Below are 72089 nucleotides of genomic sequence, written 5' to 3'. Positions count from 1 at the left end.
ATTTATACTAGCACATACATGCACTTGTTTGATTTTCTTTTGTGTTTTTCCCTTCTTTTTTTTATTATTAACATCTCGGTATATATTTTTTAAAATATAGAAGTTTCGTAATACTATCACTATATTAACTCTATTTATTTTAAATGGAGAAAAGAAATTGGTAGGAAAGTTAATTACTTTCACATTGTTTGAGAAGAAAAATGGAAAAGAAGCATTGCTAGACAAAAAAAAGTCTTCAATAACAATTTTATGTGCAAATCATCGTTGTATATCGCTTATAACAAGGATTTTGATTATCAATTATAGTTATAAATGTTATATACAACGACTATTTTTTAAAAAAAAATTAAGAAAATAAAAATTAAGGTATTAATTAGACGATGGTTTTAGTTAAAATTATGGTCGAATGTGTCATGTGATAATGGTGGTGGGTGTAATTGTTGTTGTATTCTATATTTTTTTTTTAAATGTTCATTTGTTTCGTGATATTTATATCAATTTAACAACTTGTGTATATAAAAAAAAATGTTAAACAAGTAGTTAAAATTAACAATATCATATGGAAAACATAAATCATCAATATATAAATCAAAGAAAAAATAATATAATGAATGAAATGAAGTACATAAAAAAATTGTAAATAAGTATTGCAAATGTGAAGAATTTTAAAACATAAAAGGTACAAGTTTAAAGAAAATTTAAAAACAAACTTAAGAAACTATTCTAATATCTTTTGGTCTAATATGTTGTAGAAATTGATAAGATAAGTTACCCGTGTTGATTTAATATAGCCAATAACACATGGATGTTCACTTCTCTTCTACCTGGGGTTAAAACAATTTGTTGTAAGTGGGTGTTTAAAAATAAATATAATGTTAATGGATCGTTTCAAAGGTATAAAGCCAAACTTATAGTCAAAAGATTTCATTAGAAGGATTTGATTACTTTAAAAAATTTATTCTAATAATTAAACCCACCATTATTTGTATCATTCTTACTATTGCTTTGGCTTATCAATGGCCTATTAATCAGATTGACATCAAGAATGCTTTCTTGTTTGGGAATCTCAATGAAATCATTTACATGTTACAACCTCTAAGATTTAATGGGGACGATCATGCTTTTGTTTTTCAACCCCATAAAGATATATACAAACTCAAACAAACTCCCAAATCATGGTTTCAAAAGCTAAGTTCCACTCTTATATCCTTTAGTTTTTCCTCTACTAGAAGTGATTGTTCTTTATTTGTAAAATTTGATACTTCTATTGTATTATTCATTATAATTTATGTTGATGATATAATTATCACTTGTAACTTTTCTCATGTTTTTTTTTTATCGGCAATAAAAAATAAATAAATAAGAACCACTTCAGGGGTGGTTCAACCCTTATACACGGTACCCAACTACCGATTCCTGCCTAAAGCCTCTCAAACTAACAAAAACTTACCTTGCCCAAGTTATATCTAACACACTTACGTAATTAACCTCATGCACAACAAAGGTTCTAGACACCAATCGGAAAAGGAAAACGAGGCTGATCTGAAATTTAAAGAGACCCAAGACCAAACCCTTACTTGCACCAAAGAAAATACTTCGCACGCATCTGCCACTCCTCTTTTGAAAATTAAGCTATTCCTGTGATTCCATATTTCGCTAACCACCCCGACCCAGATTGTGTTCCAAACACTATTAACCGTCTCTGAAGCAGGGCACATCCTAAAATGGTCAAAGTTATTCTTCGGCTCAAAGTGTGACACGACTAGAACCCCAAGCCATCTATAGCATAGACTCCAAACTTGCCGGGCAAAGTTGTAGTCGAAGAACAAATGTCAGCAAGTTTCTTCCTCCTTCCCGCACAAACTACACATCGAACTATCCACCAATACCCCTCTTCTACTCAAATTTACCTTAGTAGCAAGCTTGTTTTTCATCAACCTCCAAGCTAAAAGCATTGCAGAGGGCACAGTCTTGCACCTCCACAACTTACAATAAATTGGCGAAAAGTTCACCTCCAAATCCTTCCTGACAAGATTGTAGGCAGAATTGATTGAAAAAGTATGAAAACTCCCCTCCTTCCAAATCCAACTATCCACCTCTCCCGAGGCTACCCCCGAGCCTTAAGCAAAAGCTGACTTAACTGATCCACCAACGACTTCTCCCACTCAAAAAACGGTCTTCTCCAAGCAAGCTGCCAAACCCAAACACCGTTCAACCAAAAACCAAGCTCCGCCAGCTTTGCGTCTTTGGTAGAACTAGTAGAGAACAACCTTGGAAAGGCATTCTTCAAGGACTCACCGTTCAGCCAACTGTCCTTCCAGAAATAAATATCCTTCCCGTCGCCAACTTTCCACTTGAAACCATCTTCAAAATTTCTCCCCCACCCCTCCGAAGACCACACCTCTTTCAAATCTTTCCACCAGAGGGAGCACCTCCTACCTTTTCCTTCCTCTCCCAAACTTCTCCACCCTTCATATTTAGAAAAAAGAATCTCTTTCCAGAGGCTGCCCTCCACCGATCCCAGCCTCCAAATCCACTTCCCCAATAAAGCTAGGTTGAACAACTTTAAATCTATGATCTCAAGCCCTCCATATTCGCGAGGCTTACAGACCATTCTCCAGGAAGCCCACGCAATCTTCCTTCCTTCTACACCTCATCCCCATAGAAAATTTCTTTGTATCCTAATCAGCTTTTTAGCCACCCCCGAAGGCAGTTTGAATAAAGACATAAAGAAAAGCGAAATAGAAGAGAGCACGGACTTGATCAAACATATCTTCCCAGCCATCGTCAAACATCTTCCCTTCCACCTGCTTAATCTAGCCTGAACTTTCTCAATCACCCCATTCCAAAAGTTCCCTCGCTTATGACACCCACCTACTGGCATACCCAAGTAAATAAAAGGAGCAACCATCGTTTCGCAGTTCATAATAGCTGCGAACTGCTGAAGCACCACCTGGTCCAACCCCATCCCGCCAATCCTACTCTTCACAAAATTAACCCTTAACCCGGAAGCAAGCTCAAAACATTGCAGAATCGCCTTAATGTTAAACACACTTTTGGTATTAGCTTCGCAGAGGAACAAAGTATCGTTTGCATATTGTAACATATTTACCTTTACTTTATTTTTTCCAACCTCCAAATTGTCAATCAACTTCTTTTCTTCTGCTACCCTTGCCACCCCAACTAGCCCTTCTGCCACGATGAGGAAGAGAAAAGGAGCAAGTGGGTCACCCTGACGGAGACCCTTTCTAGGAAAGAACTCCCTGGTTGGACTCCCATTAACAAGGACTGAAACCGAAGCCGACTCTAAACAACCCTTTATCCACTGAATCCAACGTTCACAGAATCCCAACCTCTTAAACATATAAAAAATGAAATCCCAATTCACCGAGTCGTAAGCCTTCTCATAATCAACTTTGAAGAACACGCAACTCTTCCTCTTTCTCTTGTACTCTTCCAGAACCTCATTCGCAACAAGCACACTGTCCAATAAACCTCTTCCTTCTAGAAAAGCCGACTGTCTAACATCTATTACTTTTCCGATCACCTTTTTCAAACGCAAGGAGAACGCTTTAGAGATGATCTTGTACAAGCAACCTACTAATGAAATAGGTCTAAATTCCCCTAGCTGTTGAGGATTTTATACTTTTGGTATCAAACAAAGAAACGACGCATTCGAACCTCTCGGCCATTTGCCAGTATCTGCGAAATCCTTAACAGCCGCCACCACATCCCTCTCAAGGATGTCCCAACAAGATTTTATAAACCCAAAGTTAAAACCATCAGGACCGGGGCTCTTTGAACTATCACATCCCCAAATCGCGGCTCTCACCTCTTCTTCCGAAAATTCACCAATTAGCATCTCGTTGTCGGATTCTGATAAGGAATTAAATTCCACCTTATCCAGTCTGACCTGACAAGCATCATTCCTAGCAAACCTCTCTTCAAAAAACTCACAAACCTTATTCTTTACCTCCTCCTTATTGTCACACCAAGTGTTATTGACAAAAAGCCCATGCAACTGATTTCTTGCCCTCCTCCATTTTACCGAAGAATAGAAGAACTTTGTATTGAGGTCCCCCTGCTTAATCCAGCTCTGTCTTGCTTTTTGAAATAAAATCGCCTCTTGTTTAGACTTATACACTGAAAGCTTAGCAAAGAGGGATGTTCTCTCTTCCCTTTCTGACTCGTCTAGCCCGTCTTCTTCATCTCGAAGGTCTAATTCGTCTAACCTCAGTTGTAATTCCTTGCTAGCCTGATTCACATCACCGAAGACTTCCTTGTTCCATACCTTTAAGTTTGCTTTTAACTTTTTTAGCTTTTCTTTAAACACAAAAATTCATCTTCCCTCCACCTTGTAAGAACTCCAACTCGACCTCACAAACTCTTTAAACCTGCTATCTTTTTGCCACACGTCCAAACACCTAAAAGGTTTTGGTCCCCAATCCACTTAAACTTCCTTCAAAATAATTTCACAATGATCCGAGACAGCCCTACTTAGAACAAATTGTTGGTTGTTAGGCCAGAAGTCCAACCATTCCTTAGACACTAACACCCTGTCTATTCTGCTTTTAACCAAACCATTGGGTTTGTACCATGTAAACTTCCTGCCCACCAAAGGAATATCTAGCAATTGTGATCCTTCAATGAAATCATTGAACCCCTTTATTTCTCTAGAGTAGTCAGAAATCGAAATCTCACTCTTCCTTTCCTCCTTCCTTCTAATGGAATTAAAATCCCCAATAACACACCAAGCCTTTGAGAGTTGACCCTGTCTAAAACCACCTACCACGTTCCACATCTCTTTCTTTTCCCTTAAAGAGCCAGAACAGTAGATATTCACAATAGTTACATGTGCTCCATTGCCTCTCTTCCAAAACCCCTCTAACACAGTATAATTTCTCCCATTTACAAAACTGGATAAATGAAACGACTTATTACTCCACATCGTAAGCACTCTCCCTGCACTATTTATAGCTTTGTTTTCCACCCATTCTACTTCGTTGGTTCCCCAAAGTAGACACACCTTCTTCCTACTAAAATCCGAACACTTTGTCTCATGTAAACACACCATATCCACCTGTTCTCTGCTGATCAAATCCCTTACATACTTCCTTTTTACGACACCTCCTACCCCTCTGATATTCAGACTAACTATCTTCATTGATAACCTTTCTCCTTTCCTTCCACATCTTTCTTGTGGTTACACCTCCCTGATTAGACAACGAACAAATACTATTTAAAACCATATCTTCTTGACCTGGGAACGAAAACCCAGGTTCTTTCCCTACTCCCCAAACACTGGAAGCCACATTCTTATCGGACCTCACCCAGAAAATTCTATTACAGTTCTCAATTGCACTGTCCGAAGTGAATAAAGATTTTGACTCCCCTTGTGTCAAGGACGACCTCCCGCTCACCCTCATAGGTGGCTCCACCATCCTCTGAACTTTCTCCGCTTCTTCTAACTTGTTACCTTTTGAAGACCCACTAACCGCCGATCCAGAGATTAATGTACCTGAGATCGGATGCTCTAACGCTCCCACTTCCTCCATCCTAACTCCAGCCTGTTCCGCTTCTTCCAATAACGGTCCAGACCTAAAAGAGTCTTCTACCCAACTCATACAACCCACATGATCCAATGTAAATTCATCTACAAAAGCCTCGTAAATCTCATCACTCTAGTGGCAAAATGTCGCTGCCTTCCCATCTACCTCTTTAATTACCACCTGTTGTGCACCTTGTACCTCGTTAACTACCCCGCCAACTACTTTCCCACTCACTTCTATTCTTTCCGTGCATCCAATAAGTGGATAACCATCCATTATCCCTTTAGAATAAGAAGTGGGCCCACGGCCTGCATGTTCCCCAACAATATCCCCCTCCACGTGCACACCAACCCTTTCTTTAAACCTTCCATTTAATTCAATCTCTTCGCTCCTAACCCCACGTTCTTCAATGCCAACATTCACTGCTTCGATACTCTTCCCTTCCCTTTCACTTGCCTTATTGGGAATAAATAGTTCATCATTAAAAGTTGTTTTCACATTCTCCACCTTTGAAAATCCTAAGGAACCGTTCACATTCACTGCATCGTTTAATAGTTCTTGAGAATTGGTCCCGTCCATACCGAGGGGAATTCATTCCACCCTACCCTGGACCAACTCCTCGTTCTCCACTCTTCCTTCTCCAGCGACGCCCGCTCTTCCTCCACCAGCGACGCCTACCCTTCCACTTCCGGCCACCGAGAGCTCCGAATCCACTGAGTCACAAATGCTTGCTCCTAAGCTACCTTCCTCTGAACTTGCTTCAGTATCTACTTCTGAACCCCCTCCATCCCACTTGCCAAACAGATTTTTGAAAGCTAAGTCCGGGATGTACCCCTCTTCTTCAAAAGACACCTTAAACAAAACTCCATTGATACGAAAATCCTTCACCCTCCTGACTACACTAATAACCGGGATTTTAACCCGAAAACGCACAAACTCCAGAGTTTCTCTCTTCTCTGTTGCTTCGTCGATCTCCACCACCTCCCCCACTGCAGCCCCAACTCTGGTAAAACACTGATTGCACCACAACTGAAGAGGGACGCCTCTGCAACGTATCCAAACTAGTCTTTCTTTCACTGCGAAAGAATCATCCCAAGGAATGATCGACACGAACACTTCGTCGAACCAGGCTTTATTAGCGACGATAATCTTACTCAACCCTTCTCCTTCATCGCATGAGAGCAAAACATACCTTTCCCCAAGGTACCTTAGTCTAACTCGGTTGAATCCTCCCATGATAAAGCTCTCCTTAATCGATTGCATGCAAGGAGCCTCCTTAAGACAACCAACATAACTCCCTTCTAGCCAGGAAAACTGCTCGGAATCCACTGTAAGCTGGATAACTTCGTCTCCCTGTGAACCACCAGCGTTCCCACCAGTCCCGCTCTAGGCTACTACACCCGAAACCACTTGAGCAAACGAGAGTTGCTCCGTCTGCTCCCCCTTCGGGTTCCAGATTCCCCTTGGCCGCGTCGCGCTCTTCTTAGAATTCCAATCGAACTTAAGACCCTCGTTTCTCTGTGTCCTTGGAACCTCCTTCCTCTGATACTTTGGAAGGTTCACCTGCAGCTTCCAAGTACCAATCCAAATTGCATCCAACTCTCTTTCCAGAGAGATAACGTCGTTCACTCCCTGAAACCTTACAAATCCCAACTTACGATTCCTTGCGTTGAGCTTTCTTGAGACGAAAACATCCAAGAATCTTCCCCACCTTTGAAAAACCCTCCAAAGATCTCTCTCCCGAAAAATGTTCGGGAAAGTTAGTGAAGAAAAAAGAAGTGTCTGCCATCCTTACTTCTGTAAACAGAACCTTGTGTGGATACAAATCACTGTATCATTCCCACAAACGTAGAGAAGAACATAGGGTTCTTCCTCATAACCTCTTCTACTCTCAGTGGCTTGCTGTGAACCTCAATACCACTGCATGTGCTTGTGAGAATCAATGCATGGATTCAATGCAAACACTTCCACGCCAATAGTTTCGCCAATGAGTGCAAGACTGCAAGATTCCAAGGCAATTTCTTCTTCTAACTTTTCTCATGTTACTCAACAACTTATTCATTCCCTTCGTAAACACTTTGGTTTAAAATATCTTGGCAAACAACACTACTTTCTAGGCATCAAAGTCTCATGGACAACTAATGGTCATCTTCATCTCTCTCAAACGATGTATATAATTGATCTCCTACACAAAGCAAATATCCATACTGTCAAACCTCAACTTACACCAATGGTTTTGTCTGTACCGCTTACGCATGATGGTTCTACCATCATTGAAGATCAAGCTCTCTATCACTCATTTGTAGGTTCTCACCAATATCTTCTCATCACACGACCAAACAGGTTGTAAATTATTATACTTTGGAAGTTTATGACAATTAAAGGATGCACATGACTGGAACATATTATAAGCAAAAGATTAAGCTAATCTAAGATAATTTAACTGATTAAAGTGAAGCAAAACTCAATAAGATTGAAAAGCACACACAGAAACAACAAGAACCTAAGAAAAAAATTTGGATGGTTTAAGAAAAATAATGGAGTTTGAACTGAACAAAAGTGAAAAATCAACAAAACAATCGATGGAATTACTTCAAAACATGTAAAAGAATATGTAAACAACACGAAAATGGAGAGGAAAATTTGTTTCCAGTGATGTACTTAGCTGGAACAACAAGAACCGTGCTCTGATCACTTGATGGAGACTTGCTTAGCCTTCATGCATTCTGTAGAGTTTGGATGAAGAATGGAGAATGATTTGCAACAAAAGAAATTTTGAAGAGATGCAATGGAGGATTGGCATATGGATCCTTGATTGGAAGGTGAGCAATGAGAGGTTAGGCCAACTCCTACTCGGTGCCTAAGTAGCATTCTCTTGTAAGAGTTATCCTAGAAAAGAGACTCAAAGAGTAGATGATTTTAAAATTTGACAAAAAATCATTACATAATATTCAAGTCTGCATTGTCCAAGAAAATTAACCCAATTTATAACCTAGGAGACTTGCATGAGAAGTCTCTCAAACCTTAACCTTAACCCTAACTTGTGGAGCAAGCTTCTTAAAGAAGTAGCTTGCAACTCAAGCTTCAAGGCAAGCACAAACTTAGCATCCAAGCTAGGTCATTTACCCTGTTGTGATGCTAACCTTCTCTCTTAGGGTTATATAACTTACCCTAAGCTATTCATGGCCAAAATACAAGGCCAAGATAATATTTTACTTTACTTAGTCCAAAATAACTGGCCCAAAAATTATCCTACACTATTTTGTACAAATATTTACAAGACTTTGAAGAAAGAAGATTGGAGATTAGATGTTTTCCTCAATAATGTTTCATCTTCTCTGATCTTCTGAACTTGTGATGTGGTGGCTTGGATGAACCTTCATCATGACTAGTATCTAAAGTAGACATAATCATACCACTAAGAGTAGTCGACCATGAGTTGTTATAGTTTTCATCCATAACATTCATGGTAGAAAATAAAAAGTTATTGGAATGAATGCGAAAAATTCACCTCCCATACCATTTCAAGAAAAAAAGAAATAAAATAATTCATTGAATCAATATGTGTATATTTACATAAAAGAGAATACTATGTATATTAGTAAGCATACTAACAAGCTTAATTGAAAAAGGAAAATAACTAATTATATTTTATTCTAATAAAATATAAACTTTCTAAAAGTAAAACAATTTAATTTACCGAAGGTCGAACATCCTTGAACTCAATAGTAATATGTTCAAACATTAACATAAACAACAATCATAATTTAGTCAAATTATGATTCAAAATTGAGAACATAATTAAAAACAATCACCAAATGCATAAGAATATTTAAAAAAAGTTAAAAGTAAGAGATAAACCAATTTGAATTGTCAAGCGATTGTCTATGGTGGTAGGAGGTGGTGATAGCAACAGTGAGCATAGAAGATGCAAAGAAAAACAACATTGGAACAATAACAACACAAAGAGAAAATGAGAAAAGATTAAAACATACCCATTTAAATTAGGGATATGACAACAATTTACATTCCATTTCTATTGTATAGTTACTAGAATTAAAAAAATTTATTGGTCAAACAATTACAGTTTCTATGAAAATGTCATCAAATTTAATTGTGGGTTTAGTATTATTTTCATGAGACGATAGAAAATATTTTCCTTTTAAAGTGAAATAAAATGGGAAAAAATTTAATTTTATAAATTTATGAAATATTTTTTTTTTAAAAAATAATCTTATGCTAAGAAGAAATTCTATTGAAAAAATATATTTTTAGTTATTATTTACTAATTCGTGTTGTTCTTACCAAAAATAAGTTAAATCGTTCGATGTAGATGAATGAGCTGTTTAGGCAAGTTAACCTCTTCGTTGAAAGGTTGTATGATTAATAACAAGTGGTGATTCACCTGCAGAAGATTCTCCAACGCTCAAGTTAGTAAGAGCTTAAAGAGATATAATAATATTTAAGTGAGTATATAATATTGAGTATATGAGATTGAGTATATACTCCCTAAAGAATAAAGTTATCTTTGTAGGCTTTTTGACCTAGTAAAATATCCAATAAGGTGATTACCAAATATTGGGATGATTAGTCTATTATCAAATATTAGGTTATTTTTGTTGTAATAGAAATCAATTTTTAATTTGCAGATTGTTGGGCTCAACTATCTTAAAGGGTATTATATTCCTAATATTTTGATATAAGTATATTTCAGTGTACTTGTGCAATTCACGAAAAATTATGACCTAGTAAATTTTATATAAGTATATTGAATTATTTTTCTTAAAAAATAGTTATTAATATGTAAAAGAGATATTAATATTATCATTACTTTATTTTTCATAGTACAAACACTACAACATTTTTTACTTTAAGTAACACTAAAATATGTCACGAGTACAAAATTGTTTCCTAAACATAGTAAAGACTACGGTCATAAAATTTTGATACTTTAGGTCATTGTTATAAATGCGTTAATACTTTAAGCCACAATTATTTACTTGTGGCCTTTTGGGTTAAAAAAATCTAAAATAAAATATAAACAAAATTCAATTTTGTGGGAAATTTTTTTCTTCTTTCGTCTCTCGTGATTGAAAAAACACACCTTTAATTGGGTCTCCCTCTCACTTCTCAGAGTGCATTCTTACTAACTTCTCACTGCCCGTTCCCCCTCACTTCTCACCTTCTCACCACGCGTTCTCTCTCACTTCTCACTGCGAATTCTTCCTCACTTCTCACCAAGCACTCTTCCCCACTTCTCATTGAGCGTTCTTCCTCACTTCTGACCTTCTCATTGCGCGTATTTCCCCACTTCTCACCTGGATTGGACGTTCTCAAAGTTGTTAATCAGGTTCTATCCTCACTGAACAACATTGGAAATTCTCTCTCAATTCAGGTACACTGTATCTCGCTTGCTCTTTGGGTTTTGATTTTTGTTTTGGTTTGGTTTGATTGAAAAAAAAAATTGGTTAGGTTGGTTTGAATTTTGTTTGGTTTCATTAGTTTCATTTAATCTTTCACATTTGTTGAGTTTAATTTGGGAACGGAGTTTTCCTTTCATAGACTGTATTTTGGGGACAAAGGTTTTCTTTCGTGAATTGTAATTTGGGGACAAAGTTATTTCAGAGAAATTTTATACTCTTTGAGAAATATTTCACTTTGAAGCTTTCAAATTTCCTACAACCTGCTAATAATAACTTTGATCTCTTATAATGTATATCAAAACTAGTGCCTCGTAGTTCAAACTTAATATGATACATGGAAAAAATTGAACCTTTGCCACCAACATAATTTGATAGCCAAATTAATTGAATGGTGATTGGTAGGTTTGGGATTTTCTTTCTAGCATTTGGATCATAGAATGGACACTAGTTTTAAACTGACACATAATTCCTCAATTTTTTGGTTTTTTGTAAATTGTCTTTTACTAACTATATTAGCTTATAATAAAAGTTAGTTGATTGATCAATTTTTAAATAAAGTCCTTTTTATGTTTTTATGTTTCAAGCCACAATTTTTATGTTTTAAGTCACAATTCTAAATTGTTGTCTAAAGTAATATTTATTGTAGTTAAAAAAAAAAACCACTAAGTACAATTGTTCAGAATTATTGTCTTTCACATGACATATAACATAGATAAAATAATTTTGACATCAAATTTTAAATGATAATATGTATAAAGAAAAATTACATATACTTTATTTGTGATAAATGTAAAAACTGAAAAATAAAACCATAAATAATCAAATTACCTAACTTACTCATTATTAAAGTCAAATTTAAAAAAGAAAACCATAAATAAATCTATTTTATTTCTCCCTTGTTTTTTTTGTTCCTATTTGTTTTCTCTCTGTTTCACTTTAAATTTTCCCCAATTGATAAATTCTAATGTTTTATTTTTACATTTTTATGTGAAACAAAGATGCAACACATATCCCTTTAAAATGGAGAAAGCACTATATCAATAATTTGCATATATTTCATTTGGAAACTTAATGTGTACTGTCTTGTCTCAAAAGGTTGAGTGAATGGTAAAAAATAAATAAATAATATTAAATTAATTATTGTATCAAAACTCACAAAATAGGCCCAAATGTGCAGGTGTGTGTTTAATAATTATTATGTACAAAAAGAAAAGACTCAAAGAGGTTCTGAGCCCAATAAGAGAGCATTACAAATAGATGGTCAACCCAAGAGGTAAGTAGAGTGAATTTATCTGATGATTAACTGATACCAATTTTGATTTTGGCATCGGAGCACCTTGCAGGTACACACCCCCCGTGAGAGGAGACCGAGATCGAAAACCGAGAGATCCCGTTAATCTAGCCCAAAGAAGCGAGAGTCCTCAAATCATCCAAGCCCAAAATAGAAGAGTATCAAACCTAAAGTCGAAAACCCAGACCGAGATCTCGGATAAAAAAAGAAGACCGAGAAATTAATCAATCAAGAAAGAAAAAGTTTGATTATAGGCCCTTCCAAGAAAATAATACAAACATTATTTAAATATCACATGATATCTTATATCTTTTTAAGGGTTTGTAACTAAAAAAAACTTTAAGAAAGAAGCCATGACTCCAAATGATTAATGTTGCTAAATGCATTAAGACTACATGGAGGAATCAAGGGAGTAATTGTTAATGTATGTGTAAATGAGAATGAAAAATGGCAATTATACCATTATATATTTACACTACAAGAAAATTATCAAATTACAATTAATTTTAGAGACCAATATAATTAGTTATTATTAGATTAAATTAGAAACTATTTTAGATACTAAAAAAATTAGTGGCATCTAAAGTAATTTTTATTACTATTAAAAATTTATAAAGTATTTTTTAAATTGGTATCTAACCATTAGTTACCAAGGTTTTATCTACTAATATTTTAAATTCTAAATTACTTTCTAAAAGACTAATTGAGACCAATTTAGAGGCTAAAATATTAGTAGGTAAAACCTTAGTAGCTAATTTAGATACCAATCTAGAAACCATTTTATAATTTTTTATTAATAATAGAAACCATTTTAGATACTAATAATTTTCCCGTCTCTAAAATAGTATCTAATTTACTTAATATAGTGACTAATTATTTTTAGTTTCTAAATTTAGTTGTCATAAAATAGTATCAAATTAGTTAATATAGTGACTAATTCTTTTTTATTTCTAAATTTAGTTGTTATTTAATGAATTTTTTGTAGTGTAATTTTAATGGTATAATTAATAGTTTTAGCAAAAATAAATTTAAATACTTTTTATAAGATCAAGTGGTTAATATTAATTACAAATATAGATTGATATAATTAAAAATTAATATCATGTCCTTAAATATGTAACCATATAAAACATTTTTTGCAATTAAAAAAAATCTTATTATAGATTCGATTTCCAATTTTGTATATATGAAAAAACATACAAACATTTTTGGGAGATACTTCCTTCAATGGATTTTCAAGTTTTAAGTCACTAAACTTCACAGTACCCTAAAGTTTATCTAAAAAATTGTTAATATTAATTATCACACATTTTACACTTTTTCCCTCAATAATCTGTTAAATATAAACGTCAGTATATATATGCATCAAATTTATAGACTAGTTTATGTGAATTTTAATTAGTTTATATATATTTATTTGTTCAATTTATATGCAACTCATATTTTCTAATTAAGGATTGTTTCGATAAGAAGACTTCAATATATAAAAATTAGTTTATATTAAATTAAAAAATTTATATAACACTACGAAAAAATCATGAAATAGAAATCAATTTTAAAGAAAAAAAATAATTAATTGTCATAGTGACTAAATTAAAGATCATTTTGGAGACTAAAAAAAAATTGATTTCTAAATTAGTTTCTATTATTGTTAAATAGTTTCTAAATTAGTATTTAATTAGCTACCAAGGTTTTAACTACCAATTATTTAGATTCTAAATTTGATAACAAAAACCTTGGTTGCTAATTTTTTTTTATTTTTTTTTATCAACAATAAAAAATCAATAAATGGGAACCACTTCAGGGGTGGTCCAACCCTTTTACAAACACACATACAATTTAACTCCTAACTCGACACCCAAAATCGCCGGTCAAAAGACCAACCAAACCAAGCGCTAACTAGCTTTACCGAATCAGCCGTATACAGGCCAAAGGATCCAGAACCCAACAGGGATAGGAAAAATAAACTTCGCGGGACTTTGCAGCAATCCAAGACCACACCTTTACTTGTGCTGAGGCAAAAACTTCTAACACATTCGTCACTCCTCCATTAAAGACGACTGAGTTCCTATGCTTCCAAATTTCACTTACAATTCCAACCCAAATTTAAAAACTAATTAATTAGATACCAATTTAAAAACTATTTAACAATAATAGAAACTAATTTAGAAACCAAAAATATTTTTAATCTCTAAAATGATCTCTAATTTACTCACGGTAATAACTAATTACTTTTAATTTCTAAAATTAGTTTTTATTTCATGATTTTCATGTATAAATATCTTAAATTTTTTAATAAGGTCACTGTATTATTTTATTTTCTTTATTAAAACTTTTTTTTGGAGAAGTTTCACTAAACTAGACTTTTTAAAGAGATTAGTATTATCTGCATGGCTTTTTGATAAGCAAGGAAAGTACGAAGATTCACTTTTTAAAGTGCTTTTATAAAAAATCATAAAACGTAGGTTCGGTTTAGGGTTTTGTGTGCTATAGGGCATGTTTGCTTTTGTTTAACGCATCTTTGTGGCCTACAAATGAATATATTCCTTCAATTGAATATATTCCTTTTCAATGTAAACTTCAAGGTCCCAAAGCATTTTTTTTTTTAATTTTTCTAACAAATAAAAACATGGTATGCTAGAAAAAAAAACATGTGTTTATTTATGGTGTTATTTTCTTTTGAGCAATTAAGGGTGTTACTATTAAAACTTTTGTTATGTTTAAATAAACATAATTATTCCATAGAATGAGATTTTATTTTATATTCTAAAATATATATTTTGTTCTTATCGATTGACTTGTTCGTCGGTTAACTCTGATGACAAACTCTAGTTCTATCTGTCTCTTCACGAATCCGTCATATCCCTTGCATGGAACGTAGTTCCGTTGATACAGAGGGACCCTAGCTGTTGATTGCACTCCAACGATCAAGTCACTAAAGGGTTTGCTAGAATTTAAGAAGTATTCAGTTTCAGTCTTAAAAACAACGTACATTTACCTGAGGTCTCAAGCCCCTTTTATAGCTTACCTCTTATAACAATTTTCTATCACGAGAATCTAATATCAACTAAAAGCATACTCAACATACTCAACAAGAGAAATACATTCTGTTCAGGGGCGCCTTCTCTCAAGGTGCTACAACAGAAGAGAATCTTATCTCTAAGGAATGCATGAAATAATAACAGAATAACCACCAGGGCACCAACTTATGCGCCAACATCAGGGGCACTCAGACTCCTTGCGCACTAAGCACACCCCTAGGTCCACAAATATCCTTTGTTAACTGTCTTGTCTGTCTTGCCTTTACGTACAAAAAGGTTGCCTTAATTATACCAAACGGATTTACTTGTTCAACAGGAGCCCAATCTCATGACCCATTATACTGGTCCAACAGTCGAGCTGACCTGCCTGCGCAATGCACCAAGATCCGACCAGCACTGAGTCCTAAGCGCTCTAGTCCAGTACATATTTTAAATGGATAAACAATAAATTAGTTTATGAAATTAAAGAAAAACTACATAAGTTCTTATTTATTATTATTTTTAATTCTTAAATATATGCTACACTTAGGGACAGTTTGGTAGACGAAAAAATTTAGTCTCATCAGATCTGAGTTTGAGAAACGCATTTTCCATATTTTGTTTACATTCTAAAATTTAACATTATCAGAAGACAATATTTTTCAGGAATATCTTTTTATTAAGTTTCTCATGAAGAACAATGGAAATCTAACTTTCTGAATTGAAATAATTTTTTTAATAAAAATGCTAAGCTATTCTTATAAAAATATTTAGTATAACTGCTCTTTAATTTTTAGAAACGAACATATCTAAGTATTTTCAAGAATATTTTATACTAATTAAATAGAATTTAATTATACTTACCAATCATAATTTCCACATTATTGAAATCATGATTATGAAAAAAATTATCTTATACAAAATGTCTCCTTACAAATTTTAGAATAATATTATTGGTGAATTATACTTTTGTTAAGCATTAAAATAATTATTTAATTATTATTTATTCATGTTAAAGTTTATTTATTTATTTATAAGTTAAGTTATAAAGAGTATAAGCAATGAGAAAGTAAATATGAATATTGAAAAAGAAATGAGAGTTAATGTTGAAACATTGATGGAGTGTTTTGGAATATAAAGGGGACTTCAAAAGCCACTTTTATTTCTTAGCCATTGGCTCGAGAATTTCTTTTGGTATGGTAAAAAATCTTACATTACTTAGAAATTGGAGTAAAAGGTAACTTATATATACCATCCTCCCTAAATCTCTTAAAACATCCTCCCTAAATCTCTTAAAACTTTTTTAAAAGCGAAATCATGATGAAACATTAAGTTCTAAAATTGACAATATCTCATATATGATGTTTAACCCTAAAAAAATTTCGGTATACTTGGGTTTGTAACTTTATTTTACAAACTTGAAGTCAAACATTGGTGTCACATATAAAAACAAATAAAGGGTTCTAGTCACTCCTGCCCCTTAGTCCTTGACTTAGGAATTTATTCATGTATGCTTAAAAGTCTTACATTACTTAAGAATTAAGGCCAATGATAGTTTATAAAGATCATTCTTTCTTAACCCATTGCTTTGTATTTTAAGAACAAAATCGTAGGGAAAGTATTGAACTCCAAAATAAACAATATCTTAAATATACTAATTGACTCCCATGATTTTATCTTAACACACTTGAGATTGGAATATTATCCTATGACTTGATGTCAGCTTAGAATTTTCTTTAAACTTTAGAAAACTTTATTTCAAATTTCGTAAGTTTTAATTTTTCAAAAAATCGCGAGGGTTGAAGCTTCGAATTGAATTAACTTATGTTTCAAGAAATTGAATTTATCTTTTTGTTTCTTTCTCCAAACCCAAATGCTATTTTTTTTCAAATCATTAATTAATTGGTATTTTCTTAATTCATAAAGTCAATGTATCAATTTTGACTTTAAAAGAGTATGTCAGTTTAGTTTCGTCATTTTGGGACATGTAACATGACAATGAAAGGAGAATATCGCTATCAAAGAGATGTAGAAGATCTTACTATTTTCTTTTTCTTAAGGTTGCCATATTTCTTTTAATAAAAGATCAGTGGAAGATTTTTTTTAAAAATGGGAGAAGTGTGGGAGACCTCCAAATCAAAACAATGAAGCAGAGTAATGGTTTGGTTATGTTAGGTTTAAATGTGTAAGAAATGAAGGAGAAATGGAGAAACAACTTGATAATATTGTGATTGGGAACTCTAAAATGCTAGTAAATATCTCAAAACAAAATAGGGAGTATGGAAATCAAGATCAAAGGTATTTAGTTAAACAACTCCATAAGGAGAGGGACGATCAAACACATAACAAACATTTTCAACACCTATCTCACAATCTCGTTAGCTATGCCCGCACACACAATCAACATGTTGGAGGTATGTCATATGCAACAAAAAAGAGAAATCAAGTAACTTAATAGAAACATGAAACAGGATTAAGTTCTTTGGTACGTAATCAAGGAGATTTACATCCAACGAGTCACGACTCAACCCATATAAGAGACCTAAAGTCACCTCTAACATAAAACTTTAAGGTAATTAGTTTATAAGTCTTTTTCTTATATATTGCTTATCTCACTCATCTCTAATTAATGTGGGACTCTCAACTTCACACTTAAATTATGCACAAATACTAATGTGGAAGATAAGAAATATTTGTTTGAAACTTAGGTGGGAAGGACATCAAACCCATTGATGTTTGATAAAATTCACTTGGAAAGGATCAAAGGAGACATTGATAGAAATAATGGTATCTCTTTCATATTTAGGGAATGATTTGGTCTTAATCTCAGAAGGAAAACTTTTTCATGTGGTGAATTCTCCTTGCACCTATCCTTTGGGATCCATAAAAAAGATGTCATGTTCTATTTTCATTTATTTCCTTAATCCATTTGATATTTCTTTCTATTACTTGTTTTTGTTTACATATTGTATTTCTGGAGTTAAAATTATAAACTAACCATGGGAGATGCCTCCTCCATTATTTCTTGTTCTTCCTTGTAGTTTTTCTTCTCTAACACTTCTTAAGTTGATCGAGATTCTCTCATCCTTGTAAGGAATACATCAAATAGTGTCCACAACCTACTCCAGATGTGCCATGCATTGAATTCCTTATGTTTATTATATCTAAGGAGAAGAAACACTAAGGCACTATCTTCTTACTACAATATTGTTTCTTCCATCACCTTACTGCCCCAACTTGGGAACTGGTGTTTATCAGTGCTTTATATATCCTAAATAATTTCATTATCTATTAGATGTAGCCTTCAAAGCCATGAGTTGGCTACGAGGGCTTCAAAGATTGCAAGAACATATTGCAAGGAAAAATTAATTTTATCACTTCTCACTTTCACAGTGAATTAATTATTGGATGTATTTTAAAATAAAGGTCTTGATTTAAAATATTTCAAAATTGTGAGAATTAAATATTAACAATTATAACTAAAACTAAAACTGTACATAAAATATACGTACATCAAAAGCTAAAACAAAATAAGTCGGGTTTTTTGAAGTATGAGCTCGTAACAAAAAAAACTAGGAATTATATAAACCAACTACCACCAATCATAATAAATATGCACATATTGTTGAACTACTTATTATCCGAAATTAGTTGTTGAAAGACTTATTATCCAAGGTTATTTTTTCTAAGATTTTAAAATAAATTTTTGAAACTTTAGAAAACTTATTTGTAATGTAAAGTTACACTTTCAAAATTTTAGAGAATTTAGTTATAAAATATATTAAAACTATATAGTTTTTAATTATTTATTTATAAATAGATTTAGTTACATTTATTTATTAGTTTGAAAAAATATGTTGTGTTTTATTGAGGTTATACAATAAATCTTTGGAATTTAACGAAAGTTAAAAAAAACTCCATTATTTTGCTAAGAGTTTAGAATAAACCTTTAAAATTTAACAAAGGTTAAACAAACCTCCATGATTTTACTGAGATTTTAGAATAAACCTTTAGAACTTAACGAAGGTTAAAAAAAACCTCCATTATTTTGTGGAGGTTTTAAAATAAACTTTTGGAATTTAACGAAGGTTAAAAAAACCTATGATATTTTGTTGGGGTTTTAAAATAAACCTTTGAAATTTAACAAAGGTTAAAAAAACTTCATTGTGTTTTGTTGAGGTTTTAGAATAACCTTTGGAACTTAACAAAGGTTACAAAATCTCCTTTAATTAAATCAATTCCTATGATTATATTAACCTTTATTAAAATCATTTTTTTTCTTGTAGTGAGATAGGACACGTTTAAACGAGACATGCTCACTTAAATGATCTTCTTCCCTAGGAGAGAGAATTAACTCTTAGTTTACCTCATTCAAGCTACAAATCAATGCTTTACTAGTATAAAATGTTGCTTGGGGTTGATAATTATTTGGAAGAAAGACTATTGATTGAGCTTTTCCTTACTTGAGCGTCCAAACAATAATTTGAATGACTAAACTCTTGGAGGAAAGATAATTAATTTGGCTTCTTCCTCAATTGAACATCCAAATGAGCATTTGAGCACCCAAAATTTTAGAGAAGAGAAAATCAATTTAACATCTTTCTCGCTCAATCTATCACCTCAACAACAAAATGAATGATTAATAATGTTCTACCATAACATTAATGGCTACCGCTTGAATCTCATTCAAGATGTATTTTTGTTGCTTGAGTGGCATAACTTAAAATGTAAGCATAATTTATTTCCAATTGAATTTAGACAAATTTTCTTTTATTTTCCAAACATTTCTTCCCTGATATAATTCAAAATATATTTGTCTCAATTAAATTGGATTCAAATACTTAAATCATTCATTAACAACATATAAAGTTTCAATACTAACTAATCATTCTTACCAAACAATTACATCATATAAGAATTATATAACCATATTTGCTCCTCAATACAAACACATGTACAAATCAATATCCAAAAGACAATATTTTTTATACTCGAATCTCATCAATACAACTCCAACTGTTCTTGTATACGGGCTGAGACAGTAACGATAACCGGTTGAACAATTGATTATTCCTCTTCGGTCATCCTTCACTTTTTCCTTCTTTCACTCCTAAGTCTCAAGTTTTGACTCTCGGTGGTCGGGAGTGTACCTACAAAAGGTACATTGGTGTAGAAAGGCAAAACGAGTGAGACTATTTTAAATTTATAAGGGTGGTTGTATAGCCGCATTTGATCAGCACGCACTAGTAAATCGAAGAGATAAGAGTGCGGCTATATAGCCACACTTGTAAATACCATTTATAAGTGCAGTTATTTCTTATAGTCGCACTTATATATGCCAAAACATTAAAAAAAATTCAAAAAATTTAAAAAATTTAAAACATCGTCAATCTTGTGTGAAGGCAACGTTGATGAAGAGTGGCACGGGAGCGCCAACAACGGCGACAACAGCGGAAGTGTCGGCGGATAGGGAAGCAGCGATAGAGCAAACTAAAAAATCCACAAGAACCCACGAAGGCAATGAAAGAGTACTAAGCAATGCAAGAAACCAAACAATGTAAGAAAAACGAAAAAGATTTATACATGAAGAGTGGCACGGGAGCGCCAACAACGACGACGACGGATAGGGAAGCAACGACGGAGCAACGAATGCCAGCCAATGAAATAGTGTTTCAAGACCACTAATGCAAGGAAAAAAACATATATAAGAAAAACGAAAACATCTATGCATATATTTATGAAGATGAAGAGGAAGAAAGAGAGCTCAAGAAACTTACATTGGCATAAATGGAATGCAAATGCAGTAGAAGGAGATGAACTCAGAGCGCAAACGCGAATCGAAAGCAAAGACAAAAAGAAAGTATGAAATTGTGTGTGGCGCGCTTCAAAAATTTAGGGTAAAAAAGGATTTACGAATGCGGTTAAAGGTAAAACCGCATTCGTAAATCAAAACGCTTTGATTTACAAGTGCGATTATACAAATAGCCGCATTTGTAAATCAAGCGCTTTGATTTACAAGTGTGGCTATACAAATAGCCGCATTCGTAAATCAAAATAATTTCAAAAATGTCACCGCGTTTTTTACGAAAGCGGGTAGCACAAAAGCCGCACTAAATAAAGAGTACCATTTTCTTCTTTTTGCACTAGTGGTATTCTGATGCTCAAGTAAGTGTTCGATTTAGATGTGTAATGAGTACATATCCTTGCTTTGTCTAATGTGCTTATTTATATAGTTTGTTATAGATTATATTATTGATGAGTTATATTTAATGTGTAGAAACGTAAGAATAGACAACCTCAATGCATCAAGATTTCAAATTTAACTTTCTTATCAAACTCAAATATTTCAGGATATCCTTTTATTCTAACAAAACTATACATAACAATACAAGATACACCAATTCACCAAATTACCTAACCTAGAGTTTATAATTCATCTCAATTATTTATGACTTTGTTAACTTCTTATTTACACTTGCTTCTTCAAACCACTCACACTACAAACAAATATGTCATTACAAACTTAGATTAATCAATATTTCTTTTCTTTTTTTCAATAATACTACGCATACATATAAAAATCCAACCCCGTGCACAATAAGGCAAAGATCTCAAAATTTTAGGAAAAATGAAGACCGTCTCATAAAAACTTTGATTAGTTAAACAAATATTATTTTTAAATGTCTCAAATCAAATCTGAGACGATTATTTATCTAAGAATTTTATGAAAAAAAGTCAAAGAAAATAAGCTTTTGAAAGATAAAACTTTTAAATAAGTAAAAAATTTATTTTATTTTATAATATATATATTCTTAACTTTAGAATAGTAAAATATTCTTTCTTTATGTTTTAAATCCTTAAGTTTAAACTTAAAAAATATTAATATATATTTAGAGATGAAATTAATAATAAGTAAACAATCATAAAAAACTATTTTTTAAAAATTTTAAATACCCCTTTTATTCCGTTTTCATTATAAGACACATTTTAAAAGAAATATTATTTTTGACAACACATTTTATATTATTTTTATACATCTTTATTTTTTTTTTAGTTCTATAAAATATTATGAGTATTTGAGTTATGTATTAGTACACACCAAAAATGAGAATTTAAAGATGTCAAGTTTAGTTTATTTTAATACATTGATAATATTTATAAAAAAATCCTAAATTATTTTTTTTTTCATTGCTAAAAGTGTTGTTTATTTAAGGACAATAATATTTTGTTTACTTTTAGAGAGAGAATAGTAGAATTTGAAGATTTGAAATGTTGAGGAATGGAAGAAATGATATATAATAAAATATGAATTTTATTACATTGAAGTTTGCCTTCTGGAAGATTTGAAAAACCAAAATTAGAAAGAAAAAGAAGAAAAAAAAGATTGAATTAATTTTTTTTTGACACAATAGCCCATAACATGAGCAGTTGAATTGAATGGAAGAAAGCGTGTGAATTTGTTTGTTTATATGTATATTTGTATTTCTTTGACTGGTCTTTGCTCTCTCTCTCTCCTTTCTCTGTTCTTTCTTTGAAGAGAGAGAGAAGGAGAGAGAGAAAGGGTCACCGGCCACCCCCGCCAAACGTACCCTCCTCGCTTCTTCCTTCTACGATAAAAGTCAATTTTCCTCACCACCTGCCCAACCGGTAACCGGTCCCGTTCGTCCACTATGCGATTATATTGACCCCTTTTTTTTTTCTCTCTCAAATTTCAATCTTCAATTGTTGATTTCTTCATCTCTGGCCTTAATTCTCATCTGGGTATACGAGTTTTCGGAAAAGGTTTAGTTTTTTTATTGAATAGGATTTTGGCCATGTCTTCGTCCACCGCTGGAGGTGCTGGATCCAATGATTCCAATGCTGCCAGGAGACAAAGCAAGAGACCCAAGTGTAATTATTCTCTTATGGGTTGTCATTTTTTTTTTGGCTTTTTGGTTTGATTTTGGTGGGTTTTCTTGTGTTTGTCGCTTGAGTTTTTGGATTTTTTTTTTTCTATAAGGGAGGGTTGATGGTTTTGTTGAGGCTATTTTCTCAAAGGAGGATGGAGTTTTTCTCTTGAGACCCTTTTTATTAGACTTTGTTAAGCAAGCATTACCCCTTTTTTAATTTTTTTGTAAGGAAATGTTTTTGACATGGATTTTTGTTGTTGAGCTAGTTGAGGATCATTTTTTTTTTTGTAAGTTAGATGGCTTGTTTTGATTCAACAAACTATTGCGTTTGTGTTCTTTGTTGTTTCTAATTGCACAGAACTTTGGTGACTTAAGTTCTTTGAAATTCTTCAAGTTAGACAGTATGCTTTGATTTATCAACAATTGTGTGTGTTCGGTTTGTTTGTTTTAAAGAATTGCTTTTGACATTTGTTGAGCTAGTTGAAGAGTTTTATTGTTGAGCTAAATGAGGAAGTTATACATCATGTTTTGATTTATCAACAATTGTGCCTGTGTCCTTTGTTGCTTCTACTAACTTGAACATTATTTTTCCTCCCAGACTCAAAGTTTACACAACAAGAACTACCAGCGTGCAAGCCTATTCTAACACCTCGAGCAGTAGGTTTTCCTGTTTGGATATGTTGTCAGTGATTTTCTTCATGTTTTTAGAAGTCATGATTTACATGGTGTATTACTTTTCCATGCAGGTTATTTCAGCATTCTTGATTGTCACCATTGTGTTCATTCCCATCGGAGTTGCTTCGTTGATTGCTTCGCATGATGTATGCTTGAGTGCAATACTTTTTGAACTTTGCTTACCAGTTCTGTATATTATAATTTATAAGTACTGCCGAGTGCTGATTTTGATTATATGATTATATCTATCAGGTTGTTGAAATTATTGATAGGTATGACTCGCAGTGCATTCCGTCAAATGTAACAGACAAGGTGTCATACATTCAGACTCCTGGAGAAAAGCCATGCAACAGGGAGCTACATGTAAGTTTTCTTGATGCTGATTTCTCTTATTGATGTTTAACCATTATTTTTATATTAACTCTTCTCCCATAATTGATGAATTGTGGATTTCAAATTTTGATGGTTGCTTCATTTGTTTGTTTTTTAATACAATTGATCTTGTGAATAGGTGGACAAACATATGAAGTCTCCTATCTATGTGTACTACCAGCTTGACAACTTTTACCAGAATCATCGGCGGTATATACTCCCTTTTATTTCTTGTGAAGTACACAATTCTATCATCACTTTGAATTTCGTGATTACCAGCCAATGAGAATTTTATTGTTATTTAATAAGGATTCAAGTATTCAACAATGATTTATGGTTGGCTGCAAAATATCTTACACAATCCTCTCTTTCATGTGCATGTTGCTAACGAAAGTTGTTGAGTTGCACTATACTTCAGATTTGGTGTCATGCTCTCCTGTTAGTCTGCCACAATTTTACAATGAAAGTAGAGAAATAACTAGTTTGACATCTGGCATGAAATTCATTTAAAAGCTATCATGTATAATGCAAAAAATATTTTAACAAATAATAATTGTAAATCTTTGAGTTGTAAGCTATGACTCTTCTTTAACTTGAAGAAGTTTAGAGAATTACATCAGATATTAAAGTTTAAGAGGCAATGATATGAAATTATGAACTTCTTTATTTTTCATGCATTCATCTTATATTCTGAATGGTCTATCACCTCTATGTCTTCAGTGACTGGTTCCTACAATAATTCAGTTTCAAAGTTTGTTTGATTAATAGTGGAATCTAATACAGATAGTTCTTTTTTATAATTATTATAAATGTTATTTGGTAATTTAGGTATGTTAAAAGCCGAAATGATGAGCAGCTGAGGGATTCTAAAAATGAAAACTCAACAAGTGGTTGTGATCCTGAGAATCAGGCAAATGGAATGCCAATTGTACCCTGTGGTCTTATAGCTTGGAGCTTGTTCAACGATACATACAGCTTCTCACGCAACAGCGTTAATTTGACTGTGAACAAGACAGAAATCTCATGGAAAAGTGATAGGGATCACAAATTTGGAAGTGATGTTTTTCCTAAAAATTTCCAAAATGGTTCTTTAGTAGGCGGTGGTCATCTCGATGAACACACACCTGTAAGTCGTTCTTTGAACTCAAATTTTGATTGGAAAAAGCATCTATGTGTATAATTCTTGTTTTTCATAAAGCCCAAAATAGTAAATAGAGGTTGTTTGATATGTGCAGCAGTCTTTTGTAAGCCCATGTTCAAATATATATATATATATATATATATATATATATATATTTATGCTTGCAACTTTTGGTTTAATGTTGTTTTGTTGCTACTTAATTATACTTCAGGCTGTCTAATAGTAATGATTGGTACGCATAATGTGTGCACACATAGGTTTTGTATTCTTTTGATCTTTATGTTTTTCTTACTAAAGTTGTTCTCTAAACCACTTTTTGACTTTAAGAACTGAAACTACCAATATAGTTATCATGCTAAAGTTTGGAATAGAAATATCTGGTTTACTATTTGAGTTGAATGTAACTGGCTGAAACAACTCAGATAATCAAACCGAAGACAGGAAAATTAATATGTCTTCTGTAAATTCCCAAAGTGTGGAAGCATATATACAATTGAACAACCCGTCATGTTGTTATTGTGGCAAGGATTGAGCTATTGACCGATTTCTGTATTCAGAATTCCTATTGGGCATGTCATTTTCGATAGTCCAATGTCCTTGTCCAAATCTAATAAAGTTGTTGAATTTCTAATTATATATGAGAGTAGAGTCCGAGAGTGGATATGATACTGTAATTCTAGACACCTTTTGGTATGAACAAATTTTCCTATCCAAGTTTTGAGACCTTTGATGCTCCCAATTTTTATTGATTCCTGACATTGAATAGACAAATGATGATGAATCAGCTGGTGAACAAAATGGCATGTCGAGTTGTGCACTGAAATGACTATCTTCTGTATGGTAGTAAATTAGTAATGGTCCATTCTGCACCATGTCCGATTCAATCATTTGTGTTACTTGTGCTGAGGCTAATCTTGAAATAGTTCAGTCAGTCATTGTGTTTTCTCACCTTTTTATAATTTCCAATCTATTTCATTGTTCATCTTGTGATTGTCTTGCCATTCTCTATTTGCTTGCATCAATGAGAAAAGTTGCTCACTTTTTGAATGTTTATGCAACAGTTGAGTCAGCAAGAGGATCTTATTGTTTGGATGCGGACTGCAGCTTTGCCAACTTTTAGGAAGTTGTATGGAAGGATTGAGGTGGATTTGCAGAAAGGAGATGTCATACAAGTGGATTTGGAAAATAACTACAACACATACAGTTTTAATGGCAAGAAGAAGCTTGTTCTGTCTACTACTTCCTGGCTCGGTGGGAAGAATGACTTCCTTGGCATTGCTTATCTAACTGTTGGAGGATTGAGCTTCTTTCTGTCCATGGCCTTTACTGTTGTATATCTTGTCAAGCCAAGGTAATGAAATCCCCTACTGCTTTCTACGTTAGTAGTCTCTTAGGACTCTAGTCTGGACATGGCATAGCATAGTGCTCTTTCTTATTTTTATATTAAGAAGTTTAAGTTTAAATCAACCTCACAAAACCGGCTTGTCGGCTTGTAAGGTGAGGTTTGTTCTACTTATATACTGTAAATCGGCTATATTTATAGTCAATGTAGAATCTCTAACATAAAATATGTATTTGACCAGAAATGGTGTTCAATGCCCTTGATGTCAAACTTAAGTTCTCCCATACCAGGACTTTTTCATTTGCTAACTATTGATCATTACCCCATTAATCAATTTGATTAGAAGCTACATATTGTGTTTCAAGTGTATTGCAAATTAATTGTGTAGTTCATTATGAGAGAGTTTTCATCTGGCATGTAAAGATGGAACAGATGAAAAGAAAATGGCATTATTTTTTACTAGAAACTTGTATGTATAAATGGCAAAAGCCAAAATATCAGGAGTACATGATGCATGTTGTTTCCCTTCTAATATACTCAACTCTATATCCATTGAAATTGCTAAGTGGTTTCTTGTTTTGTCTGAAGTTCATATGTTTCAACAGCCATGCACATTGGTAGTTGTGAATATAATTAGCTCCTAATATGATCATTGTCTCTTTCTTTAGGCAACTTGGAGATCCCTCTTATCTGTCATGGAATAGGAACCCTGGAGGGCAATGAGCAAAGAAACAAATTGTGCATGATCTTCACAGATTTACACGCTTGTGCATTATACAAACTACAGTGGCGGTTGTAATTTTGTACATCATCAATATTCACACATGCTAATAAGAATAACCAATCAGATGTTAGGTGTTGTTATTATCCCCTACCCCACAAAAATTCTTTTATTGCCTTTCGGTTTTCTGCCTCAGAATCTGAATATCTTGTATTTTATGATGAATAGTGTTCAATATATGAGCTAGTTACTTTCATACAATTTCAGAGACATAGGAAAGTTCCTGCTAACTATACCTTTTGGCCTTTTTCTGGAGTGAAAAAACTGATTGTTTTGTTTAAACGTGTAGGACTCATTCTTCAATGATGTGATGTTAATCTGTGCTCAAAGATTGATGTTAAAATGAAAATGAATAAATAATAAACATTAAGAAACAATTAGAAGAGACAACTACTCTTTTTTGTAGAACTGAAGTTTCTTTGTTAATTTTGTTGTATCCTAACCCTTGCCATGGTATCTTTGTTTAGATGTAATATTGATTATAATGTTCATTGTATTTTCATACATCTAATAGTTATCATAATAATGGGAAAAAAATTGGTTGTAATTATTTTAACATTTTCATGTAATAATTCTCATGTTAATAATTCCAGTGATAAAGATTGGTATTGATTATTAAGATGAAACTTCAAAATTTAATTAAATATATATATATATATACTTAAAATATTGCATCTAATTTTTGTTAAAATATTATAACAACTAAGTGATATTAATGATAATTGTTAAGTTAATGTGTACAAGAAAATTGATTAACCTACAATTTTTAATTTAAAGATTTTAGGGAAATAGAAATTAAGAATCATTAAATTGTAAATGATAATAGTAATAACCTAAGAAATGCTATCAAACGTATAGACATTAAAAAAAATCACACATTCCCAACAACCCCTAATGGAGAGAATAAGGGATCTCCTCTTTCCCACCCCCACTAATGAGATCTTACCAAAACTCTTCTAATTTTGAAATTTTATATTACATATACTATTAATATTGTAGTAGGACATCATGTTGAATTTTCTCTCTAAGAGGTCCATTTATTGAAATTTACAATTATTATTTTAAATTTTTGGTATTTTGAGAATTACTATTTATGTGTGCAATACTATTGCCAACTCAAGAATTAAGAATGATAATACTAATTTTGAAGTGTTTTTTTGTTGATTTAAATTTTTTATCAAATTCAATAATTCAACCTAATCTAATTATAATTGAATCAAATTGCTGAATAACGGTGAACTCAATTTTACCATGGCTAACATTTTTGGTTTGTGAAATTTGACATGATACTACAAAGCAATCCCAATATTTTAAAATCTATTTAGACAATTTTTTCATAAAAATTTCTATAAGAGAAATTAAAAGGAATAGAATAAACTTCTTTATAAATTAAAGTTCATTTGTACACAAGTTAAAAAATATAAACTTAAAAAATTATAAGAGAAATTTATAAATTAGTTTAATTCATAAATTAATTTTAACTTGCAGAAAAAAATCATTTTATTTTTACTTACCTTTTCCTTTAAGAGTCTTGGAAAAAAGTCTTATACAAATAGAACCTTGGTCCAAAACACTTCATATTCAATCTAGACAAGATTTTATTTTTCATGAAAAATACACTCTAAAACCAACTTCACAAGTAGATTTTATCTTTTTGTTTTCGAAATTAAAAATTTAGGTAAGTTAAATCCCTGAAACTTACCAAAGATCAAAGAAAGTATGTTTCAAAACTCAACATTTTCAAATTATCCACCAACAAGATCCTCACAAAAAGCTACTCACATTTTCGTGAGATAAAGTTTAATTCTTACTAACTAGATCAACCTTTAATGGCTTCAAACATAGATATACCCTGCAATAAAAAAAAATCCTTTCAACTCAAGACTTCTCTTGCAATGAAATATTTGGAGACATCTTTGAGATAGCATCAATGTTCAGAAGGTTTCATTCTGATTTTCATCCCTTGTTCTTGTAAAACTGTGGCTAACCATTTCACATTTCATGCTTAAGGCAAAAAAAAGCAAACAAGAGGGGCTTTCAACATCAATGATAAAATTCAGTATGACAGTAACAAAGACAAACATATCACCATTTTTCTTTTTTCTTTCTACTGATGTTGAAAGCATATGTTTTCACTGATTCTGGTGTGAGGATATTTTGCAGAGTTGCATTAAAATATATAACTAAATGGAAAAAACTTTAATGAATGAAATCACTTAAATGCATTACTCATGAAACACTCAAAAGAATGTTGGTTAGGTATGCTCCTTCAGGATATGATGGATCAATAGGATGATCACATGCTGCTCCAGACTGTCTGAGAACAGTGATTCTCCTGCCTGCCATAGATGCTGCACCCTAATAAAAACAAAGAACAGTAAAAGCAACTTCAGAGTTGAGAATGCAATTGGAACTAATGGATTCTTAGAGTTTTTGTAGAATTTGTTTACAAGTATATACATCCAAGGTTGCTTAACCATTTAAAAGAAATCAAGTTAAAATGAAGGTTCTTGAATGAGTAAAGAATTAACAAGTATTCTTTAATCCTATGTGATCCCAAAGCCACAAAAATTTCTCATCAAAATAAAACCATTAATCTGTTATAATTAATTACAGTCCAAATATGTTCATGCATTACTAAAAATGATGTGAAAATTATCTATTTTGTTCAAATAGTATAATTAAATCACTTTTAGTAGATTATGAAAAGGATGCCTAGTTATTTATTTCTATTAATTATATTTGTATTTTATTTTAACATCAAAACTTGTTGAAATGTTCATTTCTTTCACATTTTACATCAATTTTTCTTTCATAAACGGATAAATAAAATTTGCACAGTTTTTTTCATGGAAATGAAAATATGTGAACAAAAATTCTTTGAGGATACTAAAAACAAATAAATAAATATTTCATTTCAATATATATAATATTTTGTATTGTTATACTTCTTTTTTCTGTACAAATTATATCAAAGCACTTGAAGCATCTTGGAAAAACTTGCACAAAAATTTGTTATTCAACAATTTTTGAAAAATAAGTGATAATTAAATAAAGGGAAATTACATTTACATGATGCTAACATATCCTATAGTTTTAAAATAGACAATTATCTCCCTTATGTTTGTTATTAAATGACACTCATACTCCCTATAAGTTTTAAAAAGACATTAACTTCCCTCATGATTTTAATAAATAACATCCACCTCTCTTATGTCTTCATAAAGTGACTCCTTATTTTATTTATAAATAAATAAATCTTGTAGTTTTTTGTTTATAAAAAATTCTTTAATTATTATATTAAAACTTCAATTTTTTAATTTTAAAACTTTAATATTTAGTTTGCATAATTTTTTTTATTTAAGTTTTGGTCTGTATGATATTTTTAAATAAAATAAGAGAAGTGAGTGTCACTTTATTAAAAGTAGAAAAAAGGTGAGTATCATTTATTCAAAACATAGTAGAGGTGAATGTCTATTTAAAAACTAGAAAGAATGTTAATGTCATTTTATTACAAACATAAGAGAGGTGAGTGTTTATTTTAAAACTAAAGAGAATTTGAATGTTGTTTAGCATAACTTCATACAAGGGAGGTGCAATTTCTTCTAAAACAAAGACTGAACATTTTCTTTTATTATTGTTGATAAAACAAGAACATAAAATTAGGATTGTTAAACTCAGAGACCTTCAAAAATCATTTGAAAAACAAAAAGTCTTGGCTGATGAACTCAGGTTTTTTAGATCTAAAGCATATTAATTTACCTGAAGGATACGTAGGAATATCCCACTTTGTGTCACAGCTCCAGAACAGGAACATGTCATCAGAAGACCACCTCTTTTTGTTAGCTGCATGGCAAGCGAATTCAAATTCCTGTACATGCCAGATGCATTATGTAGAGCCTGTAAGGTGATAGAACATTCAAAGAGAGAAAACTCAGTGAGTTGAAGAAACAATGGTCCTGCCAATTGTAAAATTCTGGAGACAACACCAGCTCAAACAAGAATTTGCAAGAACTATTGTTTTCAGTTTCAAGTAATTTAAGTAAAGCACACAGTTTCCACAAGTACATGGTTTGAGATTTAATGACTGAAAAGCAAAACCATGGCTTAATCTTATCCTTGTTTCCAATCAAATATTCAACGTGGTAAGTATTTCTATGTGCATCACATATACAAGTACGAGTTCCCTTTGTTACTGTTTCAAAATCAACAACAAATGCAAATAGGTTCAAAATTGGAACCAAATAATCATTCAAAAGATTTGTTTTTCTTTGATTAAAAATAGTTCACCAAGACCAAGAGGAACAATAAATTAGAGATGTGATGATAAGGAATTCCCCCAAACAGCAAACAATATAATAAAAAAGAGAAACGTTTGTTGTATGAAGTTACAACAACGAATTAGAATCCAAAATCTTTCTGCTCACAACAAAGCCCTTCTGACTTTCAAAAGTAATACCACCAAACATTTCAATCAGACAAAAGGAGAGTATATGTATCTGTGATGAATCTGATGATTTCACAACAGAGCCTGTAATCACTAACTCTTAAACAGATCTATCTATCTATTTATCTATCAAACAAAACCTTTACAATGTTACTTTAAATCTGAAATAAAAATGTTCTTAAAATAGTTTACTTTACTCATTTATTCTTAATCAAGTATTATAGTAGAATTAATAAACTCTATTGTTCTTTTATAATATTTGTTTTCCAAACAGAGTGGGTTTAAACTTCAATCCTTTACTTGTAGCAAATCAGTAAACTGAAGACAAGCAATGCAAGTACCACTTAATATCGCTAGATTCATTATGAAATATATAAATAACATTTTTAAGATAGTTACATGTTTTGGGGAATAAAAAGGGTATTTAAGTAGCATTAGACCAACTTATGTGAAGATCTTCAAGAAAGTGTTACAAAGAAAGTTGTTGAGAATTTACAAAACTAACTATCAGAGTTGTTAGACCGTAGAAGAAACCCTATGGAAACACAAGATAAACTTACCAACAAAGATAACAGAATCACAGACACATACAAGTACAACCACAACAACCAATCTTATAATATTAGTTAATAACAGAATGTTAATGGAGATATTAGAAAATGAAAGAAAAAATAAACCAAAAACATAAACCATATCATAAACAAGCAATGAAGACCTCCATTACTGGGAACATAACCATTCGTTATATGCAAAAAGACATGTTACAAATTATCTTAAAGATTCATTTTGGTGAGAGTAGGATGTTTGCAATTTACAGACATTGGAAAGTAGGATTAACACACTCATTTGCATCCACAAGCATTTCATTCAATAAACCCAACTCAAGATTAAACTAAAACTAATTAGCATCGCTTTGACCTCTAACCCTCTTCCTTAGTCACCTAAAACCCAAGTGTAAAATTATGGTGTAACATAACAATATGTATGCTGTCATAATTGATACCTTTTTTGTTGGTGCCAGTTTAGGAGGATCAATGATGACAATATCCCAAGATTCATTTCTCAAGAGAGCACCCTTCATAAATTCAGTTGCATCTTCCTTCAAAAAGGATATTCTTTCAGGATCAATGCTGTTGAGTAGAACATTTTCTTTAGCAAGCTCCAAAGCTAGCAGTGATGTGTCAATACCTAACAAAATTGTTGACATAATCAGTCTTGTTAAATCAGATCAGTAGCCACAATATAATACTGATCAAATAAACTATCACTGTATATATTTGTTTCCTGCAAAGACTTTTTAGAAGATTATTATGATATAAAAAGAAAATTCTCCATTGCTACTGATGAATGTCAAATCTACTTTTGAAGACTAGTAGTATTTCAAGCCAGGGAAAAGAAATTCACCTACTTTAAAAAAAATCCTATCAGCAGTGATACAGAATAGTTCTTAGGTTATTATGACTTATTGGGGTGAGCCTATGTATAGTATAGGGAGACAAACAATACAGAGTCAGTCATTCCCACTCTTAACTTTTCATTCCCATTCTTAATCTTCTTCTCTAACAAACAGGATGAGTCACAGCTGATATACAAATGATCTGCAGGCAATTGGATGACTGAAAGCCTTTCAGAACAATGGTCCATAATAGTGGTAGAATCTTGCTTGATTAATATTAATAAGTTTAACTGTTAAAATTTACCAATAAATGTTATAAGTTTAGTTCCAAATTTGCATTCGAGTTACTTAACATCACTAGCTCAATGATAGTAAGGTGTATGCATACTTCCTTTCCAAATTTCAAGCATAAGACAGTAAAACAGCCAAAGTATCAACAGCATTATAATGTCAATCATAAGCAAAGATACTTGCTAGAAAAAAATGAGAACCAACAACATATAACATACCAGTGACATTTAAAGCACCTCCACGCACAGCATTTAGAGCAAAACCGCCACTATAGCAGCAAAGATCAAGAACCTTTAGACCATCTGAAATTCTTAATATAAACTGCCGATTTTCACGCTGATCTGCATAGAATCCTGTCTTCTGGCCCTTAAGTGAAATTGTGTATACAATTCCATTTTCCACAATCTGACAGATGGGAACAACATGCCCCAAAATCAGAAAAGCAGTAAATTTCTTATCCATAGTACAACACCCCCCCCCCCCCCCCCCCCCTCTCCTGCATCCCATCTCACAGTGACACAAAGAAAGAAAAGATTTTAAGTGAACTGAATATGCAGGTCATATTTTTCAGATCCTTAGTTATGGACAAATATACAATTGATGCGCATAACACAAGAATAACAAAACACATAAGAATATATTATGTTCACTCAATACAGAAATTCCAGGGTGTGTTTTCGCCCTTCAGTAAAAACATCACAGTTTCCATTTAACAAGTTCTGTTCAATTACATCTTCATTAGATATATACATGTTATAAAGTCCATTCAGTGGTTCTTCAAACTTTGTGATTAACCTTATGGAGCACTTATTATTTATTGTGGCTAATTATCTTGTGTCACAAATCAATTTGATGACTCCGAAGAAATCTGTGAAGAAAATAGTAAGGCTGTTGTCTATGCAGACTACCTGTTCCTTTACTAAGATCAAACTCAGGCTTAGCCTTTCTCATACAAAACAATGTATACCCTGCCCACAAGGTTTGCATTGTTGATGAACAATTGCATACCTTTGTTCTTTCCGGACATGTAGATGAATGCATTTCTTTTAAATCAGATTCATTCACCCCATCTTCCTTCAAAATATCAACAGACGGCCTCCAATTTATATGATTGATATAATTGATTTTCCTGAGGCATGCCTCTATCTCTGATTTGTATTTCTCAACCCAAGCAGCAGATGATGCTACTACAGCTACATCTCCAAAGACATCAATTATCAAACCTGATAATCTGTAGGGAACAGTCAAACCCAATTCAAAATCATGCAATCTTTTTTATTAGACCTAATTTGCATTTGAAGCTGTAAGGATAGAAATTCAAATAAAAAGAGATATGAATCTGGCAAAATATGTACCACATATTAATACCATGTACTGTTGGTACTTGGTAGAACTATGCATAACTACATTATTGTTAACAACATCCCAAGAAAAAGTGTTGAAAATAAAGATAAATATCATGTATTTATTGCATAGCAATTCTATAGAGATATATTATCTGATATAGAGGGAAATGAGTATTCTCATTATGTGTAATTAATATAACTAGCCTATATAAATCAACTCCACATCATTCAAACACGTGGTCTCAGCACTATTTGTCTCAGTTTTCTTTCCCATTTAACAAAATCAAGAAGATAAAATACATTAAATTATAAAGTGATGAGTAGCCATAATGGTAAATGTAAGCATGCTATGCTATGTGTATTATTAAAGAAAATCATGAAATGAAGTTTAACATATAGCATACTTAACTCTAATAATCCAAGTTAGATGAGAATCACTCACACCCAGAGGCTCCACCAAAAACACACCCAATGACTCCCTGCCATTTCCCCAAATTTCCCTCCCCTTTATCTTTGCCACTCTAACCATTTCCCCCTCCTTCAAATCCATCTTCTGACTCATTTAAATGAGCAGCTGATAGGGTACATTAAAGTTGAGAATTTGAAATATAAAAAAGAAAAGTTCAAACCTTCATCTCTCACCTGTCACCCTCACTGTTGATTAGACGGTATGCATTTGTGTGGACTGATGGAAGACCCAACCTTCTACGCACTTCAACAGCTGCATCAATTCTTGTTTCAATCAGTTTCTCCATATTCAGTGCACAATTTGAATCGCTGTTTCATCAAAAATTAATGATCAGAGGTCAGGTGATGTCAATGGAAAAGCAATTTTACGAATTATTCTGTTATTTAGGAATTATTGCAATTCTTACTAAAATTTAGGAAAATATATTTAGGTAAATATTATCATGTTAAGATTTTTTATTTGATCAGAATTTCATAGCTTAGGCAAATCACGTTTTGGCTATGTTATTAGAACTTATCTAGAACTTTATTATCTATGGGTTTGTAAGATCCAATTGCAATGTATAGGAGTTGAGTCCAATATTGCAAATCTGGCATTCTATTGTGGGGTTTGAGCTCTCTAATCACAATAGTTAGCTTTTCTGGTGTGGTTTCCCCAAGGAACTTCTTATCAATTAGTATTAGAGTTACTTTTTGTATCTAAGAAAGGGCAACAAAGGAGGGTTTTTATTAGGAAGTGAGTTTAAATTTAACTCATCTTCACAAAACCGGCTTGAAAGGTGGGGATTGTCCTCCTATAAATTAGTGAATTGTTCCACAAAGAGTATTCAAGTGTTTGACTCTTCCCCTTTAACAGTAATCTTTGAAGGGTGAGTTCCTCGAGTGTTTTGATAATTATCAATCAATATCAAAGCCTTTTCCACCATGTCTCATATCTGCAAATGAGTGCAGTAGCTGGTGACGCATGCACTACAATGGTCAACCAGGACTAGTCAAAGGGCTAGTGTACAGCCAACTTGCATGAGCACCAAGGCTGCAGAGCATAGTGGAATATTAGAATCCAAGTGCAAGGTATAGGACTTGAGTCCTACACTGAAAGAGTAAGATTTTAATGTGGGGCTTCTAATTCTAAACCTTGGACTCTCCAATTACAACAGCAAGCTTTTGTGGTTTTGTTCTCCCAAGGTTCTTATCAGAGTTCTTTGTACCCTTTAGATTCTTATCTTGGTTTTATCAAGGTAGCCCCTTGCCAAGAAACACACTACATACACACACACATATATATAATATACAAACCTGGTAGCTTCATCTTGAAGCTGCATGAGCCGAACACAGAACATAGAAACCGAGTTGTACAAGCCCCATCCAATTGGTTTCTCAGTCCCATCTGCTACAAGAACAACATCTCCAGTCTTAGGAGGTGGCCGCCCAATTATTCTATCAACAGCTCCACTGTACACCATTGGGTTGCCATCCTTAAAGATTTGTGTCTTCCCCTTTTTCAGTACAACCTTTGCAACACCTACCAAACCCAAACTATTCATAAAATAATTCAGTGAGTTTAAAAGAATATGACTTTCCCATTTATGACTGTTGAACTAATCCATAGCACCTCCTGCTTTCTCTGTAAAACATTATAAATCCATAATCATTCCTTAAAAAAGTTACAGATTTTCCTTAAAAAAGTTACATTTTTTAGCCCATAAATATGAGTACAAAACTCTCTGTAACTGCATGAACAACATTTGCCCATAATTTCCCGCAACTTCGATTTACAAAAACTACAACTTAAAACCCCCATTCAGGTACCCTTCTCTTCAACAAGCATTTTAATTTGAAAAAGTTGGTAAATTTAACTAGTGAACCACTCCATACCCAACATCGCAAAAATCTCACTCTCTCACTGAGGAACATAAAAACCCAAATACATGCATAACACGCGAAGATAGAGAGAGAGAAAAATGACACCTTTTGGTTGATGGAGAGCAATTTGTTGAAGGGTGGCTGTGGAAGCTGGTAGAGAACAAACAGAGAGTGACTTCATCAGCAACGTTGGAAGCTGCTTCATTTCTTCTTCCGAGTTCTTCTCCAGCGATTGGTTAGTATGCAAGAAAATAAGAACACTCAACAATTATATTTTATTTAAAAATAAAACAATTAAATATATTATTTATTATATATTAGAATTATATTGTGAAAAGAAAAACTGATAATAAAATTAAATATTTTTATCATTGTATTTAGAATATGGATAGTTATTCTTTTTAATATAAGTGGAGTCCTTTTTTCATTATCTATTAGTTTTTTTTTCATTTTATTTTTTCTTTTATTGTGTTTATTTAACATTTGTATTTTTTTATTGGTGTTTTTATGAATTTATATTATAATATTCAAAATAAAATAGCAAAATAAATTACTTATACTGAATAGAAATTCTAGTTAAATATTGTTAACATAAACACGTGTAGTTTCACGTATATTTATCCACATTTCTATTAAAACAATATACTTAAAAAAAAATTGAGAGATTATGATTTTATTGTTATATATATAAATATTATGTCATTATGTATTTTACTACTGTTTTGATTTAATAAAAAGTGAAATATCCAAAATAGTTACAAAATGTTATAACAAAAGTACATATCATAGACATTTTAACTTTGGTGGTGTATAATTTGGATATGTGAGGCCTTGGGTAATAAGTAAAACGTAAAAAGATACTATTTTAGCAAGATAAAAATAAAGGATGGAAGATATAAAATAAAAAATGAAAATAGATGGTTTGGTAAGTACAAATAAGTAAAAATATTTTAAAAAATGTAAACCACAAATCTAACTATTTTATTGAAAAATACTCTCTAAAAAATATATAACTATAGACAAATTTATATTTATATACATATAATATGACCACTCTTTTTTTCTCTTTTTACAGTTGTTAGTTTTATAAGAATTATAAAAATAAAAATAATAAGAATTTTTAATTTTAGGTATAATCACATTTTTTTGTCGTATTTATATTTAGGTTAATATTCAATTTAGGAAAGTAGTTTAAAGAAAATCATTTTGGTTCTAAGATTTTTTAAGAAGTATGTAATTTAGTCTTTTTGGCTAAATTTTCATCAAGGGCGTTAATTGCTAATGATGTGGCAACTGCGAGTGGCATTGTTATTATATACTCATGTATCCATGTCAAAGTCTCGTCATCACCTTCAACCCTAAACTCTAAACCTTTTTTTCTACTATTTCTCTCCTAACTCTAACCAACTTTCTCCGATCACTCTCGCAACAATGATTTCATCTTTATCATTTATAATATCCTGCATCACAGTCAAACAAAAATTTCTCCTCTTCTTTTAACCCTCAAATCCTTCTTTCAAATTCACGCTTTTATTTTCCTCTTTCTTCAATCCTTCTTCTTTGTTTCTAGTCACAATTTGAGTTCGCAATTTTTACATTGAAGGTATTGTAGAAGCTTCTGGGAACAATGAGGGTATTGCAGAACATTATGAATTTCATTTTGGAAGTATTATAGAACATTCAATAGAAGAAAAGATTAAAAAAAGATAAATAATAGTAAAACTATGAGTGGCCAAAGACTCAGCAGCACAACCCATGGCAACGGCAGCAAGGTATCATGCTACAATAGCAACGACGCATCCGCAAAAGAGAGGTTGAACAGAGGATATACGTATGACAGAGGAGGCGAAAGTCAAGGCAGAAGAAGATGTGCATGCAACAGAAGGTTTAGGTCGGCGACGATGGTTGCACCGACGTACACAAAGGTGAGGGTTGAGTCAATGATGCAAAGACACATGATTGTGACAATTAAGAAGAGAGGGAGAAGCTTAGAGTTCTTAAGTGGATAACACATGGACTTTACCTATGTACTATTGTCCATATTGTGTGTCACATCATCATTAAAAATTAAGGTCATTGAAAATTTGACAGAAAAGACTAAATTATATACTTTTAAAAAAATCTTGGGACCAAACTAATTTTTTTTTAAATATTATAATAAAATTAATATTAATCCTAAATATAAGGATAAAAATGTAAATTATATCTTAATTTTAGTATGAAATAACTTGAACAAAACTCATTCCGTCCAAAAATATATAACTAACTACAAAGAAATTTATACAGTCAGTTATGACGACTTTTCATTCTTTTTCTCTTTTTACAGTTTTTAGTTTTATAATAATTATAATAATAAAGATAAAAAATAGTAATGATTTTTAATTTTAATATCAAATAACTTAAAAAATATTTTCGTTCCATTTCTTTTATTTTCATTAATATTTTTCAATATGTTGAAAGAATGTTTAGAAAATCTTGTTCACTGATGATCCATTTGATAAAAAAATAACCTGTAATTTATTTCACAAAAATTAAGTAGTTTAGGTGATTGTTACATTTGATGCCACTACTAATAATTCAATGAATAGTTTTTCAATAAATATAAATCATTTCTATTGTAAATGAATTATCCAAATAAATTCATCAACTTCCATTTCATGATAAACGGGTGAATGTCTCTTTAAACTGAAAAGATAATGATAGATTGAACTTACAAGAACATTAACAGTAATATATCACAGCTTCTTTGTTTCTCATAAGAACAAAAGTACCCCATTACAACTAGAACCAAGGTTGTTAACAAAAAAACCTCGACCAAAATAAAACCTCGAGATTTTTTCGAATTTAATTCCTATGTTAAGAAATGCTATATGCCAAGAGTGTTCATAGGAATACCATATATTACAGATGTATAACTAGAGCACTGTTCAAATCACAGAGGAAATACATCCAACGGTTTCCCTGATGCAACCCTATCTTAATGCATGTTTATATGCCAAGAGATTATAGGAATACCAAGCACAGTTCAAATCACATGGGAAGAACGTCCAAAGGTTTCACTGTAGAAACCTTACCGAGTTCTGGTCTAGAGTACTTTTCATATGCAACTGTCAACTTTCCAACCCCAGCAGCTTTGTGGAACTTCAGAATCATTTCCGCACAATCCCTACACCAAGTGTTTTACAGTCAGCATAAATAGAATTCATCTCAAACTAATTTAAAAGTGACAAAGAAAAGTTAGAGTTAATGCCTGAGCTGTGAAACTTCATAACGCGCATGCTTGTGAAGTAATGGGGTCCATGGTGGAGTTATTTGCAAAGTACACCGTGCAGCATACAGAGCTGATGCAGAAAGTAATGAAGGCTTGAAGGCTAAAGCGTCATATTCAACTAAGCACAGGTCAACCAGAAAGAATGCCATGTGTTCAATCTGGAAAAATAAATTGAAGACAAAATGTTAGAAATCAAACTTGATGTCTACCTGCAAAGACTGATTTCTTATATCCAAATTGATTTTTCAACCATAACGCCTAGATGCAATGATAAACTAAATTTGTACAATCAAGAGTATGCAAAAGTAATGCAGTAAGACCATGCATGCTGAATTACATACCTTTTTATTTGATTGTCCAGCCTTCAAAAACCGCACCAAAAAAACATAATGAGTAGGAGCATTGAGACGGAACTTTAATTTTCTAAGAATAAGTTTTTCCTGTACAGAGAACCATACAACAAATTAGAATAAAAACTTTAAGTAATTGAACAAAGGGAAAAATTTAGAATTTATCAATTGGTATAAACTTCCTCGTTTTCATTTTTTCAACAAAAAAAATAGTGCGATCAATTCGTATTATCTGAATGAAAACTTCACCAATTTGCTAAGCCATTCATTATATGCTATGAAATATATCAAGATTCAAGTTCACTCTTAAACATGAGGATGAAAGGGAGAAGTGCAATCAGAAATGCTTAATACTATGCACTGCTCACCATTCCAAGCATTTGATCTCTAGTATACCCAGCAGAGATGCTGATTAAATCTTTGACCTGGAACAAATGCAACAAAAAAACTGAGCCAGATAAAGCATGCCATCTTTTCTTCAAAAGTAATGCTCAAATATGGCTTCTTACCCTAGGATGCCAAAAATCCTCATACTTTGAAGCCAGCAAAAGTGCTGTAAGACCAACTAACTGCATATCAGTCTTTTTGATAGTCACAAGGGAGAGATATTGATCAAGCAACGTAACAGTGAGATACAGTGTTTCTGGCATCAGATCAAATTTGAAGTGTACCTACAATAGCCAATAATGATAGACAAAGAAAATAACTATGATAAGTCATCGGTAGAAGAAGAAAAAGGAAACAACATGCTGAAAGGAAAGCCATCTTGAAGGATGAGGGAAATCCTTTACTTCAATTAGCCAGTTGATCAAAATGCCCCGCAAACTAGGTGTAATGTCCGTCTGAATTGACATGTAATTTGCTAGAGCTGGATTACGTGCCTGCAGTTGAAAGCAAATTTTAATTAGATAAAAACATTACTTCATACTAGAGAATATTGATAAAAGGTAAAATATAAATTCATATAGATGAGCCCAGTGGTATCATGATTACACCAAAAAGGAAGTGACAAAATCAGTTAAACAATGTCATTTGGACGATGACAGATGTTGAACAAGGTTGCATCATCTCTTTCTGTTAATGTAATAAAGTACTTATCCAAGAACATGGGGAAGAAGAGTAAAACATCAAAATATAAATTTGCAATTGAATCAAGACCTCCATATAAAAGGATTTTTAAATAAAAAAAAAAACTGTAGATATGAAATGATTGTATTGAATGTCAGTGTGCGTATAGGCAGTGCTGATGATGATAGTTGCTGCAAGATTGTCAAATTTAAATTATATTCAATACAGTTAAGTTTGGGGCTTATGTTGGGTACACCATTAGAGTAAAAAATAATAAGTCAGCAGCCAAAATAAGAAAAGAGTAAAAAGGAATAAAAGAACCTCAAGATAAATAATTTCTCTAAGTAAATTATTACAGGAAGACTTTGGGATGATTTAAAGGATCCACCAAAGCTTCTATATGTAGGCAGTGGGGCACATCACAAAGTAAAATGTTTACTACTTACATCAGACGTGGGATTTTATTCCTAAATGCATAGTCCTTGGAAGCTTACAATCTAAAATGTTTCTTGTAGAAAATTATTTACTAATTCCAACACTTGGTGGAGCTATTAAAGCCTACAGTGGAATGGGAGGGAAATAGAAAGAAAGAGACAAGCATGTTCATAAGAAAAGAAACTTACTCAACTATAAAAAGAAAATTATTTCTCTACAGTAACAAGTAACAAAGTTTAAATCATAAAAAATAGCTGAATCATAGACATGATGCAGCTGGAACTATCATAGACATGATGCAGCTGGAACTATCATAGACATGATGCAGCTGGAACTATTCTTGAAGAAGAATCAAGGTTAAAAAAAGTAAGGAAGATATGTTGGAAAATTCAATGCATGCAGAGACTAATGATTATGAGATGAGATTGTTCTAAAAGTCAAAAATCACAGTAGATCAAAATTTCAAGAAGAATTTCAAAAACTACAACTGTGGCATGAGTGCACTTGGAGAAAGATTGTTAGCAAAAGAATGGAAGAAGCATCAACCTCTCATGGTTGTTACAAGTATCAAACTCTCAACCATCCATGTTCTATTATCAACCTCTCAAATACATCCAATATCATCAAAGAAGAAATTTACTAAACTAGAAAAAGAAAAGTATATTCAAGAGTAATGAGTAACAAAGAGGATAACATAAAAAAGAGCTGACATTATAGGCATGATGAGTATTACCTCAGTAACCCAATAGTACTGATATATGTCATCAATGTATTCAGAAACTTCAAGTTGATTGCCTTTATTATCAATATTGGGTAGGTTATCTTGCTCTCTAACTTCACTTTCCTTGAGAAACTGCAAAATAAGGGGCTAAATGTCATTTAAATTTACGGAAACTAAACTAGTAGTTTTGTTTGAGCATCAAAACCTTAGATCCCTCAATTAATGAAGTTGTATATGATTTTCGGCGGCTGGATTTTTTCCTTGGAATAAGCTCTGACAAATCTGTTCTTAGATTGCTCTCTCCAGATGGAAGATGTCTTTGACTTGCATCATCAGAAACTGTTGAACCATTCCCAGGAAGAGACAAAGAAACTGTTTCTTTTTCCTGAGATAAGGTTGCACTAGTTGATTCTAATTTGTTCTGAGCTGATATGGGTTTGTTCTGAGATGAAGTTGCAATAGTTGATTCTAATTTTCTCTGAGCTGATATGGACTGAGATTTTGATGTCCTTTGCGCAATGGAAGCCTTGAGTATGGTCTTAACAATTGGCTGTAACGAACAAGGTAAAACTCAAGTTCACACTCAACAGATCTTCAATTACTTCTCACAAAGTTAAGAAACAAAATCAAAATGTCGAGGAAATTACTGACTGAGAAGACAGTTCCTTATGCCATTAAATGAGCATCAGTGCATGTAATCATATCATATACATGTATACATTAAAAGGTTTTCTGCTATATTTTACTTCAACAAACTACATTATACTGTTCAGCCTTATCAATTATACAAGCATCAGAGAATTTCCAAGTAAAATGCAAAATAAACACAACAGTTATAAATTCCAAGGAACTACTGCTGTACTAGTCAAACAAGTAAAGAAACTACAGACAACAGAGTGCAGCCAACATACCTTGGCAGACTTCCTTGAGGATGCATGTAAAACATTAGGCTGAACCCTGTATCACAGGTGAATTGCATGAAATGAATTATTAATAATTACAAATATCATCTATCAATTGATAACTAATCTTTTATTAAGAATAATTAGTTGTTAACGATGAGCATAAACAGGCCTTCAGCTATAATTTAAATAACAATAATGATTTCCTATTTCATAGATACACATGTAGATATAAAATATCATCCATCTGTATCTCAGCACATACTAGGGTAGTGAGCCCGTGCATTGAATATGCTGCAAGGCCACTGTTTTAATTTGAGGGGACATGTTAAGAACTTTTAAATGGAGTAATACGGGCAGTTATGGCTAATATTGTTAGAAAGTAGAAGTAATTCGATATCAGAATGTTTAAAAATGTCAATAGCAGTTACTTAATATTGGAAAATGTTCAATATTAGTTGTCATGGTGACAGTTCACAGCAGACATTTAGGAGCAATTACATTTTCTTTTTAATAGAAAGATATATTTATTGTCTTCTAGTTTGCACAAAGAACTTGTCTCTATGACTGCTTTCATGTGCCTCCTTCTTTGGCCCATCAGAATGCACGGTGTCATCAATGCAGCTAATTAGTATCAGTTTTCTAGACATCATCTCGTAATTAAATAGGCTTACTAGCTAGATTCCCCATTTCGGCAACTTGAAGCTAATCAAACAGATAAAATGTACCAGAAGTGCATAATTTACACAGAGGAAGCAGGAACTAAGCTAATGATATGATTAATTATCACTTACATTAGAACAAAACCATCACTCACTCGATTCTTCCATAAATGGCTTCTTGCATTAATCAGTTGGGAACTATCTCTTCTGTTTGTTGTTGCCTTAGCTGAAATCAATAGCATATTAAGTTTAATTAACATTGTACATGTCAGTTCATTGACATTTACAAAGTGCTTATCTATGCCACAACTGCTTACAGGGAAGACCACTTTGGCCTTTTGCCGTTTGAGAACTTCTAACATTTTCCTGCAAGGAAGAAAAGTGGAAGTATAAGAAAGGGAAAAGGATTTTGAAAATAAAAATGAAAATATGGCAACCTGAGTAAGCACAGCTATATTTATTGCAACTGTCTACCACCAGAAAAGACAAACAATAACAAGATTATATATTACCTTTGTTTTATTCGTATCTTCTCTGATTACCCTCCTTGGTACTGGTAAAGACTTCCTTGAACTGCTTGGAAGAGACAAAGAATATAGTGGTTTCAGTTCACGTTACTCATAAAACTCGCTTGAACCAATAAAATGAAAGATTAAAAAAACCTTGTAGCTGTAGTCTTCCATGAAAACCTGCAAAATATAAAATAAAAGGCAATATAATTTCTGTAATGAAGTGCTTGGAAGCATAAAAATCAACCATTTATAACTTTAAAATCCTATGAAATGTGAGATAAAGAAAAGACAGTATCCTAAGTACCTGTCCTTTGTGGAAAAAACCGACTGGCCTCCTTTTGTATTATTCTTCTGATCATCTGAAGGGAGAAAAACATCTAAATGATATTCTAAACATACAAAATACAATAAAAATATTTATGAGGTAATCAGTCACCTTTATTGAGAGCATCTAACTGAACATCAGTTTTACTTGTATTTCTTTGCACTCTTCCCTAATTTAAACAAGAAAAATGATCAATGCTTCATAATAGTGTAGACCCAATAGATTGCACAGCCAAAATTTGGGTCATTTTGGCGTATTGAGTTTTTAACTAACACAAGTAAAAGGAGTACTCCTTTACATAAAGGACTTATCAAGTTAAAAAAAAAAGATGCGCTTAACAGAAAATTGGAATAATTAGTGAAGTGGTTAACATACCACGATGGACTTCCTCAAAGATACACCCACTATTTTGGTACTAGAACCTGCTGAAACCCTATAAAGGCACATAAGATATACAAAATCAAATAATGAAGCAAGCATTAGAGGAAATAAAGACAGAATTAATATACTATCGTATTCAAGCAATTGTAGAGCATATTGCATCAATGTCTGCTTGAGAAAAACCAATATCACAGAATCAAATTCTATTACGTGAAGCATCATCATAAGATCAATTTCTATTACGTGAAGAGTCTAGAGATTGAATTCTTTTTAATGCCAAAGTCCATGTGACAAAAAAATATGAAAGCTATTAACCAATCGTTTTTGGCCCAATTCTTCTAGGGGAATATTAAGCTTCAATCTGATAAGACGGGTCTCTGTACATTGTCCACTTATCAAGAACAAAGATCTCTTGTGTGAGAAGGTATGCTAAGTTACTTAATTATAACATATTCATGTGATTTTACCCATCAGCTTAAGTGTTTTTAAAATATAGGATATAGATAGAAGGAAAAGAAAGAACAAGCTGATTAATAATCTAAACTTAACATGATTTAATGTGATTTCAAGACTAGGTGTGTTTGATAGAGAGAAAAGAAATAGAAGAAGAGGAAGTGGGTAGGTGAGAAAAGAGAAGAGAAATAGGTGAAAAATGGGATGGAAATAGAAGTTGTTTAGTTCAAAACAGAGAAAATGAAAAATAAACTTTAAAAATAATGTGGTACTATTTATAATAATAATAATATTATTATTAATACTATTAATTTTATTTTCATTTATTTGTTTATATTATTATTATTATAAGTTTGTAAAAAAGAATAAGAAAAGGGAGGGGCGCTGCATTATCAAAAGTATATCCAGCTGATGCTGTTCACAGAGTGTTTCATGAAACACAATTTTCTTGTTCCTCTTTCTTCTTCTGTGCAGAAATTTATTAGGGTGCATTCACCAAACAACTTGAGTAGTTAATTTTTGACATTTTGTTGAAATTGAAGGATTGAGATAGGAAGAACAAAGAGAGGTAAACTACTCAAAATCTAAAACAGACATGACTTGATGATATAAAAAAAATATAAACACTAACCCCCTACTTATATGCTAATATAGACTCCTAATCCCAAGGGATCATTTAACATACTATGATATAAATCACTCTTAAGGGATCATTTAACATACTATGAAATATAAATCACTCCTAAGGGATCATTTAATATACTAAAAACAAATTTAAGATACAATATATAAGATATTTGCTGGCCCCTCAAAAGCCAAAGCTAACTACTAAGTTTGTTGTTACATTTAACAAGAAAAGAAAATTAAAAATGATGCGCCAAAATGGAGCAGAACTGGGTTTGGAGTACATTTGAGACAGAAGCAGGACAAAATCAGGATTAAGCTAGATATTGTCTAGGAACAAACATTGGATAGAAGTAATGACAAGACTGACAAGAAAGAATATATGGATATCACCATATGGGACAAGTGGGTTGGATAGAACCGGATATAACTAGGGCAAACGTGTTCCAGCATGGATGAGAAAGGTTGACTCTTGATGTGACATGACGTGAGACAAAATGCTTTCATAAACCACTATTTACTACTAATACTAGACTCTCAATCCTAATTAAATAAGTAAAAAATCCACGAAACATGAAAGTGAAAACCATGACCACTCCTAAGAGATATTAATACACTCTAAGATACAGTAAAAATATTATGAGAAGTTTTCTAGATATTCTAACAAAATCAAAGGTGAAAATGTTGAGGCTGCCACTTTATATTATCGAGCAATCCATCAGAAAATCCAAAACAAAACATATCACAAAAGAATGACATTAATAGTTGGACTAAATAGGTTGATATGTGAGAAAAAATATATATGAAATTTTCATATAACTATACAAGATAAGTATCCAAAAATAAGTTGCAAATATTCTATTTAAATAGTGCAATACTACGACCTCCCTTCTAACTTTCTTTCTATCCACAATAAGTAAGATTCTTACTTCATTTTTGAGTTTGTATGTCCAACAGCTGCAGTGAATTTTTCTTGAACATTGCTAACATCAGCCAATGCCTTTCTGACAGCTATATTTGCTATTACAAGCCAAAATATGTGAAAATGAGAAGTGTGTTATTCCACATAATTTTAACGCTAAATGAGCTCAGTTAATACTTACAAGAAGTACCATATTTGCCACTACTTTTATCCATACTCTTTTTGAGACCACCCTTCACCATCAAAGTTGCATAATAGTTAGACATATGGAGTGTAACCAAGGAAAGACTCAAGAATACAAAATATTTAGACCTCAAAAAGTATTAGAAGTTCAGAATGTTTATTACCTTTGGATTACTAGTACTATTAAGAACAACCCCTTTGCTAGCTACCCCGGTACTCCTTCTGTATAAATTGCAAAGGTCATATAGATAGATCACTACAGTGCTTTTACATATTTCAAGCATATAAGAACATCATCTACAAGAAATGAATATCATTCTGCAATATGTTGCATAGTTTCACTAAAAACAACTGTTTCAGACAACGACAAAAAACACAAAACAAGGTAGCAGATTCAGACTTCATATGAACCGTATAAAAGACACAATCTTGAGACAAGCCCGTCCAATTTGAACTACAGGAGGCAGTTAAAAACAAGTTGAATTCTCAAAGCCCAGCTATCTAAAACCCCTTTCAGTAGAGGACTTCCTTATCTATCTGACATCTCATAAAAACAAACAATTAATCAAAATCATTTTGACAGCATTAGATTTCTACAGTTGTTCATGATTTCAGCACCTAAAAATAACCCATGGAGCAGAAAGCACATCATTTGAAGTCAACTAAGGCACCATACCTTGAATTTGCACCTGTTCCTCTAGCAGAAGTCCTACAGAAACAATCAGAATTAGTTCTACAAAATATTTACATATACATATTCACTATAAATTCTCAATCACAAAAAAAAAAAAACACTCACGTATTCCCGTCACCAGCTTTAGTCCTGTCAATTTCAGAAAACACCTTGAAATTCTTACCACCCACTGCTCGATATACATACAAATCACCAACCAAAAACACATAAACATTTCGAGAATAACAAAAATTAACAGAAAAAAAAAAATCAAACGAAATACATATATACCGCTTGGCCGAGATTGGGCAGCACCGACCACAGAGGCTCGAGTTGAGCCCAGTCTGGTCTTTCCCTGAAGCATGCAAGAACGAAACAAGAATTAGGATTCAAAGGCAGAATCGAAGATGAAAACCTAACGAAAAACGATAACAGGATTTGCGAAAATTGAAAATTGCAGAGTGAAATAATCGAAAGGTAAAGATTGGAATGGTGAAAATTGGAGAGTGAAACCCTTACCGTGAGAGAAACCATTGAGGTGTTGGTTTGAAGTGTTGCAGAGCTTCGATGCGCAGAAAGGCAGAGAAAGCCGTTGAAGCGAGTGAAATTTGAATCAGAAAGTCACGCCCCTTGTCTTTAGATTTTTGAATTCACGTGCTTTTACTTTGATACCCTTCACCTTTTCACAAACAAAAGAAATAAAATAAATAGGAATTTTTTATTATTGTTTTTAATTATATTAAATATGTTTCAAATCTATGCAAATACTATATTGACTTATTATGATTAACGTGTTTTATAGAAGAATTATTTTTAATTCTTAAATTGGATTTTTTTTCCATATTTGGTATATATTTTATAAAAAAATTAACATTTGTAGAAAATAAGTACTTTAGGCAAACTAGCAAAAACACATCTCCTTCCACAGATGTGTATTCACTTTAAGATAATTTTTCATAAAATATGAGACTAAAAAGAGTTATTAGGTTATTTTTATTAAATTATTTATTATGGTAAAAACAATATATTATCTTATTAATTTTATAAATATTTTGTATAAATAATTTTGATAATATTGACTCATGGGGCTTTATTCATTTCTAATAATCCTAATTTTCTTATTCATGATTCCATCAATCATGATTTTTTTGTCATGAAAAAGAGCTTCCTTTTTTTATCAATACTTAGTGTAGTGCTAAAATTAAAAATATTAAAATAATTAAGTTGATAAAAAATAGTTTAATTTAAGATGATTAGATTATTTTTAACTTCAAAATTAATTCATTACTGTTTTTAAAATAATTTAATTACATGTGACTGGTTTTAATTATTATTTTAATTATAATTTATTATCAAGAGTGTTTTTTATTGTTTCTAATACTACTCTTATTTTGTTCAATAATTTACTTTTAGTAGTGAAAACATTGTTTTTTAATCTTATGTTAAACTTGGTTTTAGTTGTATACTTTTAAATAAATTTGTTTGGTCATTAAAACTTGAAAGATGTGTAAATTTAGTTGCTCCCTTTGGTAAATTTAGCATTATTAATGAACCTAAAGAAATAAACAATTTAAACTACACTTTTTTAAATAATTATAAACTACATGAAATATTTCTTATAATATCATAAACTTAAATAAGTTTTAGGTATTTAATATATGATAGATTTTATTTACTTTAAGTATCAATTACTTTTTAAATTGGGTTGCATAACATTACAAAAACTATGAAAGGAAGAGAAGAAGGAGGTAGTTAGTATGAATATGTACTCATCATGTGAGATAGAAGCAAATGAGAGGTTATGGGAGGAATCAAGTTTCAAAAGACAAGGTAGCAATGTTGTCCTATAATGTCTTGATGTGGCTTTAATTGTGTTAAAAACAATAATGGGCAAAGGGGGTGAATAGGAAGAATTCCAAAGAGATGAAAAAGTATGAAATTCAATCAATTTGTGGTTAAAATGGAGTGGAAGATATTCCAATGTAGAAAGAAAGATTACTTAGTATAGAAGGAAATGAAAGATAAAAATTAAGTTGGATAGGGTTTTGGTGACAAAAGATTGGTCAAATTTATGAAAGAGAAATGTGAAATAAAAAGGAGATATATGAACAAGGACCAAATTTAGGATCTACATAAAAAAAAATACATAATTGTGTCAAAAAAATTGGAAGAATATGCAAGTACAATAGGAAAGAGGTTATGTACTAAAAGAAAAACTAAAAAAGGTTAGTTAGGTTAAAGAATGGAATAAGAATCATTATGGGAATATTGATGAGAAACTTAAGGATATAGTAAACAAAATAATGAATTCATGAATAATACAATTTGGAAGAGGATGCCAAATGTAAAAAAAAAAAAAAATAGCTACAACAATAGTTTTGGGAAGTAATGACTCACAAGGATTTACTACTTAGGAAAACATCTAGAATTAAGTGGTTTAGAAATGGGGTCTTTAATAGAAAATTCTTTCATCAAGTGGTTAATTGAAAAAGGAAGAAAAATAAGTTGTAGATTGAAAAGGTGAATATGTTGTATTTTCTTGAAAAGTTTTATCTACATGAGAAATTTTCAAGAAGTGGAAACCTTTACTAATTACACTTAGATTTATCTCCTTGATAAGACGTATGTGTAAAGTGGTGGCAAAAGTTTAAGTCAATAGGTTAGAGTAAGTGCTCGATGGACTTACTGACTAGTTACTGATAAGTATCAAATTTAAGTAATATTTCATATTAAAATATAGATACTTATGGGTATTAATTGCTAAAATAAGTATAAAATACCCTAATGTATAAAATTATACCTTTTTACATATTTTATAATTTTGATTTAAATAAGAACGATTTATTCCCAAATTTGTGTTAATCTCATAGGGAAGAATGAAGATAATTGGGTAAAAGGAAAATATATAAAGCTAAAAAGAGAAAGTTGGAATGCATCAACACTCATCAAAACATAATATTTTGTTCTTGATTGATTATTGGTATTATTGGTTTGCTTCTAATTCTTGATCTAGAATCTTAAATTTAATTGAAAAGTATTTTTAAGGTTCGGACCTAAATAATAATACTTAACATATTTGAGTGTTAGGAATAGACTTGAAATGTTAATTGTTTTCTTGTTAATCATTGTCATCACAAAAAATTCCAACCAACTTTTATTATTATGTTTTATATTTAGTGAATATTGTACTTGATTATTCAATTGTTCCATGTGGATTCGATATCCGTCCTTAGGGACACATTAGCTATGATAATACGGTGCACTTGCTGTAAAAAGTCATTAAAGTACTTCTAAGGTTCTGACCTAAATGATAATACTTAACATATTTGAATGTTAGGAATATATTTGAAATGTTAATTGCTATCAACGTCTGATCTTAAGGATAGGTTGTTTTTATAAATATGCGAAAAATTGATATTTAAGAAGCATCTTAATAATTTTATATGCAAGGAATCGATATAAATGATTTTTATACGGGCATCAATATCAATAAATACAAAAGCGTGACAAAGATGAAACCCAATCTCTATTTTTCCAATTAAAGCAACAACTATTTGTCTTGTTTTCTTTTTAATCAAATAAATCCCAACAAACTTTTATAATTTTGTTTTATATTTAGTGAATATTTTACTTAATTATTCAACTGTTCCTTATGTGTTCGCCGTCCTTAGGAACAAATTATTACTTTTAACAACACGGTGCAATTGCAGTAAAAAAATCATTAGTTACAAAATGTATTTTATCGGGGAAGGAATCTCTTATAAAGTGATCTTATACCTAATGAGATAATAGATGCATTTAGAAGGAAAAATGACTTGTGTGTATTTTTTAAGGTGGACAAAAACGCATAAGACGCAATAAATTAGAGCTTTTTGTTTTATATCCTTACTCACTTAGGTTTTTGTGAAAAATGAGTATCATAGATTCTTAGATGTATAAAGTCAAGCAAAGTATGAATTTTGGATAATAAGAGTCCAACAAAAGAGTTTTTCATGGAAAAAGGATGACAATTGCTTCTTGCACCATATCACTACACCCGATTTGAGTGGAAAAGACGAAAATGCCTTAAAAAAATAGGATACATATAAAAATACATTCTGAACCCCCTTTTCCAAAATATGTTTCCAGAATAAATTTTTTGTATTACGGATTTTCTTATCCAAAATGAACTTTTGATTTTTGTTTCCGAATTTTCACTTCCAGAACACAATAATCTCTCTTCTGGATCAACTTTTCTGGAATATATTATTTTCAATTTTGGATTTCTTTTATCCAAAAATGGAATTTTGATTTTTGTTTTTGGAATTTTATTTCCAAAACACAATAACCTCTTTCGTATTTATTTTTCCAGAATGTATTATTTTCAATTCCAGTTTTTTATTTCTGGAATAAAGGGCATTTTTGGAAATTAAGAAAATATGTAGGTTGCGGGTTAAAAATGATTGGGTGCAGGAAGAATTTGTTTTTTGAAGTGTGGCAACTCACTTGCTCCTTTCCTGTTTTTAGTGGTTGGGGAATGGATGAGTGGTTTGATGATGGAAGAAAAAACAAAGCAATTATTCCAGGGTTTTAAGTTAGCAATTATTTCATCACTTTTGTTGTTAAAAAAATTATATTTAGTACTTAATAAATTAAATATTCTACATTATGTTACATGTGTTACTTGAAACATGTCTCATGTGATTAAAAATGTTAAAGAATGATGTATATAAAGTCATTTTTATTTTTTATTACTTGTACTAACTCATCATATAATGAAAAACATATATGTCGCTATAATAAAAAAAATAAGAAACTAAAAGAGAAATAAGAAAACTTTGATATTATTTAAAATAAGCAAAAATGGAGACAAATATTTTTTAAGAACTTCAATCATTTTTTAATAATTTAGTTAATGTGCCGTAAACTCAATAGTCTCATATCGCTTAGGAGTAGATGCCAAATACAATTTAAAATACATCTTCAGCTCTTAACTTCTTGAGACGTCTTTTAAAGACAAACTCATGACAAAGCTTGGAGCTCCGAACTCTGAACTCCAAAATGGCGAATATATTGCTTGATATCGGAATATTTAGTATTCAAATTCAATGTTTCACCCATTAGGATAAAGATATTTAGAAGTTGTTTTAGATGTTTTGGAATGGAATAAATTCACTTAAACTAGTTATGAAAAATTCATGTTTACTAAACTAGAGCAAATCAATACACCCACAATCATGAAATCAATTTCCCACATCTCAAGAATCAAAACACTTATACACTAAGCTTGGAAAGATGTGTTCAAGTGGTCTTTAAAATTTTACTATGAATTTTCACAATAGGATTCTTCATATTTGAACTTCTATATTTTTTTTATTATGCACTTTCCAAACTTATTATAAAGATGATTCAAATGAGAGGTATAAACACTTAAATTTTTATCTTTGAATATCAACCAATTCAACTAAAGTAGTTTATACTTAGAAAAGTTCACAGTTTAGTCTAAGAAAATAGAAATAAAGACTTAAGAACCTAAGAAACATATAGAACCAAAGACTCAAATGAACAAAAGTAGACTCTAAAGATAATTTAAACCAATGAACAACATCATTATCATAAACATGCAAATTTTAGAGCACAATAATATCATTCTTTGATCAAAGTATCCTAGATTTAATGAATACAATTACCTACGAAACTATCGACATAAATTGGCAACGAGAATTTAAACTAGTGACAAAAACTCAAAACAACAATGGAAAACAACTAGCTATGAAAAATAGCAACCGAATTTGTGATGGAATATTGATAGAGGCAAATTTATAAAATTGTTTTGGATTTTCAACTTTTGAATTAAAACAAACTAATTCATATAATTTCACTCAACTTCAAGCAGCAATTAACATCAACCTTGATCTAAATATCACATTATACAAGTTGAAATTGTACACAAGTTTTTCTTCAAACAATTTAGGGTGACAATTTATAAGAAAATTAGATGTTTCGGAGGGACATGAAAGGAACTCAATAAAATTTGTCACTTGACACAAATTTAATTCAAATGAATTGTATAAGTGTGAACATGCTCTTCTTTGAGGTAAGTCTTATCTTGATTGTTAATTCAAGTGGCGACTCCAATCCTCACTCATCTGGAAGTCTCCTCTAAGTGGCATAGTCTCCTTCATCCTTCCATATAAGTCTTCTTCCCTTCCATGCTTCTCTTTCCTAGTTCTTCCTAATTTGTCTATATTTCTCTTATGTTTTTCTATCCGCCATGGTTTTTAGTTTGTGTTGTTGTTTGCTTTCTTTATTCACATTCTTTGAAGAGCGCTTTCACACTTATATAGTCTATTCAAATTAAATTTGTGTCAAGGGGTAATATTCATTGAGTTCCTTTCATGACATTCCAAAACATCTAAATTTCTTATAACTTCTCACGAACCTAATTGTTTGAAGAAAAACTTGTATGTACAATTTCAACTCGTATCAACATCTTTGTCACTGTGAATGGCATCTAGATTCATGCAATTCGTTGTGGAAAAATGTCTTCCCTAATTTGTGATATGGGTCTCAAATAGTTGAACTTGAAAACCTAAGAAAGTATATCTGATTTTGTAACATCTTTCTTCACATTTGTAAGTCATACTTGAGTAGAAGCCATTACTTCTAAAGTTTTTCTCCAAAGCTCCAGGTTAACATCTCTCTTTGATTCCTAAATGAGATGCATTTAGGAATAATCTTTTATTTGTACATGGTGATAACTCACAATACTAGATTAAACAATTAAGGATTGAAGGTTGGACCTAATGTTAACCTATCCTCATAAAAAGTTTTCCATAAAAAAAAGTATGCTGAGAGAGTATAGCATATCTAGGCATAAAAAATGTTGATAGTATACTTAGTGTTCTACTAAGGACCAATGATTCTACAAGATCATGATATCTCCTATTTTTGTGCTTTTATGTCTTCTTCTTAGATGAGATGTCTTTTATTTTTTTATCGATATATACCCTTCAGTATATCCTCATAAGATTATAATATATAAGTCAGGTGCAATACTCTCCTTATAAGTCGGTTTTGTGACCTACTAAGATAATATGGGAGTTATTCAAACTCACCTCACCTACTAAACCAATACAAATATATAAATATGCACAGAATTAACTACAGGGAAACTATGTTACAAGTAGGCTGAAAGAGAGTATAAAAATGTATCTGTTTCAAATATGTTCAATCCTTAAACAATTATATGAGAGAAAAACATGATATGATTTCATTCTGTAACAGAATCAAAACAATTCTAAATTATAAAATTCTGATTATAGCATATAGCTCATCCGTGAAAACTCACCAGATATAAAAACATTCATTTCCTCCAACATCAGAAAGGGCAACTTGTACTCTTCTGCTTCATTGCCTATATCTATGTACACTTTGTCCTTTGAGAAAAACTATTTATGCTATTGACCAAATTTCATCATATCTAACCAATCTTTTACAATCTATAGTATATAATATATCATCTATGGAACAGTTTATACTAAGTGGTCATCATGAACATGTAGCCATACAATCTTGTGGTAGCAACCCCTCTTCTTGATCCAATGTGTCCTTAACAGCTTGATAAAACTCTATCCATGAAGAAGAGTTGGAATCCACAGAACCCCAAGAAAATGTTAGGTTTGGACTTGCAGGGCAGGCAGTGACCAAATCCAAAACTGAAATTGGTTTGAGGGTCTGTGGAAAATTGAATGCTAAATTATCAACTTTGTGTTCATAAATTTTCCCATTTCTGTCCAATTTGTACCGTGAAGTGCCTTGAAACTCCCCTTTGGCCTCCCATGGAACCCGAGGCACACCCCTGAGGTTCCACCTAATCAATATCACATTTTCTGAAGGCTGCCATATCCTATACACATCCAGAGCAATCTCACGGAACAAAATTTTACCATGAAACCTCAATGCCCAGAAGATCAATTTGTACTTCTCAATACCAGTAAATGTATTCAAAGGGTCCTTGAATGTTATATCATCCCTGAAATAATCAAAATTCAACCTTAAAATACTCATTTCCCCCTCTATGAAACATCTTAAATCAAACAGAAAACCACACACACCAACACCTACCACAAAAGCACACATCTCAAAGATGAAAATTCAAATACTGAAATGATCAAATTCAACATTAAAAAGCCCATTTCCCCTGACAAGAATCATCTTAACCAACCAGAAAACCACACACACACAAAACATAGATGAAAATTCAAACACTGAAATGAACAAATTCAATATTAAAAAACCCATTTTTAGCCTGCAGGGAAGGTTTAAATCTACCAGAAAACCATACACGCTTGACACAAAAGCACACATCTCAAATACCATCTTAAATGTAACGGAAAATCACCCATCCACACAAAATCACAGAAGAAGAAAATTCATTTACTAGAACGATCAAATTCAACATTAAAAACCCATCTCCCCCTATATGAAACCTCTTAAATCTAACACAAACCACACAGAGATAACACCAAAATCACACATCTCAAGCATGAAAACTAAAACACCCAGATGAGAAAATCACCTGTAAATGTCATAATTGAGGTCTTTGACGAAGATCAAGGGCATGTCCTCTCGGAGGGTCCTCACAGCAAGGCCAAGATTGAGATAAAACTCATCCTTTTGCTGCTGATGCTCGTCTTTGGCACCAGTGGTTGGTGTGCTCCCCAGAGCAACCTGTGCAGTGGGAGTTTGGAGAGTGGAAAGCGAAGTAGAACATGAGGTGAAGAACGAAGAAGTAGTGAGAGAAGTTGCTGGTTTTGCTGATGAAAGCGTTTGGGAAATGGAAAAGGGTTTTGATTTGGCTTGGGGAAGCAGAGAGGGTTTGAGGTTGGATAGAAGAAAAGCCATAGCCTTTAATGCTCAAAGGGTATCAAAGATTTTAGCCCTTCATTCGATTGATTGAGAGAGAAAAAGAGAGAGAGTTGTGTTGTTTTCGTCTCTTGCATTCGTGACGTGTGTGGTGCTCAAGCTAAATTTTCAGCCTTTCGTTGTGTCGTCGGTAACTATTTTGAGTGGCTTTGAGTGTGGCCATGAAATCAAAATCAAAATAAAGTCTTGGCCTTTCGCATGTTGCCACCTCCATTTTGCATCATTTTTCACCTTCATTCAATCACTCTTAGGGTAATTCCTTTCCCCAATAGCTTTTATGTGCACTTCATGCATGGTAACCCTAATTTTTTTTTTTCATCCATGAATGTAGACACATTGAGGAATATCTAGAAAGGTTTTTAAGGAATTACTCCGATTTTATCTCTTTTCGTTCTGTAAAAAAAGGAAGGATCCAACAAAGAATTAATCTTTCTTTTAGTCGTTAAACTCAAGAAAGAAAATATTACGCAATCTAAAATATTCTCAAATTATACAATTTGAAAGTTTTTTTATAAAAAATAATTTAAAAATTGTGTACTTTAGAAGTTTTGTTTCATGTAAAAAAATAGAGGAAGAATGAACTTAAAGAGTAGGAAGTTGAGTGTGGAAACGACCGACCGAGAAGAGGAATAGACAATCATTTTCTATACCCCAATACCTATTCGAGAACATCTATGAAAGTCGAGACTTTCAAATTACACAATCTAAAAATTATTTTTCATTAACCAAAAGGTAGAGGATTTTCATATTTGTAAGGGGTGTAAAAAGAAAATTTGGGAGTGCAAAGAGTAACTCCCTTAGAGGCAAAATAGATTACTTTGGCTTGTTTTTACGGGTCAACATTTGACTGGTGTGGATTGACCTACATAGTTAGATGAACTTTGCTTCCTGCACTCCTATGATTACTAAATACACCTCATATGAAGAGAAGATAACAAAGATATTCTCCAAATACACCTATGTTCTCTATCCTCGTTACATTCATTGAGAAGAAGAATGAGAGAGAGAGTTGTTCTAAACATATTGTTTTGAAAGATATTATATATGTTTTAGAAAGTTTGTTCTAAAAATTATATATTAAAATGCATCTTATATGTTCTAGAAAAGTTATTTCAAAAAGTTTATTTTAAAATGTTTGTTCTGAAAAATCTTATTTTAGAAAACTAGTTCTAGAATACATTTCATATATTGGAAAAGTCGTTTCATAAATCATGTTTCAAAAATTTCACAAAACTTATTCTGAATGATTTCCCATACAGATAATCTAAAATTGTATTTATGAAGAATGAAATGGTCATTTTCAAAAATAATGGGGTGCGATTAGAAATTATGGGCTAACAGAATATATATATATATATATATATATATATATATATTTAAAACTGTAGTTAATTATATAAATAGTTTTGAAGTCTTTAAATGATTAATACATATTTATAATGGAGTGATTAAAAAATATTATGTATTTATATGTTATAATTGATAATTGAAACTTAATAATTTAAGTTATTATAAATATTATTACTTACTCTTGTCCTATAAACAATAACGGGTCTTCAGTACAAGGTTAATGATATAATAAATTATGTCTTAACTATCTTAAATTAAAAAACCTTTTTGTAAATAGTATTTGAAATTATATTAAGTATTTTTCATTTATGGTATCTTGTTAGAATATTTAAATTAATATGTAAAGTAACTAGTAAAATATAGTAACATATAATTGTTTATGTAAAAAAAATTTGAAATTATTGTAGTTTTTTTTTTAATTAACACTTTTAGATTTCTTTATTGTCGTAATTAAAATAATAAAGTTTAAAAAAATGTGAAACAACTCACTATAACATAAAAGAATGAGGTAAATTAATTTACAATAATTATAAAAATATAAAGAAGATTAAATGTTTGTTTAGAATTTCAATACTTTATAGCTATTTTTCTGCATTTAGTACAAAATATTATAATATCCAATGTAATTTTTTTTAAGGAAAATCATTGGATTTAAAAAAAAATGTAAATATTCCTTTTTTTCTACTTTTTACCAAACTGGTTTTTTATACTATGAAAAATAGGATCTTAATTTAGAAAGAAATAAAATAAAATAAAAACTTAAATCAAATTTGTAAAAGAAAAAAAAATCATAATGTAAGTTGTAATGCCGAAAAGTGTAATAATTTAATCAATTAACATCAAATTGTACAATAAATAAATAAATAAATAAATAAATAAATAAATATATATATATATATATATATAAAGGAAATTTGTCAATAGAATAGAAAAAACTTATAAAGGTTCAAATTCTACATCCTTGAGATGCACCTTCAAAGTGTCCATATGAGTACATTTATAAGAGGTCAAACTTAATCAACAAATACAAAGCTACCAATAATAAATAAAAAAACACACATACACACATATCACATTTCACTCAATTAAAGAAATAAATCATCCAAGCAATTCTATAATTTATACATATAATCATACAACAACATAAAGTGTGTATTCAGATAAACTACGAAAGACCACTTGAATATAGAATTTAGATAATATTTTTGTTCGAGTGAAGAAGTTCTGTTAAGTAATGGTATCTGATAAAGAACTTATTGGAGTGACTCAGACAATGCCTATACTTAAGCACATTTGTCTTCATTGAGTGAGGGGTATCAGACAAAACACTCACTGGAGTGACTTAATTGATACCTTCACTTAAGCATGTATGCTTTTACTGAATAAGGGTACCCTATGAAACACTTATTGAAGTTACTTTAATGATACTCTCACTTAGTGACTCAGAAGAAACCTTGTGCATTACTTCAGAGAGACATTTCTTTAAATAAAACTGACTCATTAGAAGTTCAAAACACATTCCTATCGTGATTTCATAAGAATGTTCCTCCTAAAAACATCAAACTAAATATCTTACTTTTAAGACTTAAAAGAAAATGAAGGCTTTATTTTGGCAAGTAAGAAAACACTAGCCCAACATTGTAAAGTAAGGACTCGAGACTCAATATGGACAAAGTGAACATCAATCATCTTCCATTGATTACCTTTGACTCTACCCTTACTGAAAAAAATCATCTTCCATTGTGAAGATGTGTTCTTTGAGTTGAATTTGAACTTCCTATTTTGGGAAAGCCTTCAACAAAAAAAATGCATCACTCTATGAACATTTTGGAGATTTTTTTGTTGATATTGTTGTTCGTGGTTCGACTGCTTCCCATACCAATTATTACATTGTCCTTAGCCTTGGTAGTCTCTTATAGGCCTCGACCTTAGTAACTATCTCTTCCTTGGTCTCTTCCCACATTGTCATTTTTGTATAAAGCGGGCTAATTAAGGATTTGGATCATACAAGGTCTTCAACGATATCCTTACCTAAGTACACTTTTTTGTTGTGTGGTTGATGTTCTTATGGTATCGACAATGCTTAGTTGGATCAACATGCACTAGTGAAGGGAGTGGTGGATGTCTAGGCTCTAATTCAAGATTAAAGGCTTCTTGAAGTAGTGTGTCGTGATTAATGTTTAGTGGCGTATATACTCCATATTTGAATGTTCTACGACACTTAAAGTATTCATGTGTATTAGTTGATGATGAACCAACCTCATTTTACAAACTCATTTTTCCTTATCCTTTTTCTCATTTTGAGATTTTCTTCCAACATAATGTATTTGGAGTTTCATTCTCACAACTTGTCCATGACATGACTTATTATCTAAAACACGACATGACTTATGATGTAACCATCTAAAACACGACATGATTTATTTTCTTCCAACATATATCCTTTTTACGTAACTATCTAAAACACAACATGACTTATTATGTTTAGGTCAAATATCATTTTGTCAAACTTGAGTAAAACATAGGACCTAACAAGGTCAACTACTTTTGTAGGACTACCATTCCGCCCGTGGAACAGCTATATTCTTTAAAGATCCTTGATGTAGACACTTTATTAGGAGATCTTCTTGTAAAAAATAAAGCGACAAACATTATTTGCAAGCATATAATAAACATTTATAAGTGTTCAACTTTTGTACCATAAAATACTTCGGAGTATATGTACTTATTGTCCGTCTAAGCAACAAATTACCAGATGAAGTATACAAACAAAATGTTAAACACTTACATTTGTCGAGACTTGATGCTTATAAAATCACGTTTTATACTTTATTGTTAAACAAATAATCAAAATCAATATAAGGTGTATTGAACTTTTCTCTAACACTTCCATATGTGTTATAAGGATATTAATTATGAAAGAAAGATTCATCTCATCATTAGATGCAAAGAAGATGTAGTGTGACTTTTTGAAAGAACCATAAATTATGGTGACTTAGATTTTTTTTTTCTCAAAGCCCCACAATAGGTGGTGAATATTCCTATTTAAAAGTGGAACATCTTTAAACAAGTTGTTAGAATGGTAAAATTTTTGTGTTGAGTTGTGAACTATGAGAAAAAAAACTCTAAATGAGAACGTTCAAATAATAAATACGAATCTATCTAAAAAGGACTCCCTAACGTTTAAGTTAATAAAATATTAAAAAATAATAATAGTAAGACTAACATGTATAAATTATGAGATGATAATATTTTTTTATGAAAATGATTTTATATAAACTTATCTAAATAAAAATAAATATCAATAAAAATAATTAAAATTAATTTGCTTAAAATATTCTAGGAGGATGATATTATTCATGAGTAAGTAATTATACTTTGTTGGATGATAACTAACCTATAAATATACTTTATATCTTATACAAACAAATATAACAAAAGTACAACCAAAACAAACATGTTAATATAAAGTAGTTTACCCCAAGTCATTCTCATCCTCATCCCCATCCCATTCTTTTTTCATCTCTTTTGCATAATGCACTCTTTAAACCCACTTTAATAGGAATCATTATATTATTTTTCATGAAAAAGTTGAAGAAGATCATAAACACGTCACCCATGAATGTTTGACCTATCATTTAGATTATTGAATAAGTTTTTGCACACAAATTTGAACACACTTTAGTGTTAGTGGAGATTTGTTATAGCTTTAAGCCACTTGGTGGATAGATAGAGAGACATTACAACTACCAATTCACTATTCCACTATCTTGCATTATGCCACCACCAACTTTACATTTTTTTTTGTTAAATATATAACATAAAACAGTCATAAAAAGTGTAAATCTTATCCATTTCACACTCAACTAATTAGGATCAATTTAATATTTGATTGGAGTATCAATATGATCATGTTGTTCTCTATGTTGGGATGAATTTTTTGGACTAAGATAGAATATAAGTTTACAAATTTTATGAACATTTTCTTCATTTGTTTATCTTTATAAAATTTGCAACATATAAAGAATTTTTTTTACTAATTTTATATGAAAATTAAACATTAAATGTATACTTAGTTTAAATATATTATTTTGACCTACAAAATTATTAATAAAAAATTCGTCACTATTAATGGTATATGAATGATGAAAAACAATTAATTAAAAATAAAAATATATTTAACCCAATTTGAAAACAAACAATCCTCCAACTAAAGAAAGTGTGGCTACATCCAATAATCATTATTTACTTAGTTTGTATTATACACAGTTGTACTCCATAATCTTTCATGCAATCGTGCAACTTTTTTGTACAAAATCTTTCTATCCAAACCCTAAAAATTCAGAAAATGGTGCCACGTGTTATTCCACCACCCTCCTAAATTTCCCTATATAACAAGGAAAGTTCATTATTCAGTGAACAAATATTTGATTCAACAAAAAGGAAAAAACCAACAGAAAAAGTGATGTCGGAGAGTGGTAGAAGACACGGCGGCGCCGCCGCTGAGACCGGCCGAGGTGAGCAGCTTCTGGCGGAGGAGGCCTCCGGAGAGTTGTCATCACTGTCGTGGAGACTGAATGTGAAGGAGTTTCAGTTGCCACGGCCAAGTCCAACCCATCATCACCATAATAACCTTACTTGCTTCACTTTTCATGGTCTTTTTCCCAAACCAAGTAAGAAAATTTCTCTCTTCATTTTCATCATTCTAGTTAGGTTAAAGATACATATAGAGTAGAAATTAGAATTTTTTTTTTTTTGAAGTGATTCATTACAAGAAAATTATAAAATAAAAACTAATTTTATAGATAAAAAATAATTAATTGTTATAATGATTAAATTAGAGACCATTGTAGGGATTAAATAAATTTTTGGTTTCTAAATTAATTTATATTATTGTTAAATGATTTCTAAATTGGTATCTAATTAACAACCAAAGTTTTTGCTACCAAATTTAGAATCTAAATAATTGTAATTATCTGTCGTTTACCTGCGGAGAAATCTGTATGTAATACCTGTTTACATACATAAATTTCTGCTTCATGACGCCAAAATTCCATACGAATTATATTCGTATGTAATTACCTTTAATTTACATACGAAAAATCCGTATGTAATATCTATTTACATATGGAATAGAATTCGTATGTAAAAATTCGTAAGTAATGTTCATTTTTACATACGAATTTTGATCCGTATCTAATAATCCGTATATAATTTGAGATTTTTTTTAAGTGAAATTTTATTATAATAAACCCTAATACTATATTAATTAATCTTAATTATAATACCATATTAACTTAATCTCATATTACGTACCGATTTATAAGAAAAAAAATATTTATTTATATATTATTATTTGATCTTATTTATAATTGAGTTACTTCAATAATCACAAACACTTTTATTTACAGTTCAATTGGACCATGTATCATAAGTAATTACAAAATTATTAGTCACTATCAATTTTGTTTCGATATAATTATAAATTAAGTAACTAAAATAATTAAAACACCTATTTTTCTCATCCATTTGTACGTACATTTAAAAAGACTATAAAATGAAGATAAGACATAGTGTGGTGGTCACAAATTTTCTAAAATATATATGAAAATGTATTTTTTTCCATCTCATTATCTTTCTTTTTGGAGTAATGGGTTGGTTTAATTTTGTTGGAATTACGTGTCTTATTGTTTGAAGTGAGTGAGGAATATAAGTAAAACTTTTCTTTTTATTATATTCTCTTTTATTTATTGCTTTTGTGATTGTTTTGGTGGAGTATTCTTTTTTTCCCCTTTTTTGAAAAAAGATAGGTTATAAAGTGATTCCTTGCGAGTAAGAGGATATACTAAGCATCTTGTGTGCATTTTAATTTTAATTTCACGTGAGTTAAAAATATTAATTAAAAATATAACTAAATTATAATATATAAATTGGTATAAATATTATCTTATAAGTTAATTTAATGAAGTTAAATTAAATATAAAGTTTACTTTTATAATATCAAAATTTATACTAATAAAATTTATTACATATGGACATGTACAAATTTTATTTACGTTATATTTCAAAACCTAGTTGCTGAAGTTTCTCACAAAAAAGTAAGGAGACAAGTTTTTTTTTCTATATATGGAAATTGGGAATAATGTAATAGGAAAATAATCTTTTGTAATACTTTTTTAGTGAATTTACGAATAAGAGCATAAAAGTCATATCAAAGGCTACAAGAATATTATCATTCAACATATAATTCTTCTCATAAAACCTGTAAATTTTTATTACAAAATTTGCAAACCTTTTTAGTTTTTAGTAGAAAATGTTTTAGTAAAAAATGTAAAACCCTCTAGTGCAATTTACAAAATTACAAATAGGAATGACAACGTGGGGTGTGCCGATCCGCATCTTGTTAACAAAAACTTGGTTTGGCTCGCCAACCCACTAAGGTCCTTCTCACATAACATGCAATCTGTACGGGCTAGATGTGAGGTGAACCAACACGCTAACCCACGTAAAAATAAAAAGGGTTTTTTCAACATTCTATCAAATTATTTTTGCATCCCATCAATTCTCAAAATCAGAAGTCAAAATAGTTGTTTCAGATTTTGAAAGATAAAATAATTGTTTCGAAAAGGTTATTCTGGAATTTTTTTTCTTTTCTAAATTTTTATTTTTGAAATTCACTTTTATATTATGGAAATTAAATTTTGAAAATGATAAGGTGTAGGAAGAAATTTGATGAGATGCAGGAAGAAACATCCTAATAAAAAAGTACAATTCTTTTTATATGGCTGGCCCGCAATCCAGTGAATTCAGTCGTTGGCAAAGACTTCCTACACCCAACGGTTTTGAACCTACACTCAACAAAATTTTCAAATTCTGAAAATGCCCTTTATTCTGGAAATGAAAATCCAGAATTAAAAATAATACATTCTGGAAAAGTAGATCCATAAGATATTATTGTGTTCCAGAAATAAATATCCAGAAACAAAAATCAAAATTCCATTCCGGATAAGAAAATCCAGAATTGAAAATAATATATTCCAAAAAAAGTAGATCCGGAAGAGATTATTATGTTCTTGAAAAAGGGGTCCAGAATGTATTTTTATATCTACCCCCATTTTTTAAGGGCATTTTTGTCTTTTCCCTTGGAATTGGGTGCAGTAATGTGGTGCAAGAAGCAATTGCCTCAGTCATTTTGTAGGAGGCTGCTTCTTCCTGCACCTCCATACCTTCTTCTCTCACCTCCATTGATTTTCATATTTCCAAAAATGTCTTTCTGTAATATTCTGGATTACATAATCCGGAAGTCATTTTTCAAATTTGTAATTAGCTTCCGGATTATATAATCCGGAAGTCTTTTTTCAGATGCATGATTACTTTCTGGATTACATAATCTGGAAGTCTTTTTTAACTTCCGGATTATGTAATCTGGAAGTCTTTTTTCAAATGTATTTCCGGATTACATAATTCGAAAGTTATTCTATGGGGGTGGCACAAGAAGGATAAAAATGTATTTTCATGTTATGTATAGAGGTGCAAGAAGATATGGAGGTACAGGAAGAAACAGTCTTTGTAGGATGAACCAAATGTATGACAGGCCAACTTAGTCTCTTATATACTTAACCAAGAAGCTTATTGAGTTATGGTAACAAGATTCATATCAACTCTTTATTTCTATAGTAATTTCTTACTTTTTCTCTTATTATTCAATTTCTATAGTAATTTCTTACTTTTTTTCTCTTATTATTCAATATGAGACTTTGTTGAATATTCCAAGATTCTAAAAGCTTAGATAGGAAAAATATTTCCTATTTTGTTCATTTAGATTTGTGGTTGAAGTTTACTTATCACTTCTAAAACATTTTTTTTTCTTTTAACCATGTTTTTTTTTTCATTCATAAGATTGAAATACAAAACTTTATTTTAAAAATCTGAATTTAGTTTTATCTTTATTTTGGACTCTAAGCAATGTAAATCAATTTAACTTATCACAAGAAGTTCCTCTAGTACAAGACTATGAAGTAAAAGAGTTTGTTTCTGAAATCACTTTTCTTCTATCTTGCCATTATGCTATTATGAATATGTTTTAATAGTTTTAGTTAAAATGCATAGCTCTATAATTCAGCTTTGTTTCTGAAGTGGTTTGTTTCCTAGTAATGTTATAGTTACCTTTTGTTTTAGAAAAGGAACGCAAGGTTGCAGAATACTACAAGAAACAGCAGAAGCTCCTTGAAGGGTATAATGACATGGATTCAATGACTGAAATGGGTTATTTCCCTGGAAGTCTCACTGAGGTTCATTCTTCTTTCACCATCATTCAATTCTCATTTTTTTTATCAGCATAGAATAAATAAAATAAAAAGAGACACTTCAGGGTGTCTCACCCCTTATACAAAACCACAAATTACAAGATCCTAAAATTCTACCAACTAAGGATCCGATAAACATTGTACTACATATCAAGATAAGAAACCAGACCAAGATATAGAAACCCACCAGATACATTTGTCTCATCCTACCAAAGAGGTCACACCCTCAAATAAAGACATGCATCCAACAACAAAACAAGATCATTGTCATCAAGCTGAAAGACCTTACCCAAAATCATTCACTTCTCATATGTGTCCTACACAAATTTTCTTAACAATTGCTCATTTTATCTTAATAAAGTGTTGTTGTTCCTTTAAATTCCAAAGGTAATTTTAAAATTACTGATTTCTTCTTCTTCTTCTCAGGATGAAATGAAGCAGTTAGCAAGAAGTGAGAGACTGGCAGTGAATGTGTCAAATGCAGCTAACTTGGTGCTATTTGCAGCAAAGGTTTATACTTCCTTTGAGAGCAAATCATTAGCAGTCATAGCTTCCACCATGGATTCTCTCTTAGATCTCTTGTCTGGTTTCATATTGTGGTTCACTGCCTATGCCATGAGAAACCCAAACCAGTATCACTACCCCATTGGAAAGAAAAGGATGCAACCAGTGGTAAGCTGTTATATATATATTTAGTGTAAAACTATAAGTTCATTACTTCAAAATTTGGTTTTACTACCTACATAAATTTGATACAATAAATGCATGTTTTTGTTAAAATATATTCTCTAGGAACATGTTAAAATTCACACGGACTTACATCGACTAGACTAGAGATAAAGACACATTTAATAGTATATAAGTAGGTGCAAAATCTCATCTTATAAGTCGGTTTTATAAGTTGAGTTAGACTTAAAGTCAATTTCTTAATATAGTATCAGAGTCATTTAGAACTTATCTTAATAAGTGTTTGTGTTGGGTTTATTGTGTCATTCACTAGTTCATCCATAATACATAGTCACACGTAAGATGTGACAAACATCATTTTATAAATTGGTTTTATAAAGTTGATTTAGACTTAAATTTCACTTCTCAATAATTATAATCTCAAGAAGACATAGAAGGTGAACAAATGAGAATTCGAGTCTAGAATAGATTATGAGAATGATAACAATTGGATTTGTGTGGTTCAAAAGAATCATTGCATTGTTGAGAGACATAACATTTTCATTAAGACTTTCCATATATGCAGGGTATCATTGTTTTTGCATCTGCGATGGCAACTTTGGGATTGCAGATTTTGATTGAGTCTGGCAGACAAATCATTACGAAGGTAGTTGAAATCATAAATTCACTATTTTGTTTCATGTTTTGCATCTGATGAACTCCCTCTGTTAGATTCTAAATTGCTGTTTTATGCTTGCACTCCTTCAAAGTTCTTGAGTAATCTTACAAAAGTTAGGATCAAGTGATTGTAGGACAAAGTAAGAAAAAGATGAATAAGGAAAACTTTGATGTGTTTAAGTGAAGCAATGAGTGTTCTGCTTATAGATTTTGTTATCAGTTCACCTATTTTGAATCTCTTGCTTCATTCTTTATCTTGTAGTCTAAGCCTGAAATGGATCCCCAAGAGTTGAAATGGATGATTGGGATCATGGCATCTGTCACTGTAGTGAAGTTCATACTCATGATCTACTGCAGAAGGTTTAAGAATGAAATTGTGAGAGCTTATGCACAAGATCATTTTTTTGATGTTATTACTAACTCAGTTGGATTAGTTGCTGCTGTGCTTGCTGTGAAGTACTCTTGGTGGATTGATCCAATGGGAGCTATTATTGTGAGTTCATAACTACCACTACATGCTTCTTATTTTCCTTATCATTTCCCTTTGATAAAATGGATATTCTCATGTTCAAATTTCACCATCCTATCACATGAAAACCAAGTCTCCCTCTTTGTTCATACATGTTAAATAAGTTAGTTTCTCATCAAAGTTGATGAATGAGAGAAATAGATCAAAGTTTTCCCAATGACTAACTAAAATGTTGCAAGTTTATGCAGAGAGAAAAGTACCCAAATTCTTAAAATTTGACATGAGTTTTTAACATGAGAATCTGTAACAATTTTTTTTATTGGGGCTCATAATTTACATATTATACTTGTTCTATACATTATACTTAGACATGCTATGATTCTACAAGGATCATTCATCAAGATCTCACATTGACTAAACATAAGAATATTTCATAGTATATAAGTGGTGCAAATTTTATTTTATAAGTCAGTTTTATAAAGATAAGTTAGGCTTAAAGTCTATTTCTTATGATGGTACCAGAGCCATTTTTTTTTTATAAGTGATAAAGCAATATATACAAGAGAATCACTTCAGGGGTGATCCAACCCATTTACATAGACAAAAATAATCTGGTCAAAATCATCATAACCTAACCTCAAAACACCTCTCAGCCATTTAAAATCTACTCTAATGAGATCTTTATTGCTCTTATCAGGCCATCCGCTATCAGACCTCTATTAGAATTTATCCGGTTAACCTTACACTACTAGAAAATCATTAGATAGAAACTAATTTTAAAGACAAAAAATAATTAGTCACTATATTGACTATATTAGATATTATTGTAAAGACTAAAAAAGTTATTCTATTTAATGATTTTCTTGTAGTGTTATCAGGCTCACTCACTACCATTTTTGTCCGCTATCGGAACACCCATAAATTATATATAAATGTCTTTCGCTATCGGACCATCCATAAATTATATATAAATATTTTTATCTTTAGTTAATGTGAAATCTCCAATATATACCCATATAATTTATTAATGAAAATTATTGAAAGCTTCATTCTTGCATGATTATTTTGTTACTATTTACATACAACAATAAACTAACTCATGATTGATCAACTTACTATGATATCCTGAATATCCAATGCAGATAGCATTGTACACAATTAACATATGGGCAAAGACAGTGATTGAGAATGTATGGTCTCTTATTGGAAGAACAGCACCACCAGATTTTCTAGCAAAGTTGACATATCTGATATGGAATCACCATGAAGAGGTGAAGCACATAGACACTGTGAGAGCATACACCTTTGGTGCTCATTACTTTGTTGAAGTAGATATTGTGTTGCCAGAAGACATGCCTCTCAATCAAGCACACAACATTGGTGAGACATTGCAGGAAAAATTGGAGCAACTTCCTCAAGTTGAAAGAGCTTTTGTTCACATTGATTTTGAGTTTACTCACAGACCTGAACATAAGATGATGGTATAACTATATATATGTCAAACTAAATCACTTGTAAAATGGGTTTAATGTCTGGCTAATAGAAATTTTTCAAAGGGTTCATTTTGTTTTGATAATCACTTTTATTTTGAATTAATGGTATTGAAATCTTAACTGTGATGCTGTTACAATATATATACTTACAAATATGTTTGACTAAGATGACAAAATTGTAGGTGTGGTTAATTTTAGAATAATAAAACTATGTTTGGACCGAAATAATATATTTTATTAAATGTTAAATATTAAATTTGTTTTAGAAATAGTAATTTTAACACAAAAAAATGTATTCCTTTTATAAAGATATAATGGTGGTAATGAAAAGGAGAGTTTAAGCTTAAAAAAAAGGTGAAAATGGTACATTTAAAAAGATTACATAATTGAAATAATATGAAAAAGCTATAAACACAAAAATTTCAAGTCATAAAGATAAATAAAATTGTAAAAGTATGTCAAATGATTTGTTTGGATAGAGAATTTTAAAAGAAATTAAAGTCCATGAACTTTATTAAATTAATTGAATTATTTAAAATTAGATAATTTCAAATGTTATTTAAATGTAAGAGTTTGAAAATTTTCATATTCTCAAATTCATGTTTTTCTTTTCGTAGTTTTTCCATAGTTCGATTTGTTGTGAAATTTTAAGTATTGCAAAAGACTACTCCTCTTTATAATCCTAACCCTCACCCAGGCAAAGAAATCAAAGAGGAACCCTAACTCTCTTTTCTGGCTTCATTGCATATCTCATGCGCCTCCTGAACGATACTCCTCTTCATTTGTAGACTTGGGGAACTGTCTTTCCTTCACCTATAAATATGTGTCTCTACTCATCTCCAAAAAAAACTTTCACTTGCTCTTTTCTCTTCTCCTACTTCTTTAGTCCTAGATTTTTTTACTCTTATGAACTTGCTTGCTAGTTTTGAGTTCCTCGATGTTACCCAAGAAGTTCCTGTTGTATCTTGGGTAGCTTGTGAAACACATCGCGAATAAGTCCTTAAGGGCAGTAACCATCCACACCTTAGGAAATAGGTCTATTTTGCATTCTCAACCTCATTTTGCTACAATCTTAAGGACTTATGGCTGAGGGCATGAACCTCAAATCCAAATTTACACTGGAAAAGCCAAATGGTGTTGTTGCAACTCATACTATCTTTGTGAAACCATTTTCGAATGTTTCAACAATTGAAGTTTTAACAAATGCTTGCATGTGTCTACTCTGTTAGACATGTATGGAGTGTTGATTTTGGCTTAATCCCAAGTCCCACATCGGTGGGTTCATTGTTTGGGAAGGAGGTTTGAGGGTTATAAATTAAGCTCTCCTCCTTCACTGTTATATATCCCAATTTGTAATATCTTCTCTCATAATAATAAAAGTGAGTTGTTTTTGCTGTGCTCGGAGATTAGGCTAAACAGGCCGAACTCCGTTAACAATTTTCGG

At 31.4% G+C, this 72089-nt stretch overlaps 5 protein-coding genes across 9 annotated transcripts; 2 read left to right on the top strand and 3 right to left on the bottom strand.

The window, feature by feature from the left end:
• The first annotated feature begins 22698 nt into the window (after window positions 1-22698).
• On the top strand, window positions 22699-27684 carry LOC137830080 (LEM3 (ligand-effect modulator 3) family protein / CDC50 family protein). The gene is made up of 8 exons (XM_090297000.1): window positions 22699-23173; window positions 23771-23829; window positions 23919-23993; window positions 24100-24210; window positions 24359-24429; window positions 25048-25345; window positions 26422-26711; window positions 27371-27684. Exons 1-8 carry the CDS (start codon window positions 23098-23100, stop codon window positions 27423-27425), a joined length of 1035 nt encoding a protein of 344 aa, XP_090153126.1. The 5' UTR covers window positions 22699-23097; the 3' UTR covers window positions 27426-27684.
• A 1510-nt stretch (window positions 27685-29194) lies between these two features.
• LOC137830062 (S-adenosyl-L-methionine-dependent methyltransferases superfamily protein) lies at window positions 29195-37552 on the bottom strand. 3 transcript variants are annotated; one of them, XM_068637162.2, is made up of 9 exons: window positions 37400-37552; window positions 36728-36953; window positions 35606-35740; window positions 34626-34848; window positions 33836-34022; window positions 32934-33118; window positions 31246-31383; window positions 29713-29841; window positions 29195-29335 (listed from the first exon to the last, which is right to left on the bottom strand). In XM_068637162.2, the coding sequence occupies exons 1-8, from the start codon at window positions 37497-37499 to the stop codon at window positions 29713-29715; spliced, it is 1323 nt and encodes a 440-aa protein (XP_068493263.2). In that variant the 5' UTR covers window positions 37500-37552; the 3' UTR covers window positions 29195-29335. The 3 variants fall into 3 exon arrangements, with proteins under 3 accessions (XP_068493263.2, XP_068493291.2, XP_068493284.2); XM_068637190.2 differs by having other exon boundaries at window positions 36728-36967; window positions 37400-37539; XM_068637183.2 differs by lacking the exon at window positions 29195-29335 and having other exon boundaries at window positions 29529-29841; window positions 36728-36967; window positions 37400-37547.
• A 2446-nt stretch (window positions 37553-39998) lies between these two features.
• Window positions 39999-49417, bottom strand: CYCB3;1 (cyclin b3;1). 2 transcript variants are annotated; one of them, XM_068637142.2, is made up of 23 exons: window positions 49296-49417; window positions 49068-49131; window positions 48903-48966; window positions 48780-48812; window positions 48268-48325; window positions 48102-48153; window positions 47928-48018; window positions 45916-45973; window positions 45652-45709; window positions 45520-45574; window positions 45366-45392; window positions 45216-45279; window positions 45021-45069; window positions 44836-44929; window positions 44051-44096; window positions 43345-43689; window positions 43152-43271; window positions 41707-41796; window positions 41425-41586; window positions 41284-41340; window positions 40907-41005; window positions 40545-40723; window positions 39999-40460 (listed from the first exon to the last, which is right to left on the bottom strand). In XM_068637142.2, the coding sequence occupies exons 1-23, from the start codon at window positions 49308-49310 to the stop codon at window positions 40325-40327; spliced, it is 2016 nt and encodes a 671-aa protein (XP_068493243.2). In that variant the 5' UTR covers window positions 49311-49417; the 3' UTR covers window positions 39999-40324. The 2 variants fall into 2 exon arrangements, with proteins under 2 accessions (XP_068493243.2, XP_068493251.2); XM_068637150.2 differs by having other exon boundaries at window positions 45216-45276.
• A 6588-nt stretch (window positions 49418-56005) lies between these two features.
• LOC137821812 (uncharacterized) lies at window positions 56006-57932 on the bottom strand. The gene is made up of 2 exons (XM_068626576.2): window positions 57337-57932; window positions 56006-56790 (listed from the first exon to the last, which is right to left on the bottom strand). The coding sequence occupies exons 1-2, from the start codon at window positions 57660-57662 to the stop codon at window positions 56307-56309; spliced, it is 810 nt and encodes a 269-aa protein (XP_068482677.2). The 5' UTR covers window positions 57663-57932; the 3' UTR covers window positions 56006-56306.
• Window positions 57933-63325: 5393 nt separating this feature from the next.
• LOC137824593 (metal tolerance protein 10) lies at window positions 63326-70728 on the top strand. 2 transcript variants are annotated; one of them, XM_068630258.2, is made up of 6 exons: window positions 63326-63706; window positions 67212-67324; window positions 67766-68011; window positions 68592-68672; window positions 68946-69176; window positions 70295-70728. In XM_068630258.2, the coding sequence occupies exons 1-6, from the start codon at window positions 63499-63501 to the stop codon at window positions 70637-70639; spliced, it is 1224 nt and encodes a 407-aa protein (XP_068486359.1). In that variant the 5' UTR covers window positions 63326-63498; the 3' UTR covers window positions 70640-70728. The 2 variants fall into 2 exon arrangements, with proteins under 2 accessions (XP_068486359.1, XP_068486366.2); XM_068630265.2 differs by having other exon boundaries at window positions 63451-63706; window positions 67196-67324.
• Window positions 70729-72089: the final 1361 nt, after the last annotated feature.

Source organism: Phaseolus vulgaris, chromosome 11 (genome assembly GCF_051622355.1).
Source record: "Phaseolus vulgaris cultivar YP4 chromosome 11, ASM5162235v1, whole genome shotgun sequence".
Taxonomy (NCBI): domain Eukaryota; kingdom Viridiplantae; phylum Streptophyta; class Magnoliopsida; order Fabales; family Fabaceae; genus Phaseolus; species Phaseolus vulgaris.
The sequence above is the reverse complement of the archived record's forward strand: the minus strand, read 5'-3'. Positions and strand labels throughout refer to the sequence as shown.

What these genes read in the sequence shown, in the direction of transcription:
- LOC137830062 (XM_068637162.2), bottom strand. Translation starts at nt 37,499, where the DNA reads ATGAAGCAGCTTCCAACGTTGCTGATGAAGTCACTCTCTGTTTGTTCT. An exon ending in CTTCAAGATGAAGCTACCAG is followed by an intron (nt 35,741 to 36,727) that starts GTTTGTATATTA and finishes TTGATGAAACAG; the next exon opens with CGATTCAAATTGTGCACTGA. An exon ending in CATGTCCGGAAAGAACAAAG is followed by an intron (nt 34,023 to 34,625) that starts GTATGCAATTGT and finishes CCCATCTGTCAG; the next exon opens with ATTGTGGAAAATGGAATTGT.
- LOC137824593 (XM_068630258.2), top strand. Translation starts at nt 63,499, where the DNA reads ATGTCGGAGAGTGGTAGAAGACACGGCGGCGCCGCCGCTGAGACCGGC. An exon ending in TGGTCTTTTTCCCAAACCAA is followed by an intron (nt 63,707 to 67,211) that starts GTAAGAAAATTT and finishes CTTTTGTTTTAG; the next exon opens with AAAAGGAACGCAAGGTTGCA. An exon ending in TCCCTGGAAGTCTCACTGAG is followed by an intron (nt 67,325 to 67,765) that starts GTTCATTCTTCT and finishes TCTTCTTCTCAG; the next exon opens with GATGAAATGAAGCAGTTAGC.
- LOC137830080 (XM_090297000.1), top strand. Translation starts at nt 23,098, where the DNA reads ATGTCTTCGTCCACCGCTGGAGGTGCTGGATCCAATGATTCCAATGCT. An exon ending in TTTTACCAGAATCATCGGCG is followed by an intron (nt 24,430 to 25,047) that starts GTATATACTCCC and finishes TTGGTAATTTAG; the next exon opens with GTATGTTAAAAGCCGAAATG. An exon ending in GTATATCTTGTCAAGCCAAG is followed by an intron (nt 26,712 to 27,370) that starts GTAATGAAATCC and finishes CTCTTTCTTTAG; the next exon opens with GCAACTTGGAGATCCCTCTT.
- LOC137821812 (XM_068626576.2), bottom strand. Translation starts at nt 57,662, where the DNA reads ATGGCTTTTCTTCTATCCAACCTCAAACCCTCTCTGCTTCCCCAAGCC. An exon ending in CTCAATTATGACATTTACAG is followed by an intron (nt 56,791 to 57,336) that starts GTGATTTTCTCA and finishes TGATTATTTCAG; the next exon opens with GGATGATATAACATTCAAGG.